At 38.7% G+C, this 72,089-nt stretch overlaps 1 long non-coding RNA gene across 5 annotated transcripts; it reads right to left on the reverse strand.

Annotated features, from left to right (window-relative positions):
• Window positions 1–16,401: 16,401 nt before the first annotated feature.
• Window positions 16,402–52,000, reverse strand: LOC116226560 (uncharacterized). Of its 5 annotated transcripts, none has more exons than XR_016465037.1 (9): window positions 51,869–52,000; window positions 51,320–51,433; window positions 43,036–43,122; window positions 42,321–42,371; window positions 37,927–38,256; window positions 34,817–34,912; window positions 33,018–33,084; window positions 18,755–18,975; window positions 16,402–17,869 (listed from the first exon to the last, which is right to left on the reverse strand). It is a non-coding gene; the product is annotated as an uncharacterized LOC116226560 (long non-coding RNA). The 5 variants fall into 5 exon arrangements; XR_016465035.1 differs by lacking the exon at window positions 37,927–38,256 and adding an exon at window positions 34,218–34,290 and having other exon boundaries at window positions 51,869–51,994; XR_016465034.1 differs by lacking the exon at window positions 37,927–38,256 and having other exon boundaries at window positions 51,869–51,992.
• Between the last annotated feature and the right edge of the window lie 20,089 nt (window positions 52,001–72,089).

Here is a 72,089-nt window from a genome sequence, read left to right on the forward strand (position 1 = left end):
TGTGAAAAATTACAGGGTACTAAGAATCCGGAAGGTGACATAAAATTACTTTAGAGCATCCAAAGGAGAGACACAAAGATGGAGAAGGGTCTGGAGGGCAGGGTTTGTGAGGAATGGCTGAGGCCCCTGAGTTTGCTCAGCGCAGAGCAGAGGAGCTGAAGGGAGGCCTGATGGCAGCTGCAGCTCCTCACAGGGAGCGGAGGAGCTGCTCTGTGCTCTGCTCTGTGCGACAGCGACAGGGCCTGAGGGGCTGCATGGAGCTGTGTCAGGGCAGGGGCAGCTGGGGGTTAAGGAAAGGGTCTGCACCAGAGGTGGTCAGGCCCTGGAACGGGGTGCTCAGGGCAGTTAGCACAACAACAGTCTTGACAAAGTTCAATAAGCATTTGGACAGCACTCTCAGGCACAGGGTATGTTTTTTGGTAGTGCTGTGTGAAGCCAGGAGCTGGACTTGATGATCCTTATGGGTCTCTTCCAATGTGGAATATTCTGTGATTCTGTGATGTGGGAAATAACATTCAAGGAAAGGGAAAAATAAATCTTCCTGTAAATTTCAAGTGAGTGCTGCAGTACCTCTCAGATTTTGTCTATGCACAAAAGTTTGTACCACATCAATTCAGAGTGGAGAGTTTTAAGCATTGATTTAAACTGGAATAAATCCCTACAAAAGCATCGTTTAAAACTGTAATATAATGCTTCTGTTTAATTCAGTGAGCTACGGAGCTCAGCTTAGTCAATATTTTATTTATTTTGATTTAAATACCTAAAGACACCTCTCCAGCATGTTCAGAGCCTAATATACTAATAACGGTGCATTTTAAAATTCAGCAGCATAAAACAATCAATTCAGGGGAACTCACCCAGCTGCCTATTGAAAACTGCTTTTTCCTTTTTGTCAGTTCAGAAGGAGACCTCAGCATGCCTAAAGAGCCACTTTCTGAAAGGGATTTTGCAGCAGGTCAGAAGCTCACAGTGAAACGCAATCTAAGACAGATGTGTCAGCAGCAATTTAATTCCAGTTAATTAGAAACTGCAAAAATGAAACGGTCTCGGCTGCACTTGTTAAACTTGTGTATTTGGCTTTTGAGAGCAAATGTATCTAGAGTAGGATAATACTCCAACTTCTTACCAAAATGTGAGTGGCTTTTAGTGCACAGCCAGCTAATGAATAATCGAGCTTATCAGAGAATTTAAATTGGCTCTAGTGATATCATTCAAACTAAATAGATAATTTGCTTTACGTGTGAGCTTGATATTGTAAGACACCATAGTGACATATTCATGCAATAGTAACTTGGAAGTGCAGGGTTTGTAATTACCCATCTTAATTACGCCTCCATAATCAAAGTGAATGCGTAAGTTACACAAATGAATTAAAAACCTGCAGTTTTATCTCTTTGCCTATTAATAATGAAATGTGAGCACTTGTTTTAACATTTGTTATATATCTTGAAGATAATAGCATATAAAGAAAAAATGTTAGTGCTATCTTAAGTCTTCTCAGCATCTTGAAACAGGAGGAATAACTTCTTTCTCAGTAGTCATGGCAGTGAGAGGACAGTGTTTCTGCTATGAGGTCTGGCACCATGAGACTACACACTGGGAAGTTCCTTTGCACAGCCCTTCCCTAAAGATCAGCAATATGAAGATGGTAAAGGGGTGTTCCAAACCAGTGCACCAACTCAGCTATTGCTCCAAGAGATTATTTCTCTCCCTGCACAACTGCCCTAGATCATCATCTCAGTGCTTTCTGCAGATTCCAGAGGAGGAAAGCTTTCTGTCCTAACATCAAATGTTAAGTGCTGCAAGTCTGTTTTTTTTTTTTTCTCTTATTAGGAAAGCAGAGATGCAGGTGGGCCCAAGCTGAAGTTTTCAATCTCACCTTAAGGATTTGTGAACCCAAATACCATTTACTTTTGATAAAAATCACATCTCCAAGCCCCTCAGGCAGCTATGAACGAATTCCAGCCTACATAGCAGAAGCATCAACACCTATTCCTGTTCTGCAGAAAATAAACAGGTCATGAACACACCAGAAATCAATCTTTTTCCTATTGTCACACGAGTTAACTGTGATCTTGCTGTCTGAGTCACACAAAAAGCAGTTCATGTTTGTAGCACAGAGGAATCACAGCAATAACCAACATGTTACTCAGACAATTTAGTTGGTTTTTTTCACAGCTCAGTGGGGTAAGCAACCAGCAACACCCATTCTGCATTGCTGGAGGAAGGCCAGTGCTTTTCAATCATATTAAATCATATTATTTATATTGAAGAAGTATTTTGATAGAGTTAGTTTCTTCCAGATTGTTATTTATCACTCTTCTATCTCATCAACATGCAATATTTAACTTTTGCTAAATCCAGATTTCTCTCACAGCAGGTTGAAAGATATTCACTTTAAGAAACAGGCTCAATAATCAATAAACCATTCTGAGCACATAGTTCTCACAGAAAACATTAAACGTTGAGTTCCTTTTGCAACTCCCACCACCACGTGACCCTTCTTGTCACTCAATGCAACACTTCCCCCTAGGGCTTCCTGTCTCAAACCTCATAGTACAGCGCCATTACTAAGAAAGAAATAAAACAACATTCCCCAAATCCTGGACTCAGAGTTAGGCCTTAAAGGAAAAATCAGTTGTGGTCATTTCACACTCAAATTTTTTGCCAAACATTACCTACTCCTACATTACAGCTGGTGGGGTTTAACATTATGCTGTATTTTAACTGGCAGTGTTTACCTCTGGTATGTCAGCCTTTCAAGCCACCAGCTCATCTTTTATTCTGAAATCTGCTTTGGGATTTGGTACACAGAAGCCTTTTACTTCTTTTTTACATTCTGTATTTCCTCTAACCATCTCTTATGATTCCTAATTCTTTTTCGTTAGAACCAGTCATAGAACACAAGGCTCTGCCATTAAGATGCATTCTAAACTTCTACAGGTTAGACTAGTTACATCAATATATTGCCCATTTTCAATGCACTTTATTTCAGAGAGTTCTGTGGTTTTGAACCAGACAAACACAAACTGAAGATGTTCATTATTGATTTAATGTTGATGTGGTAAAGGAAAAGGGAATACTAATGAAAAATGTACTCCTAGCAAGAGCTTTACAGAGCTGAATTCTTTGAAGACGCAAGTACCATGGCAGCAGGATGCACTGGACTCTTAGGAAATTAATGTGATATCTATGCACACCTCCTACATGTTCTTTGAAAACAGCAGCCTGAGTTCATTTGTGGGATAAATTAAAATTTTCTATGCTATACCAATAAATATGTTTTAGGAGTAATGACTCACTCCTAGTACACGTCCCAGATTCTTCAATTTAAAGCTGACTTCACTTTTCTAGTGTTTTAATAAAGATAAATTATGAAAAGCATTATTTTGCTGTTGAATAACAAACCTTCACTAGCCATTTTGGACTTGTGTCTTTTCTAACGAAAGTATACCACAGGTCAGAAAACTGTTAAGATGGGCAGTAAAAGTGATTTGTTACAAAGCCATCAGCATATCATTACAGAAGGCCTTCATTAGGCATGAACACTGAGTGAAAACTGGAAGAAGGACTTCACTGAGACCACTTAAAAAGGAGCGGCAGAGTTAGGCCCCTTCCTTTTACAGTGCTGGCAAATAAGTAAGTTGTTAACCTTGAATTACTTTTACAGAAGTCAAAAAACAGTTTTGTTTTTTTTTTTTTTAACATAGGCTCATGTATGGTTGGAAAATTCTTTTAAGTAGTAGTACTCCGCGAGGATGTTAAGAGACACTTGATAATTAGGTGATCTCATTAATGCCGTACAAAAGTTTGCAAACAAAATTATTTCCTACCACGGTTGAAAGCATCAGTAGATTGCCTCCTGAGACAACAAAGAACATTGCTTCTTGTCTTCAGAAAGCATAAGCAGGTTCAGTATTTTTTTTTTTTTTTAAAGCATTCACCAAATGTAATGAGAAGGTCATAACATGTGACTTGGCAAAACAACTCAAGAGAATATATGAGCCACCTTCAGGTATTCTTCTTTTAGAGGAGACCAACACATCATCAGAACGGTCAATCACTAAAACAACAACAACAAAAATCCTTTCCTCTCCTCATTTAGCAGAGCTTCTTACCTGAGTAGAACCATTGAAAACAATGTTTGCTACAGTAATTTTCCGAAGTGATGATGCTCAGTATGTATGTAGGAAGATGAGATATAAACAAGTATTAACACCTGTTTTGCTCAGATCTTGTCACACAGGCAAACTCATCACAGAAACACAGAATGGCCAGAGTTGGAAGGGACCTCAAGGATCATGAATCTCCAACCACCCCACCACAGGAAGGGCCACCAACCTCCCCATTTAATGCTAGACCAGGCTGCTCATGGCCCCATCCAATCTGGCCTTGAACACTTCCAGGGACGGGGCATCCATAACCTCTCTGGGCAGCCTGTTCCAGCACCTCACCATTCCCTCTGTAAAGAACTTCCCCCTGACATCCAACCTAAATCTTCCCTCCCTCAACTTAAAACCATTTCCCCTTGTCCTGCAGTTATCGATCCTTTCAAAGAGTTGATTCCCCTCCTGTTTGTATGCTCCCTTTAGGTATTGAAAAGCTGCAGTGAGGTCACCCCACAGTCTTTTTCTCTTCAGGCTTCCATCAGTGGAAGTTCTTCTACAGGAAGAACTTAAAAACAGTAGCTAGTGCAGAAGGCTCACTACCATCATGCTATCAGTTTTGAGAAGTCTTCCAGAGCTTCTCCTTAAGCTGCCACCTTCTTTCTCCCCTCCAATTTCTTAGTTCTTTCCCTTGGATCCTCACATGACATACTCAAACCAGTAAGAAATAAAGGCAATTTCACTAATTTTGATAGGTAATTAAAGCCCAACTTAAAGGACAATTCAACAGCTGTAGATGAAGAAGATTAGGTCAATTTGATGTGATAAAGAGTATAACCTGATAGCAATTTACTGGTCTCCACGAAAACACGAAGTTCTGAAACTGGCTTCAAATACAGAAGAGGAAAAAATCACAAGGAGTCTGAATATTTTGTAAGTTGGGTATATTATATGGTTTATGCCAGAATTCTGGAGCACACCAACACAATCAGAATAAGCCAATAAACCACAGAGATGTATGTATCCCACAGAAATTGCAGCCATAAGAGAGCATAAACCTATAAGGAGCAAATTAATTAGTCATGCTGGAGTGTTAAATAGTAGATAATGCTAGACTAGTGGATAAAGAGAAAAAAGGACTAAGATGTTCAGCTGGAAGAAGACCAAATGGAAGAGAAGACAATTTAAATACTAACTTGAAGAATGAGCAGTACTGTACAAGCATAATATATGAGTAAAGAAGTGAAAAAAAGACAAGAAGAGTATTTCATCTGCAATCAAGGAAAGAAATTAAACAATCTTGGCATAAAGAGACCTTTTAAAGGCAATGAATATCAACTAGAGCTGTTCAAAGGAAGGGCATGCACCGTCAAAGAGTACTAAGCAAGTGAATGATAACAGAGTATACTATGCTTTGATTTTGTTATAGAACAAGAAGGAAGATGAGAGACTAATAAAAAAACAAATATAAAAATGGAATAAAAAAAGATTGTGAAGTGGAAAAAAAACCCCACACCAATATATCCAAATGCAAATTAAGAAGAAATAAAGAATTTCTAAAGACCTAAGATATTTCAAAGTGAAATCAGGTTATTAGTATAAGCAAATTAGAGGACATATTGTATTTCAACAGGTATATTTGTATAGATATGCTTTCCTGAAATAAGCAGAGAAAATGTACACAGAAATATTTCAGTAATTCTCCACTAATTACAAAGTCTCTTCATAATAAAGGAAAAGGAATAATTCCTTGGCTATGAGTACATCTAGGGTAGTTTGTTCAGCTGCTGATCTAATTGAACAACTATATGGGTGAAGTTTCTCCTCTACTGTGGAAAAGGGAAGGGAAAATGCATTCTAGCCTTGTTTGGTATCTCTGACACACAGCCAAGTAAATAAGCACTCCCCAAAAATCAACTAGAAAAAGTGAAGCTGCTTTCTTGAAACCAAACATCATCATCTCAGGATAAGAGATCATTTTCTGTTTTCTTTTATAATTTACACTAGCATGAGGTAATAGTTAGTCATGGAATATGCTTCCATAGGAAACCTTGCAGAAAAATCCATTTAAGTGATGCAAGTTTTTGTTCATTAACGTAGCTTTTCCAAGTCAAATCTACTCAGATCAGATTCCTGTGTTGTTTTTCTCCACCTTATACCTTCCTTCCACAAGCTGCTTCAATTACTTTCATCAATTAGATGAATAAATCATCATCAGCAACTTAACATGGTTCAAATGTTTGTTTCCTAAGAAGCCTCAAGCAGCTGCTAATTTAAAATATAAATTCCTGCTTCAAAAGAGTAGCACAACTTCTGTGCAACTTCTCCATGCGCAGTACACTTTTCTTCTCCTGTCCACAGCAACAAAACTCCCTCTCAATTTGTCTATCAGACTTCCTGGGCCACACATCAGGTAGATTCAGTTCAAGTTTCCTCCTGTACGAGATGATTCTACTATCAAACACTCATCCTTCTGCAAGTTTTGTGCTACACTTGAGGAAAATGCCAGTGCTGGCATTTCATGTTGCAAACCTGATCAAATGACACTTGATGCCTGTTCTCCAAAACATCCCAAATTTATGATAGATACAGCTCTTTTTTATGAGGAACAATCCTACTTCTAATTCCCACTTCTTATTTGTGAATTTTCTTAACATAGTGCAAAGTTTGTGCCTGTTCTTCAACAGTTTTATTATTAACAGACATACATATGGTCACTGAAGAATTAATGTTATAAGATGGCAATCCTGCTTTTTCTTCCTTGATTTAAACAAAGATGAAATTAGTCCAAGTTTGGCTTCTGTCCTCCACAAAACATTCAAACATTCAATACTTTCTGCTTTACACTGACCTGATAATTGGCCTAGATCCCTTTTACAGGAGCTGCAAGTTTTAAAGATATTTTTATTTTCCAATGTAGTAACCCCAAATTTCTAAGAAGTTTGAAAATGTTTTAAAGCACGCATTACATTTGCCATTTTAATGATTGATTTGTTAACTCTTTGAGACTTGAAGAGCAAAAAACAATGGATCCAGGAAGGAAATGACTCTGATGGTTGCTGTGATACATAGCATGGACATTTTCTCCCCATTTTTTATGTCTTCAAAGGCATGAAATGCCAATCAAAATATAGGAGGTATATGCTGGTAATGAATGCAACATAATTTTAACAGGCTGATGCAAAGAGAGGAAAAAAAAAAAACCCAAGGGAAAAGGTTATGACATTTTTTGTGATATTGCATTCTGTAGCCAGTGAAACCAAGCCATGAACTGATTTAAAATGGTGTAAGGTAACTTCATAGGTAACTTGGACTTCTTTCAGACTCATTAGAGGAAAAAAAAAGAAGATAAAATATTCTTAAAGCAGAGAAGTCGTATAATCTCAGGACAAACAAATGCCAGATTTAAAATATATATATATCAATAGCCAATGCAACTAAGATAACAGAATGTTATCTAGAACTAGTTTTAGAATGGATGGGGCCAACTGGACGTTTTTGTCACTTTCAGATTCTCTGAAACTTTTTTTCAAGTTGTTGATTATAAGATGCCATTTCTAGAGGTGGAAAGAACGGGTTGACAAAAATTTATATTGCAGAATATGGTAGCAGATGGGTTTTATCCCTGGAGGGGGATTGATGGAGCATTTGACATAGTTCCCTTCACAGATTACCTGTGTTAAATATATCAGGGAAATTGTTCCTGTGGTTAGTGGTCATCCAAAGAAGGTGTTTATTTTTTCCAATCTCTCTGCTAAAACACTTCAGCAATTCTCTCTGCAAAACAACCTGCTTTTATTTTTTGTTTTGTAGCAGCTGAATAAGAAGTAACACACTACTTTGATGAAATAAAAAAATATTTTTAGTAAGGTTGACTGCAATTCATTTTAAAAAGAGATAAACATAACAATTTCATTATTTGCAGTAATTTATAATTTATTATGGTACTGTGTGGTCACTTGAGGTGACAATGCAATATAGAAAGCATAATAATATTAGTTATTCTTAAACATCAAGTTCCTTTACTTCAGTATACCTTCTATTGTATTTTGCACAGTAGATTATTTTATCACAGCAAAATATTTTCTGTATATATATATGCATACAGAACAGTTAGAGGCAACAGAAGATTTGCTGTCTGCATGGTGTAACATTTTTTTAAAACTTTGAAATACCATTACGTTAAGCAAAATGTAGCATAATGTGGAGATTAAAATGCATTTTCAATTGATTCACATTTCCCATTAAATTTATGGGCAGCAAAGACATAATGACATTATCCACAAAATTGTACCAGATATGATAATAGCACCCAACTGCATCTGTGCAGTAAAAAGTGAAACTATAGTGCACTATCACTGGTTCTAATTACCTCCTATTCTTGAGAGAGTGGCAGGTGGCCAATGAAATGTAGATATAAAACCGGAATATAATCAGATGAAGGAAGATGAAGCTGTTATTGAGTTTTAGTTATGTAAATTAAGGATTTTACTCAACAAGTTATTTAGTCATTCTGATGAGTGGAAAACATTCATTCAGAAGACTAATTATACAGTAGTTACTATGATTAGAACACCCAGTTGTACTTTATACTCTTTGCAATGAAATCATCTTGAATTATATTAAGTTAATGGTGAGATTTAATGCTATTTAATTCCTCCCTCCCCCACCCCAGGAAATCTCCAAAGAAAACAGAGTACAGACAAAAAATAGTTGTTGCAGTGGTGAACCTGTAGGAAATGCCCTCCTTTTAAAATTCAATCTCTTTTGTTCTGCCTTTCAGACCTACTCTGAGTCAACATCTTACATACAGATGTGCTCAACTACTATTAAGTCTTTCAGATGAAGCACACAGGTGATCAAGACCTCTGATGTCTTGAAATGGCAGAGTACATCTGCAAGGATAGCAGCATTAGCTTGTATCATACTAAAATTTCTTCTTGGATATTTGCTCAGCCTCTATTTCCTCCATAAATACTTGAGTGATGCATAAAATAAACTTGCACTGTGCCAATGACCTTTACATTACTTTACACGAACATGATTGTTTCCTACCAGAAATACTCACTGAAAGGACAGTTTTCACTCAGATTGCACCAAAGGGGAAAAAGTCTATATTATTCTCATGTCTAAATGATGGGTTACTTTATAATCTAACTTACTCCGACAAACAAGAAGAATAGCATTTCATAATTTAACAGACTGGTGTGTCAAGAAACGACTTACACAGGTGTGCAATCAAACAAACCACACAAGAATCATTGATAAAAATATTTGTGTAGATTTTATATGACAAAAAAGTATTGTAATACTTCATTCATAAAGAGAATGAATGAAGATTCTGACATAACTGATCTAATGCTGAACACTGCAGAAATTTGGTAGGTGAGAACGATGGTTGGTGAAGATAAGGCAAACAAAGGAATAAGCAGAAGTAGTTATCATCAAAAGGTAGCAATTTCTATCACAATCACTTTGAAAATTTACACTGATTTTGTAAAGAAGATGCTAAAATACTGTAGATCGTAGCATTAAAACAAAAACTCTAAGAACAAAAGAAAAACCCTAAGAACAAAAACCCAATTCCAGAGAAATGGAATTTGTTACTATTCATTACCTTGGATACGGTAAGTACAATTATCATACTTCATATTAAGACTGACAGATACAAATATCAGAAAGGAAACATTTTTCATCTTTAGAATTCTAAAGTATCATGGCAGATTTGTATTAAGTAGTCATGTTTATTGTTGCATGTTTTACAATCGTGGTAGCCTGTGCCTTCTTATCAAAATATCTTATCTGAACCAACTCTTAACTTCCAGATTATTCTTTTTCTAGTTTTTTCCTGGTAGCTATCTGCTGATAGCTGTTGAACACCCAGCTTTTAAGCTTTCAGTAAAGGCAAAGTAGAAATTCTCTTGATTTACAGGTATTCTATTCTCCTCCATCTTTTATAAGCCAAAACATGACAGGATTTCAACTCTTCACATCTTACTTGTTCAGAATAAAGAAAGCCTGCTTTAGAGACACAACACTACTGATAGCTCACTTTGTTTGGGAAACATTGTCACCTACTACTCCAGGTTGGGACTGTTATGCATGCAAGGTATTGTAGAGGCAACAGGGTGTCCTTAAAATTCATGACTTCATTAACTATAGCAAGACACCCTAACTGAATTAACACTTCGCAGTCAGTGTCTCATTTTTCTCTGAGGAACAAGACAAAAAAGCACGACACTTAGGGATCCCTTATTATTACCTAGATAGTATTTGTTACAAAGAGATTTCAGGCCCAGTGAATGAGCCTGAAGTGGGGAAAGATAATTAGCAGTGGGTACAAAATTTTGGGACAGGCCACTGACCTTGCCATCTTCTTACTGGATTTCAAGCATCCCTATTCACATTCAAGAATAGGTGTAGCCCTTTTGCAGCCGCACACCTCCAAACACCAGGCTACACTTCTAGCCATTGCCTGCCTTGCATCGCATTACTTTATCACTCCTACTGCTTGAGAGACAGAGATGAGGTCAGCAGTTCTGTAGTATGTGCTCTCATGTCAATGCTATCAGCCAATAAACAGCTACAGTCAGAAGGGAGAAAGAAAGGAAGCTTAAGAGGGTTCTCCTACTGCATGTGCAGTTAATGCAGTAGTGTGAATGAAGAGTGAATACAGGGTAGGATTATGATGAGTAGTTCCTGACTTACAGGAGAACTCTCAGAGTCCCAGGGGAACAGCTTTAGAAAATACAATAGTTCTTGCAGTCAACAGACTGATTATATATACATATTCACATGCATCCTTTGTTTCTCCTATAAAGCATTTAAAGAATAGCATTTTTTGCTACCAGGATTGCAATACAGAATATCTCCACAGGAAGCATACAGTGTTGATTAGAAAAGGAGCTAAACCAAAAGAACGTCCCACGTACCTGCACAGTGGTCTTCTACCAGGTTCCACAGCATGCTGGCTCTTCTGAACTGACCAACAGAGGAGCCCTAGGATCCAGAGAGGCCAAGCATCTGGTAGGTTAGGTAGAATGTGTCCATCTAAAAGGTAGTTGTAGGTCTCTGTAATGGAGCACACCTGCTGCATCTCACGTGTAGCATAGCTAACACAGGTATCTAAATGATATTCATCTCCTCACATCCCTAGCATTGCTTGCAATTCCTCTTCCACCTAGTAGCTACTGTAAAATTAAGAGCATTTTGACTCTTCCACAGAGTTCTCTACCACTGGAGAGACTTCTCATTCAAAATCTTTTTTGAACGTCTCAAGAGTAGCAGGAGACAAACAGGTTCGTTTACAGGGTAGCCTAGGCCAGGAATAATTAATTACCTGCAGCTGAGTTGAAATGGGGCTGCTGGTCTCAGGTGTAGGTCCCAGGTGAAACTAGTCATGGCATTAAGGTCCATCAGTGTCCTCAAGGCCCTGACAAACAAGGGATTAACCCCAAAACCAAACTACTGCTTTGAAACAAAACACTAATGTAAACACAAATGTTATGGATAGTTGCAGAGCTATATATAAAAGAAGGGCAAAACAATGCAGTTGTAATCTGCCTTGCAGCTCTAATATATAAAATTATATATATATATAGCCTTTTTTTAAAAAATGGAAATAGAAAAAAAAAAACACTCAACCCTCTATTGAATCATGTCATTTAACAGTAATTTCATCAGACACAACAAGCGTGATACTTGTCTATTGAACTCACATTCTGCCTTAAACAATAACTTTAGGGTGAATAGGCTAAAACTAAATCTCAAAGATTTTCCAGTTCAGTGGCACAAGACTTGCACTGAGATTACATCCCTTAACTTTCGTGTTGCTCTGTACAATAAATACCAGGCCATCTGCTTGCTAGAACTTCTTTTTGCTTCCTAAACAAGAACAGAAAACAGTTTTAAAGATGCATAAAAATCATGCCCTTTTTGAATCAAAAATACAACAGACACAAATAAGTTGACTTATCTTTTTTTGCCATGCATTTCTTTCTTGTCAGTTTATTCATTTTTGCATAGCAAAGAGAGAAATCTGAAGCCAACCTAAGAAATTATTTCATTTTCCAAGCTGAAAGTTACTTAAATGATGAGTGAGAATAAGATTTTGCTTCTGAAGTCTTAAAATCCATGATAAAGTCTAGAGTCAGATCCCATACTTGCAGGAGGTCTCCAGGCATGACAGAGAAAATCTAATATTATCTAGCTGAACATTGGGATTTTTTTATTCAAATCAAGACCAAAATGTTGTAACGTAGGTTACAGTCTAACAATCACTTAGGAAGACTTTATCTACTAAATCTGAGAAATATCTTTTGTAGCCAACAGGACAACACATTCCTTTTCTGAAGTTCCCTCTATTTAAAATACTATTCCACTCTCCCTGTCAGGTTGGCAAAATGGGTGTTCTACTGACACCAGCAGGTAAAAATAAGAAAGGAACCACATGTCTTTGCAGAGAAGAGGAAAACAATCTCAACCTGCTTCTTAATAATATATTTGTTTGAATCTCTGTGCATAGTTTGTGCTTTGTTGGTAGTAAGAAGAGGAGAAAACTAAGAATAAGCATTCAGGAGGTCAACTATTGATATAAGAGTCTGAGCAAGCAGCTGCAAAATTCACTACGGTAATTTATCTGCATGGGTCAATGGCCATTGACTGACTGAAAATAAAGGTTGATCGCAGTGATAGATTTCAATGCCATTGCTATGAGCATATATTAATAAGCACAGCACAGAAGTGATTTTTGGCTCTGTGGTGGAAAGGACAGTTAATCAATATTTTTATGTCCTTGATGAGGCTGAACTTTGTATTTGGATTATGCTAATTAAAGATGAAATAAAGTTCTGATGTTTTCATATAATTAAGAGATGGTGGAAAATAATAAAGTGGTAAGTGGCTTCTGTTGGCTATTTTACTCTGAAACGAGCAAACAAAACACTGAAGCCATCAGAGTGGCTTCAACATTTGTTGTTTGCAAGTATTCTCTTTTGTCTCAGACATTATTTCCACTACATGTTTGTCATAAGAGCAGGTACAGCATTTTATGCTGCAATCAGACATGGACTAGAGCTGTGGATGTTATTTTGTGCAAGAACCCAGCAGATCTGGGCCACTTTTTGTTCAGATAAGTGGCCAAGCCATATAGGTCCACTCAGCCCTGCATGTTTCAGCCAGACCAAGCACTGTTTCTTAGACATGTGAAGTTCTTCTTCAGGTGGAAGCAATTAAGATTCCCAGCAGTACACCAGTGCTGTGGTCCCCTTCGCTTTGCTCATATCCCCTCAGTTCCAGCACAGCTGAGCAGAACCTCACCATGTGACATGTCAGGACTGGATGCTGCTGGAGCAACTGTCCTCCTCCCACGAGTGCTCACCAAATTCATGAGGCTGACAGTGGGACTGGAAAACTGGGGCAGAGCTCAGCAGGTTAGGCATAAGCAAGCATGAACTATGGTGGATCCACCTTTGCAAATTGCAAAGGTGTGAAGATAAATATGCATCTTGTCATGTGTAACCTGTTGTTCTGTGAAATTATTGAGTTTCAGTCACTCAGTACAATGACTGACACGACAGGTATTCTGCTGCATTGTTTGACTGCTCTATCTGGGCCTTATGTGAAATGCCTACATTATTCAGGTATTTCATGAAATACCTGGCATTGTTATTACAGTCATGCTGTGAAACCAGTCACTGAGTGAAATGACTAAAATTTCCATTCATTTATAGTACAGATCCACTGTAGAAATCAGTCCTAATTTTCTGAAACGCATTCTATGAGGAGAGGGGTGAGTGTAAAAGACTACAGACCATTACAGACATGTATAGTAGAAATACAAGCTTAACTTCTCTTTTTCTACTTTGAAATTCAAAATAATCAGAAACTTGATGTTTTACACAATATCTACTAATTCTTTTCAATATTTCCCTGATACATAATTACAAAGTTTTGGCAATTCTCAAAATGCTTAGGCTTACAGATGAACAGTAAAATAGTTCTTTTTTTTTCTTCTTTTTCTTCTTCTTTTTTTTTTTTTTTTTTAAATAGGTATCCTATATATATGTCCTAAAATTACCTTTCATGCAAAATAAGCAGTTTGATTACATATAAATACCTACAGCAAAAAACTGGAGGATCCTAGGTGATTCTGAATGAACCTGTCTTTCAAAGCACATAAAAGCACACAAAGTGGCAGCTCCTATTAAACTTTGGCATCCCTTCAAACGAGATGTTTGAAATGTGGATGCACTTGGGTAAGCCTGCACCTAGGCAGCAGCAATAACCAAGCAGTCGATGTGGCAATAACCATGTGCTCAAAGTGCCATCCCTTACACAGAACAAGGTCATTTTGTATTTGCACTGTGCTTCATCTTGTATTTTTTTTTTCGCTTATTCTTTCACTGTGCACAAAACAATGCCTATACTATACTGCCATGTCAAAAACACTGACAGAGATGTGCCAATAATACTGGCCACAAAATAAATCAGAAGTGAATCCATTAACTATTTCCTTTAATCCTTTTCTTCTCTGACACCTCTCTACACTGAAGTTTTAAACTTTTTTTTCCCCTTTTTTTTCCCCTCTGAACAGAACCACAGTATCAGGCTGATTGTCTTCCTAGTGGCCATTAGTGAGTTTTAATTCAGTTGCTGAAAGAAAAAGGAATTTTTAGCAATGTACTGAGCATACTCCTCTCCTTCAAAAAAAGATTGAATTTTTCCTGAATGTTAGTCTTCATATTATCGCATAAGTTGAATGCAACATTTCAATATCTCTTCTGCTTTTAATTTCTGTGTTAAATTTAGTTGTGTGTGAACTTCAAGCTCTTAATTTAACATTTAAAAATCTGCATTTTCCAAATGTTTTTCAACTCTCTTTTTCACTGAAACTAAAGGTCAAATTTTAACTGATTTAATGAACAGGTTTTGTTGGTGTTTTAGGGAAATTAGTAGCCAAAAAAAAAAAAACCAAAAACAAACAAAACAAAAAACAAAAAAAACACCCTAACCAAAAACCAAAAACAAAAACAAAAAACCCTTTTCCTTGCATGAGCAGAAATATGTACTTCGAAATGAACATTTTAATCCTTGCTACTTGGTAACTGATCATTTCCCCCAAAGCACTCCCAATAGGTGAATGAGGTTTTGTGAACAGCTGCATTGCACAATTTATAAAATATATCTCCTCTGCATTAGCCAGTGAGGTAGGATTTAAACTTGTGCTTAGAGACCCGATTTTTGTCTTTACACTTACCCTGAATTAAAAGTCCAAAATTCATGGTAGGTGCTCTTTAATATTTGCTGTTTCTTCTCCTGTCAAGTGACTGCCTATGTTTCAACATACACTATAAATCCTGAGTACAATGTAACATTACCTATCTGTGCACTAAGTACCCTGTATTTGACCATTTCCACACTTCCATCAAGTAAACTCATTCACATCGAATAAACTGATTCACAACAGTTAAAGCTGTGTAAAGCAAGTGAGATTTCTTAGTTCTCAATACAGTTTTCTCACTTAGTGACTGTGGAAAATAAGTCCTCTTACCAGCTGAACCACTTACATCTCTCACTTTCCCTCCCTCCTGCTCCTTCTGTGGACACTCAGGAAGGAGAGTTTAAATCACAGAATCATTAAGGCTGGAAAGACCAATAAGACAGTCGATTCCAACCATCAACCCATAAACCCCTGCCTATAAATGCTTTAGACCATGTCCTTCAGTGTCACATCCACACGTTTCTTGAACACCTCCAGGGATGATGACTCCACCATCTCCTGGGACAGCCTGCTCCATGCCTCACCACCACTCTTTCTGAGAAGAATATTTTCCTACTATCTGACCTGAACCTCCCCTGGCACAACTTAAATCCATTTCCTCTCATTCTATTGCTGTAACCTGGGAGAAGAGGTCAACTCCCACCTTGCCACAACCTCCTTTCAGGTCATTGTAGAGAGAAATAAGGTCTCCTCCAGACTGAACAATCCCAGTTCCCTCAATTGTTCCCCATAAGACTTGCACTTCAGACTCTTCACAGTTTCGTTGCCCTTCTCTGGATATGGTCCTGGGCAGTTAAACTATTTAATTTAACTGCAAATAAAGGTTTTCAGTTGTCTTAATAGCCATTTCCTTTCACTCCTCTGCCCTTCTGCATAGCTTTCCCAAATTTCCTTCTGAAGGCAACAAAGTAAGAGTTGAACCCTTTCAAGGATTTTTACCTTTAAACACCCAGACTATCTTTCAGCTGTTACATCAATCTGTGGGTTGCTCTCACTCCCTGGTAATTGCAGCAAGCATGTACATATCTTTTATTTAAATAAATGTATATTGAACATGGCATAGTTACTACAGAGTATAAAATCAGATTAAAACAATATTCTCTTGACTTCTCTCATTGGTGGAAGTGCCACCAGAAAATATTTAGTTGTCATAGCAGTATCAAGAAGAGCAGTTGTGTAAAATCTAGCACCAACCTGCTAGCTTTTTAGGTTGGCACCAGACCACAGAGCACCCTGCAGCTCTTCTGGTCCACTAACCTGAACCTCCTCTTCATGGGTAAGGCACTCTGGAGAGCACTCTGTTCTCTTGGACTGCTTCAGTTTAGAAAAAAAGTTATCACTGATTATTTTACATTTCTTAACATTTCCCAGATCCCTAAGTGAATTACGTGTGTCATAAAATGTGAACAGTGAGGTGGTTCAACTTGCCTCTCTGTCATGACGACTCCAAACCAAACAATGTTGTCCAAACTCTAATTGCTACATTCACCACAATGGTAATCCCAGACATTTTAGTTGCGTATACAGAAACTCAGGAGACTACCATTACAGACTTAGTGTTCTCTTATGAAAACCTTCCAACTGTTTAATACTGAGTTCTTTGTTTCAGAAGGCACAGTGGTGGATCTCATTGGTATTGTTATGTAGTCTGAGCATGAACTCAAGCTGGAAGCATGACTCAAGCCAACACCCCTAAACACTGCTGTTTTCACAATCTCTTAATTAATTTCCACAGTAGCAAATGGATTTAAAATTACTGAGAGTGGTTACACGGTATCTCTTGAAATCTCCTCAAGATGAAGTAGAAAGCATCGAGAGCTGTAATTTCATTTCACAGATGCTGTCTCCAACTCTATCAGTCTCAGCAGGAAAACAGTAACTCTGGCAGCACTTTTCCACAAGGGCACTTCAGGAACCAGAGAAGGCTGAACAGGTTATCTTGATGGTAAAGACCGCTCCAGGCTTAGTGGGCAAACCTCTTCACACTGCTCACAGTTTATGGATTATTTTCCCTGAGTCCTTCTTCAGATTTTCTGAGTGCATCCCAGGGGAATACCCAACATGCGGGATGAGAGCTCAGCCACATTTAGGAATTTGCCAGCCTGTGATGGAAGCAGACCCACTCCTTGGGGCTGTGCAGCCAGAGGCAGATCATTTCCAAGAGTTCCTTCACTCTGATTTCTGGAGGCAAACTTATGTCCATGAAAGTTCAAGAGGTGTAATTTTTATTGTGCATCATGGTGGGCAAAGTGAAGAAATCCAGGGACTTCCTTCCCATTCATCAAGCACTACTGTGTCTCTATAAAGAGGATACATGCCATAATTCATCAGTTCACCAGTCAAAAAATGAAGCTTGGCATACATGTAATGTAAGTCGTAATTCCTTCTGGGTACCAAGGTGTTGAGCAGAATAGCATGCTCTGGAGGTGCAACACATCCCACACATAGAGAGGTGCCAGAAACATCTGTTCTTGTTAAGGTTCTGTGAGGATCAGAAGTAACTCAGTGTCAGTTAAGAAGAGCTAGTCAGATACCTCCTACCAAAATATTTTAAATAGAATTGTCAGAATTAGTAATGGGAAAAAGATGATATTTAATGAGTTTCTAGATTAAACAGTTGTGTTTATTTTTTTAAAAGAAAAAATGTGTCACTATATCTCAGGAAATTTAATTTCAAAAGGAGATTTTTTATTTTCCTGTCACCTTATCTATAGACGTTTCAGTGCATTCATATTGGGAAAAAAAAAGTAACAAAAATTTCAAAATCATAGCAGTTTGATTGATTTAACTATTTGTGTGTTAGCAGTTAAAAAACTCTTAAGTTCTTAACCCTTAAAGGCCTCTTCCAGAAGGAAAAATGACCCCTTAGCCATCAATATTTCACATTATTAGGCTCATTAACAATTCATGGCTGATTAAACAAGAATGAGGATATTCTCTAGCTGCTCTATGTTTTCTTCAGTGTCTGGTGTCATATAGCATTTTATATACATATCTATACACATATATATCTATATCATAACAATTATCCTTCTCCTTTTCTCTACCTTAATAAAATAGTTTCATCTCCAGCCATGAGTTCTACTCTGCTTTTTCCCCTTCCTCACCCCCCCCCCAAATTATCTCCTCCATCCACAGGGAGTTGGAGAGCGAGCAAACAACTGTGTTGTGCTCAGCCACCTGGAAACCAATCTTAAGAATACTTTTTGAAACCCAGTTTTCCTTGAGAAAGTTAGCATCTGTATGCTGAATCTGCAAGTAGAAGTTGGAATATCCAGAAATCACAGGCAGGGATTCAACAGGCGTGTCCCCTGCGCACCTTCCAGTCCCATGGCTACTTCGTAGGAGTTGCCAGAACGAAACTTACCAGGTTTTCTTCCTCCTGCAGCCCGTCGGAGAGGTTTGCAAGAGTGAACCGTCTGTGCCCCCATGTGGAAGCTTGCAAGAAGTGCAGCACCCAGTCCTCGGAGCATTTCTGCGCCGAGCCTTCCCTTAAGTAATGGCAGCGGTATGTGTTCCGCCAGCTCCTTTCTGTTTCCAGGAAATCATCCCAAATGATACACGGTCAGACGCTTAAAATTCTTCAGTCTGATTTACCAGTGAATTAGCATTTAAAAAAAAAAAACAAACAAACACAGGAATAGATGTAAGCAGAGTTGCAGAAATAAAATACAGATACTAAAATAAATAGATTGTTTTGCATTGACTATAATACCAATGTAAAACAGAAATGAGCATCTTGGCCCTGAGTACACTGTGAATCTTTTGAGCTGCCTATGTCCTATGACTGTCATGGCCATGAGAGCTTTCCTAGACAATGTACTGGGCATTGGCTAAAACACGATACAAGAGAGAGAACTTATATGTTTAAGCTACCAGGAAGTTTTCTGCATCTATTGCATTCAACAAACAAACAAACGAGCTAGGTGGAAAACAAATGAGATTAGATCAGATATATGTACATATTAACATAACCGTCATTGCTTTCCCATTTTATCCTCCAGCCCACCCAAAATGTAGGTCATTTTAATGCATTACAAAGCAAAGAAAATCCAAAGCTCTTCATGAACATTAATGTAATCATGTAAAACTTTGGGGAAAAAAAAAAATCACCAGCTTTGTTAATAAGTGCTCCTTGTTTCTTATATTCACACAGATTTTATGTGTACATATATAAATGAATATACATTTATATCCACTGTTCTTTACACACAGGAAAAAGGGAAACAATACAAGATCTTAGCTGTCTGGGGGAAGAACAGTCATTCTAATATCTGCTAATAGGGGTACTGAAGTGCATTCCCATGGAGCCAGATGGTAAATAGTGTTGACAGTATTGTCTAACAGAGGTGAAGTCTTTGGCACCCAACCTGGTCATGCAGAAGGCAAGGTAAGATGGAGACACAATGACATTGTCCTGATGTTTTCCATCAGTTTTATCCAGACTCAGGTTAAATGAGGTTCTGTGAAATTCAATTTGATTATAACTGAAATCACTGTCTCCATATGAGTCATATGTGTATTGCAAAATTCTAGATGTGCATGAATACCACTACAATGAAGCCATCATTATGTCTCACTTAATTTAGGTGACTTTTAAATAATTCTGTTAACCTTCTTTTAAGTCTGACTTCTTATGCAATAGCCCATCTTTATCTGGCTAACCTTTATGTGCTGACTGAGCTCATTCTGTGAAGCATTTGAGAATATCTCATTAGCTACAGACAGACATAAAGATCAGAATTACAAAACAGCTGTAGAAGTCAACAGCTTTAAGCACCTTGCACAGAAAATGGAATATTTTGCAGGACTGTGATCCTGTAGGTTCTCCAATATGAACATAAGTTGTCCTCATCAGTGATCACCATGGGATGCTACTGCAGTGTAGCAATGGCAGCATTATGGGACCCTGCAGGTGTTTGGAGCTTTGGTGCCTGTTGCACTGAGCTGAGGTCAGGAAGATCCAGACTTCATTTATTGATCCACCGAAGGCTGTTACTGGTCTTGCATCCCACACTTCTTACCACCCAAAAAAGTCCCTGAAATCTCTGGGCTGGCACAGAAACAAGCAAATGAAGTTAAGTTTAGTGTCATGCCTAGCTATGCTTATGCAATGCAATGACAAGTGAGTCACCTATGTAGCATGAGAGCCATCAGTCACTGCTATCATCCTTTCTGACTGCAATGGAGGCCAAAGAGGTCCTTAGTCTCCCTGCACGCAGAAGTTGGCTACTGCAGCTCCACATAATGTGCACCAATGGGACAGGGAAGGACCTAATTAATGGCTCAGTCATGCCATCAATGAGCTGGGAGTCTGACAGAAGCAACAGTTGCTAAATGAGGAAAGTAAAATAATATCTGCATGTGCAGCAATAGAGTGGGGAGTTCATAGAGCTGTCCTTTTTCTTTTCGAGATAATTCTAGCAAGGATTAAATAAAGTAGAAGACATTTACAGCTATGGAAGCTAATTACACTGCTTTTTATTATTATTTAAACAACACATCTACTAAAACAGACTCATTGAAAGTTAAACAAACTCACTAACAGCTTCATTTCATTTGGTAATACAAGACCTTTCTGGAGACATGAGAAACACCAGAGAAAAGTTCTCTATCTCCATTAATGCTTTATGTCACAGTTATAATTTTATTCCAGAACTGCCTTGTTTCAGCCTCTGAGAGTAGTACTGTAATGTCTTAGAGACTGCTATGTAGAGTAATTTAATTACTATCAGATGGTTAGATCAACACTGTGAAAGCATAGAGTCATTACTGATGAACAAGCCAGCAAAATTAAACCACTCACTGGAAATTGTTCCTTAACTACTTTACAATAGCAGAGAAAATTGTATTCTTATATTAAAACTTCAAGTCATGCTTACTATCTTTCTTTAAAAAAAAAATAAAGTAATCATTAGAAACAATAGGTGGGATTTTCAGAATTGCTTGAGCAACTACAGTTCCTACACTCCGTTTCCAGAAAGATCCCTGAATGCCAGGAAGCCTGTAATTAATAAAGTCAGGTACGTGTTTACTCCAGAAACATTAGAAGGTACTCACAAGAATCTCAGCAGAAAAAAAGATGTATAAAACTTCTAATTAGTTTTCCAGAAATTCTGAAACGAGAAAGTTCTTCCCAAAATGTAATTCTGAAAGCCAAGATATACAAACATAGTTTCTAATAAAGTCCCTGGGATTTCCTGTTTGTCAGCTATAGGAGCATAAGCTTGAGGCAGGTGAAACCTAGAGAGCTCAATGGTTACATGGGAACAATTGCCATAAGACAATTGAATGAAAGGACATGGAGCCGATTGATCTTTCTAATCTCATTTTCTATGTTTCTGAGGAACAAAACACAAAGTTTCCATAATTGAAAGCTCTCTCCCTGCAACTCAGCAGAAACCGCTGTGAAAAACAAGAGATGAGAGCCTGCATGTGAGAAGATTGAGGAATGACTGCCTGTTGGCTAGTCCAGTGAAAGAAAGAGCTTATTGCTTAGTTCAAAATTGCCTCTAGTCAGCTTTACATCATGACAATGTCATTTTGGGAACCAGGATGACTTACATTTGACAGCCAAGATCCCCTACTTCCCCACACCTGCTTGTGGCCTGCTATCTTCACATCCCTTGGCACTGCCCACAAGAACAAGCAAGAATTCTCTTGGCAGTTAATTGCTAGAAAACGTATCCCTTGATAATGTAAGCATACATTTCCTAGAATCACTAATAATGCAAGACATTTCCACATATACAGTATCAAAGTTGATCCGTTTTATAACTCTTCTCTTTTCCAAATGTGCTAAGAATCAAGCTTCAAAAGATATCCCAAATCAAAAGTACCTAAAACTGTCATTTACTTTTGAAGTCTGAGCTTCAATCTAGTTTTCTGACTGCTTTCATTGACTGAAAACAAATGTTTCTATTCATCTGAAGTCATAGCATGGACTCTGTATTCTGCTCAAATTACTTCTTTTTTTTTTTTCCACTTGAAATGAGTATTAAATTACATGTTCCCATTTTTATTGTTAGACTAATTTAACTAAGCAGAAAATCATTGCATAAACTTTAGATATTACTGACAATACCAGGTTTTGAAAAAAAATAAATTAGATCCAATGCACTGAATTACAGAAGAGCTGAGTTAGTGCTCCTACAAGAAACATTGCAACATTTCACATAAATGGACCAAAAGAAGAACAATTATGTTAAGTCTCTCAGTGAGTAGACAAAATCTTTCACTGGTTTTTAAACAGCATGTATCAGTCTTTTGAACAGGACATTTCTTAGTCCTACTCTGCTGAAATTAATGAGCCTACTTAGAGTCAGAGATTAAATGGGATCTACTGTTTTCCAATTGGTATTTGGGAATGAATGAAATCTACGTGGATGTTAATTCAAGGAATAAAGTAGCAGTTTGCCAGCTTTTCACATCTTAGTAATGTACAGTAATAAAATCTGCTATGGTGATGACAGCACACATTGGGTAGTTCTGTGAAGAGCAAATTTTGTCTTGCTTATTCTGGAGTGCCAAACAATGATAACTAATGCTGCTCAGAATAACCTCAGAGTATGGGGAGGGCTTAAAAACATTAAACAGCTTTTCAAGAACAGAATACAAACGTGCACGGTAAAATAAACACTCTTTAATATGGCAACTCCCTCTAGATCATGATGGTGCCTAAAAGGAGATGGACTTTTCAAAGCAGTGAGATAAGAGGATCTTCCTCAACTCAGAAGCGTTACTGGGGAGTTGGGGTCTGCCTTCACTGAGAACACAGAAAGTGGCACTGGGGTTCAACTGACATACAAACACTTGTGTTGGACAGGAGTATCAGGTGGAGAAGGCAGGAAGGAAAAAAACAAACAGGAGGCAGAGAGGGAAGGAAATAGTGATGCAGAGGGGCAGATGCTACTACTGAAGAGGAAATACTGAAAGAGAAGGAAAGCTGATAGCATCCTGACAGAGATGAAGTTGGGTCAAGATGTGAGTAACATTAAAAGACCATACAATTCTCTCTATACACAGTATTAAAAATTGCCATGAGGCTATAAAGCTTCTCTTCTTTTCGTTTTACTATTCACTACTGCAGTTTGAATAACCTAAGAATGACAGATGAAAGGGCACTAAAAGACTTTGCTTAATACTATTACCCTTTGCTACAATTTTCACAAATCATTACACATTTTTAAGAGAGTCAGCAGTTTTAAAATAACTTCAGTGATCTTTCAGTACTGTTGCTAACCCACATCACACAGACGATACTTTTCTTTGCTTTCTGAATATACAAATTAATGAGCAAACTGTCCTGCAGAAATTGAAGTGACCCCTAAAAAACCCTTTGCCTTTCTTTGTGAAGAGATGTCATAATATTTTTCCAGTTCTTGAGTGATCTGTCTCCTTGAGCTTTCAGGCATCTTTATTAAGAAATCTAACTTAAATTAGCTTTGTTTTGCATGTTTATTTCAGTAAATTGAATTTGTTCTCTTGCTGTTAAAGCGCAAATAAATAGATAAGTAAAAAGAAGGTAGGGGTAGTACCAGAAGTCGCCAATCTCAAGAAGCTAAAAGAAATATAGCACCTACTGGGTGAGAACTACATCATGCTGGTATCATGTCCCAAAGGATGCAGTAAAAACTGTATTAATGAAATAAATTAAAGTGAGCCTAGAAAACCAATTTGAAGAACAGTTACAACAGTGCTCAGGGAATGGGGCAGGTTATTCCAGGTTGTAACCGCTACCATCATTAACATTCAGTTTTACAAAATGTTCTGTAAACAATCAGTAATTTAAACAGTGTCTGCATTCTACAGGATCATACACATGCCACTGCTTAAGGGAATGGAAACAAGTTTGAAAGAGAAATAATAGCATTTTTATTAATATTAGGAGATTCAAATCAGCAATCCAATAGTCACATCTCTGTACAGTAGAAGGCACTGTACTCCAATACTTATCTACCAGATTTCACGAGAAATAACAATTTGCATCTCTTTGGAGAGGCAATACTAGAAATACATGGAATGCTCTATAGAGCAGCCATTGTATTCTTTTCTGATGAGCATAAAGCAGTGAAATATACAAGCTTGAGGAGAAATATTCAGATATAAATGCAAGATACATTTATTTTTTCCTCTTGCCTTCACTGAGTTGCCCCCAGGTGGCCCACATCTGTCTTGAAAAGAAATACAGAAAAGGCGACTTGCAGCCACCTTTGGCCTTTCTAATGCTACATAAAGATAATAGTAATATCTGTAATCCCAGTGGAATAAAGTCCCATTTCCCTTAGGAGCTTTAAAATGGCATACTTTTGCTCATCTCCAAAATAGACAAAGAAGAGACCTACTGGAAAATGAAAAACAAATTGAATAACCATGGAGGGATGTCTGAAGATTTTTCATGCAGGAATGAAGATATACAACAAGCAACAGAACTCAGTACTGCAGACATAAAATGCAAATGAGAGCATATGAATACAGCACAAAACAGCAGAAGTACTCAAACTACTAAGGAGATGCAATAACATTTCCCACAGAGATGTGATGCAGTGTAGCAGGAAGCAACCAAAAGCGCTAAAACAATCAGACTGCCAAGTACAGCTTCAAAGCTTCCTCTTGACCATAAAATAGAAAGCTGCAAGTCAAGACCTCTCAGGCTATGACTCTGTTCTACCTACTTTGCTGACAGGAGAGGGAATGCCATTTCTAGAGTACTCTGTTCCAGATACTGGACCCCAAGAAAACAAAAATCTAAATCTCAGTCCCAAGGAGAATCATAGAATGACTTAATTTGTAAGGGACATTAAAAGCCCACTCAATTCCAACCTCCTACCCTGGGCAGGGCTGCCACTCACCAGCTCAGGCAGCCCAGTGCCCCAGGATATTGTCAGCCTTCTGGGCTGCAGGAACATGCTGCTGGGTAACTTTAATTTCTTTGAATTGATAAAAGTTCTCTCCTAAAATGGAAAACTCAGTTGAGGAGGCAACATGCAACAAGGTTTGGGGTTTGTGAAGTAGTATAGAATTTTACACATAAACCAATGCTGTGAAAATCTCAGTGCTTCTTCTAGCATATACCAATGGCAACTTCTAATCTTAAAATGAGTGATGCAGCTAACATCAGCTAAGATAGGAATCTTCTATGTTTAGATGCTTCAACATCAAGAGATTAATTATTGGACACCTTGCCAAATATCTCAGTTTCTTCAAGGAAGAAGTCATAATCTGTTTTCCTCATTGCTGGTTTAGAGAAAACCACTCTGAAAAAATCAGTTCTGTGATCCTGAGGCCAGTAGCTAGCTGTTGCCATTTGTTCTTCTATTATTTGTGGTTTGATTTTGGGAGCAATCTTAATACAGAATCAGAGTGAGTGTGTTTAATGTCTTTTCCCCCCAAAACAACAACAACAACAAAAAAACCAAAACAACAAAAAAGTTTCCTTCTCCCTCTGTTCTGTATCTAGTTTCATAATATAATCTAGCATAGATTTCAACCCAGATCAGAATATTTCATAGAAAAGTGTCCAATTGAAGAAAGGATTTGTTAGGAGAAAATCAGTGCATTACTTTGACTGTAGTTACCAATGTCATGTGGTCTTTACTGAAGCCAGAAAGACTTTTGTTTGAAGAAAGTGGGAGAAAAGCGTGGAATAATCATGACACAGAAAGACAGCAAGCCCTTGCATTTGAAGTCATTTGATAAAGGATTAATGCAAGTGCTTCATTCTGAGGATTATCTGATGAATATCTGATGTGACTAACATTTTCAGTAGTAATATTTCAATATTAAAGTCCTATGACGAGTCAGATTACTGTTTATTTCTTTATTAGTTCCAAGCCCCAGTAAGAAGTTAACATATTCGTTAAATGAATGAGGCACCACAGAAATAAGGATACTATCCCACCCGCTGCAGTAAGAGATCACTCTCTCCAGTACTACCTCTACTATCATGCCTGGTCTTACAGACTCCTCCTGATCCCATCAATGTAGAAGCTATGAAAAATCCCTCCATTCCTTCCTGACCCACCAAAGCACTATAGATCACCTTAATCCTGCATTTGCAGACCACTGCAGGGGAATATACCTCATTCAGGCATTATTGTGACTGCTCTGGGAGTGATGGAGTGCCACAGTCTCAGCATGGTAATGGCTAGGTGTCTCAGGCAGCAACGCAGGACAACTTTTAGAAGACTAGTTGTATCATCACATCCCAGTTTTGTTAATGTTGATATAACACATACTCAGATTTGTGCTACATCTCTGGTATTAAAGCAAACCTCTCCACTATCATAAAAACTTTAAAAGCTGTTTCATCATTTTATTTAGAATATAAGCGTATGAGTTTTTTATTTAGATCATCTTTGCATTTGCCTATCCTGCTTCTGACACTGTGGCTCCTCACATTTAACTGAAATGCTTACATTTGAAGGCTGGTTACATTCAAGCAAAAAGAGGTCATTCTGTTTAGAATTACCACTAACTTCCTTAGTATCCTCCAGATTGACAGAATAACGTTAGAAACATCACCTGATGAAGTAATTTATTCCATCCCGGTCCATTTGGCCTTCCTTTCAGGTCTGCTGTGCTGTACCAGAGGCACACATTAGTGAGCTCAGGCTTCAAAAAGAAAAGCAGTTTCTCTCCATGCTTACAAAAGCCCAAATCATATAAAAAAGCTTCTGCTCTTCAGCCTGAACTCAGAGGCTTGACCATATGTTGAGCAGTACCTACATGATTCTGATTAACATGCATTTTCCATGAATTCTATTCTGTATCTAGAGAACTTATGTACTGACCAAACCTAGTAATTACAACAGATCAGTACTGTTACCCTCATTGTGCTTGTTTTCTATAGATTTTTTCTTCTATTAGAACTGCATCCTGGAAAATACTGAGTACAATAATCCTTACATAGAAGAATATTAAAGCAGATGTTCAGCTGTTCTGTTGTTACCTGCCATGAGGTTGTAGGCCCAAGAGCACAATGCCACACAGAAAGCAGTCTGAATCTCTATTTATTTGCTGCCAACATTCTAAAAACAAATCATTCAGAACACCAATGAAAACAAGACCATATTTTTAAGTTTGCTTGTCAATTCAGTCCTTTCCAAATAAGTAAACACTAACAAATTATTTGGTTTTATACTGCTTTGACAGATAACTACAAGAGGTTCTATATCTAGCCTTATCAAATTAATTCCTAAGCTGCACTCAACGAACTCTCTTCTCCCAGCTAGGCACCAAAAGCAATTAATATTCTAGTCTGGTTTGCTACCTATAGTTGCAATTCTAAGGATGTTTGCTGAAAAAAAGGAAGGGTTAACAATATTTTGTTTCCTCAAGAAATACATGCTACCAGCAGGAGTCTTCTCAATGGTACAATATATCTGATGTTAACTGGGAAATTCCTGCTTCAATTAAACAAGAAATAAGAAAGTAATACAGTAAGTTATACAAGTTGCACTCCCAACAAGGATTACTGAGTATGTCGGAAGTAAGAAGATGATATGTAGAGTGCAGAGATTAGAATGATATTCAATTAATCCATATTTACCTTTTACTAAATACAAGCTCCAAGTTCTCTTGAATATGGATCCCAATAAAGGTACAAAGCAAGTTCAGTGAATCTGTTGATAAGACTCTCAAAGCCCACTGTTCCCTCCTGAATATCAACACATTTAGAAGAGTGGCTAGAGCAATGAAATACATTCACCATATGTTACACAGAGATAGATATGTTGATAGTAAATTATAGGTTACACTGGTCTGAGTTGTGCAGAATATGCCAGGCTAGAATATGCCAGCCATAGCTTTATGAAAGTATAAAGCTGTTCTGAAATAATATCATTTCCTTAATAATCATTGCTTTTGTAATTGAAACAGCACAAAAATAAGGAATCTAGCTACCCTAGATTGCCAGTGATGTATATCCGCTTCGTTTTTGCTTTTAAACAAATAATTTCCCATTTAGTGATTAATGCAATTCATTTGCTAAAACAGTACTGTTAGATTTTAGGGTTTTAGAACTTGGCCTTATTCCTTGCTTGAAGGATTTCTTGTTTCTTCTACGTATCCAACTTGTTTTCATGAAATATAAATCAAAAAATGGGAAATTTCAAAGTAGCTTGATCTTACTATAGATCACAATACAACATGATTGCTTGTCTCTTCAGTGTAGAAAAAGGAAGATTAGATCAGAACTACATTTTTTTTTAAATGTACTTTGTCACAACAGTTGTCATTGTGATTAAGTACAAAAAAGCAAGCGTGCACATTTTACATCTTACATTTACTCTGTCAGCCTCTTTGTAAGTGTACACTACTTAATATCTGACATGTTTTTATTTAATTTGAAAAGAGTGGCTACTGCATTCTAAATAAAATACAAATTCCATACAGAGACAGAATGATTTGGAAAAGGAAAACCAGCAACACCTTCTCAAGGAAAGGGACAAATTTTAAACTGGAATTGTTTGGAAAATAAGGCTATACAACTAGAAATGTGTACTATTGCTGACATAAAGCTAAGAAAAATAGAAGCTGAGAGAACTCAGAATCACTCACATGAACTTATACAGGTGGTACAAAGCAATGGCAATACAGGTTCTAAAGAGCATTAACCAACAAAGTTCACATGCCTGTCACAGACAGCATATTAGTCAGCACTAAGTCGATTAAAGTGAAGTACACCATTCTAATGCAAAAGTCACAGCAAGATAACACAGTAGTTGATGGGCGTCACCTTGATTCACAGATCTGGGACAGCAGTATTTTTCAACTTCATTGCTATCTGCAGTTCCTCCTTTTCCCCCTCACCATAGAATGATAGAGTCATTAAGGTTGGAAAAGATCTCTTGATTATTTAATCCAGCCATCCACCTTCACCAATATTTCTTATTCAACCTTGTTACTCAGTGCCAAACCTATACATTTCTTGAACACCTCCAAGGGACAATGAGTCCATGTCCCTCTGCAACCTGTTCCAATGCCCCATCACTTTATTGGAGAAGAAAATTTTCCTGCTATCCAACCTGAACCTCCCTTGGTGCAACTTCAGGCCATCCCTTCTCATCCTACAGCTGGATGAGGAGAGGAAGTGGTCTCACCCAGGAGAAGAGACCAACCCCCATATCACCACAACCTCCTTTCAGACAGTTGTAGAGAACTTTAAAGTCTCCCCTGAGCTTCTTCTTCTCCACACTGATCAATCCCAATGCCCTCAGCTGCTCCTCATAAGAGCAGTGCTCCAAATCCTCCGCCAGTTTTGTCACCCTTCTCTGAAAAGGTTTTAGGGCCTCAATGCCATCTGTTTAATGCAGGGCCCCAAACTGAACAAAGTACTTGAGCTGCAGCCTCACTAGAGCTCAGTACAGGGGGACGATCATCTCCCTAGTCCTGCTGTCAGCACTATTTTGAATATAAAAATATGTATCAAGGGGCATTTGGATGACATTTTAGTATTTATAGCCAACAAAGACATATGTATGTTCTGTCTGGATCAAAAGGCTTGTGCACATCTGCTTACAAGACCATAGAAGACCCTCGTAAAACAATTTTGTATTTTTTAAATTGATCTCAAGGAGGTTCCCAGGAGCATATCTTCTCTCTTCTTCTACTCTTGTCAAGTGAGTAAAGCTCCTCAACTCTATGATGGTTCTGGTACAGGAAACAACACTGGAGGTACTTAAGCTTTCCAGCAGAAGATGAAGCCAACTACACAAACTAGTAGAAATCTCTAAAGAACACTGAAGATCTGATTTTGCTCTGACTTGATGCTAGGCTGAGCACTAAACTTTGCTTCCCACACATTAGCAATGCCAGAAAGGGCCAGAAGGCTCCATCAACTGCAGTGCCAACAGTAGAACTGACCACATTTGATGTAACCGTGAAATTGGTACAAGATTTACACATGAAATCAAAAGGTCTTCAAAACATTCTGCTTTCCATGCACCTATAGCAGAACTTACCTCCATAATTACTTAGTAATTTTTTCTGTATTATTCCAACTCTTCCATCTCTGCTATTCCAATTTCACTTCAGAGTGGACTGGAAAAAAAAGTGCTGTCTTCCAAAACAGAATCAAAAGAAAAATACATGGCAGTTTATCTGCAGGACTGCCAAAGTAGCATCCATAGGACACAACTCAAGTATTATCCACCAGAAAACTTCCATTATTATTATTATTTTATTATTATTTTTACCAGAAGCTATTAAAAAAACCTCATAAGTCATTAAGTATTTTTGCAAATGTAGATCCTATTCCTGCTGTGGTGGTAACATAACCGAAAAACCTATTCTGAGCTTTCTTGGCTCTTCCTCAAACACATATGGAGGTGCTTCAGCAATGGAAAAAACTATTGAATAACAACAGAAGTCCTCATTTCAGATCTACTTGAAATGAAATATTTAAGCATCAAGTAACATAATTTTTAAACCATTTTTTGAAATAGTTCAGCTGTAAGCCAGATTTAAAATAGTTTTTTTTTAAAAAAGCACTAAACTATGAAAGTGAAGCATTTCATATTTTCTTCTATTTGGAGAAAAATGGCTAAAACATAGGCCAGAATTTGACAAGAATTAGCAGACAGTACACGCTGCCTTCAAAAATAGATATTCAGCTATTTTATTATTTCCTGGGGGAATGTATATATACGTACATATATCCTGCCTTGTCTTTTAGAATCATTATCAATGACAATTTGATGCGAGTTAACACTGCCAGATCTCAGATAGTACTGCCAGAGTCAACTCAACATTAACATTAAAAGTAAGTGAAAGCAACAACCTGTCTTTTGATTTTCAATATTCCTGTCTCAAAATCAGATGGAATAATTTTTGCTTTCTATCAAATGTTGATATGAAAGATAAAGAATAGGGAATGGAATTGTGATTTATTCTTCTGATTGCTCTTTAAGTATACCAAAGATCAAGTATCAGATTCTACCTCTAGGTACCTACCTCTACTTCTAAGCCTTCCAAACAGTACAGCAGATGTCTAAAATAACAGTCATTCAAAAAAACTGAAAATGATAGTGTATGTTTGGACAGAAGTTCAGAGGATAGATTCCAGCCACAGCCATCCAAGAGGCCATTTCCCACCATCTGCTTCAGGGTACCCAGATCCCTTTCCCGAGCTGAGGTGGCTGGGGAAGCAGAGACAAGTCTTGCACTCCCATCTGCACAGCATGGAGGAGGCCTGTGATATGATCAATGAATGGCCTCTCATCCCACCCCAAATTCTTGGGCATCTTCCATCTCTCAAAACCAATGTATTGCAGGTCAGAGAAGCTGGAAAATTATCAGAGCCCTGGAAAGGTTAGAGCAAGAAAAGAGAAATCTCTTCTCTCACGTTTTCTTCTTCACATTCCCTGAAATGGATGAGCAGCCTATTACTCTTTGCATGGAAGAAGATGGGAAGAACACCAAAACCTTTTAATCCAAAATATTTTCTTCCACCTTGACTCACATGAAAGATCACAGTCTCCTACAGCAAACAGTGTGACTGGGGAATCTATTTTAGAAGTGTTCAATGCCTTTTTCCCCCATTTTCCACAGGTGAAACAGTCACTTTATTATTTTTTTAATCTTAACTGGATAGGGTAAGACCCACATAAAACCTATTTTTTTTTTTTTTTTTTGGATAGTGAACTTGATTCAAGACAGCCAAAGTTCATTTTATAAAGGGAGATTCCCACTATGAAACAGAACCAAAGATATACTACATCAGAGATTAAGTGCAAGAAAGCACTCCTGATAGGTATAATGACCTTCAGAAGCTATCCAACTTTCCTAGTACATTCAGTTGGGTCACACTGTACTATGCCATGTAGGAAGCTAACAGGTTTTCCTCAGATGGTTTCATATTGAGTTTTGATAAAAAAGCCTTGTGCACGTATGTGCATATATATGCATACACACTTAATGATGATTTGCTGAAAGTATGGTACTCAATTTACTAACCAATCTCTCTCAGTAATTCAGAAGGCAGAAGCAATTTCATAATGTTACTTGTAATTTATTATAACTGAGCAAGACTATCATATAGCCACTGAATATCATTAAACGTTAAATTTGTAGCAGCAATACAACATCTGCATCATGGTTTCCTACCGTATATTTGACTGAGCTTTGGTTAGTCCCAAAGCCTTAGATGAGAGCACTGAGGTGTATAACTGGTTATTATTTCTCACATCAAACATTTGGAGGTCTGTGTAAGACAAATTTATCTGAACTATTCTCCATTGCTTTTGTTTGGAGATTAATTTCTTTGACCATAAAGAGGAAAAGCTTCTCATGTTTGAGGACACATCATCACCTTTTATGCACACAGAAGGCATTGCTATAATGCTCAAATCCATCCAGGCCCTAACCATCAATGAAGGCCAAACCCTGACAGCTCAAGTGGGAGCATCTTGCTTTTGTGCTAACCTGCTTTTATCCCTGACACAGGTGAAATGTGCTTTCCAAACTTCTCCATCATAAGGGGCAGAGTGCTTTTCTTATCAAACATGCTGAGAAGAAGTTTAATAACAAAGGACAAAAAAAGCGTAAGTGATATCACAGGGTAGTATCAGAACAGTCCTAGCTGTTTCTTGTTATTCACATGGAAAAAAAAATGAAGACAACATTCTTACTCAATTCTGCCATGAATTCTTTTGGTTGAAAACAATTTTAGTTTTGAAGGACCTTTAGATCTGTGAGCTGGAACAGAAAATAAAATACATTATTAGCTGTTCTGTTTTATTGAAATGAAATATTTAATTCAAACAAAAGGCTACACGATAACATTCTCATTTGTAAAGGAGACATACTTGGCTTTGTCTGAAGGATAACTGTTCTGCTTAACTGCTCCTTCAAAATGTCAAAGTTACTGACATGGGAAAAAAAAAAAATCAGCAACAAATAAGAAGTCTGTGTGCTCCCTGAGCCCAGCTTGCTCATTGAAAGGGACAGTGGAATAGTATTGTTCCTTCAATTCCTTCCAGTAGTAAGCAGAAAGATGCTCAATTCAGGGGTCTGCCCTCAGAAACACTCGTTTCTAGATTAAGTGTCTAGACAGACCATTCTCTCCCACACACAATATGATACAATCTAAGCATTGTGTAAAGGATAAGGTATTTAATGTCCACGTCTACATCCTGCAAACATCACAATCCAAGTGACTAAGAAGCACACAGCACTGCTGACTAAATGTAGGACAGAAGTTCCTTCATCATTAAGATGATTTTTCCCTTGCAATAGTATTTGGCGTTTTTCAGAAGTCACAGGCTGTACTCTAGCACAGGCATCATGGCACTCCTCACTGACACTGCATTGCAGACAGGCAGATTCTGAAGTCTTACTGTGATGAAATACGTGCTCAGAAGCACAACTTGTGGCAGCCCAGCCATTCCTGTATTTTTCAACCTCAGGGAAACACTTGTGCTGAGCCAGTAAGACACTGGAGAAATTTGATATGATCCTTATCCTGGCTGCAGCTGGGACAGAATTGATTTTCTTCAGTGTCTGGTATAATGCTATGTTTTGTCTTTGGGAGAGAAACAATACTGATAACAAACTGATGTTTCACTTGCTGCTGAGCAGTGCCACACAGAGGCATTTCAGCTTCCCATACTGCATGGTACCAAGTTGCTGCCAGGTTAAACACAACAATCCCACCAAACGGCATGGAAGTGGTACAAAGTTTTGAGTTCCCACAATTCATTCATTTGCAGAATCTGAGTATCATGTCCTCAATCTTGGGACAAATTGAGGACATTATACTCAGATATCTAGCCATACATGAATTCTTTGAGAGGTCTCACACTGCCTTGCTAGCTGCTTGTATGACCTACCAGCTGACCTCAGTGCAGAGTGTTTCCTCTTTGCTGTTCAGCCCATTCTCTACCTTCTACAGTTTTGATAATACTAAAAAATAAAGAGAAAAAGATTGGAAGAATTGTGGAAGATGACTACTCTGCACCCTCCTCCTCCACAAACTGCATCATGCCTTCAGTTTGTCTTTTTCACAGTTTACTAGTTTGGTTTTTTTTTGTTCATTTTACTGAGGTTGCTTCCCTGATAATTATTGTGGAGAAACATTTTATTCTAGTACTCCCAAACCTGGAAATGTTTCTGATATACATATTATATGTAGGGTGATATAATAATTTTACTATATTTTCTGGTATGCTTCATAATTTAGGTGTTAAAATAAATCACATTTTTGAAAATGTATAACCTGAATTATCTGACATCACAGTTCCATTGCTGTTTGCACTGGGATTAAGATTAAATTTCAAGTTACTGTTTATTTATCTTGACACAAGCTCTTTTGCTCTCTCCAAACACCCACCCTCCTCAAGAACCTGATTCAAGTTAAAAGAGTCAGTTCAGTAGGGCTGGAAGACTTCATAGGCTGACACAAACAGGATAATTACTTCGCTCTACTTACCAAGAAAAAGCATGCATCTGCTTCAAATCCCCTCCCATCCAACATTTTCATTCATTTTCTCCAGAATAATCCATTCCATGTTAGGGAGCGGAGGAGCTATTTCACATGTAAATATAAACATACAAACATTTTGAGAAAGGAACAACTTACGTTAAAAATATTCCCTGATGCGGGAGGAAATTAAATGGAGATTTTAAAGACCACGGAGCACTAGCATTTGCCTTTCAGAAGCAAGGCAAACATGCTGCATTTCTAATAGCTAAAAATATGAAGTGTTTACTGTCCAGTCAGTGATGTATGCATTGCTTCTAAAAACTGTAGTTCATGTTCTGATTTTTGTTACTAGACTTACTCTATCTGTGCACGAGTAAACACTATACTGCAGCACCATGAACATCCCACAGTTTCATCATACCTGAAGTTATATGTGCTGTAAGTTAACACTGGACTGTGTAGCACAGTCTTTGTTCTACACCACTGCATTCAAGATGTTCTGAATGGATTACTGTGATACTTCATAGATATTATATCCCTAAAGCATCAGTTGGTGATTTAAGGAAAGAATTGCAACGCTGACAAATTACGTGAAGCTAGGGCATTTAACAGCTACCTGATGCCTCTTGCAGAGAGAGTTATGAGTTCTGTAACCAGAACTGATCTGTGAGACAGGCAGGACCAATAGAGCCCATTTCAGACACGGGCAATGCTGTACAGCAGAAGCCCTCTTCACCATAGAATTCTAAACAAGCTGGCTCAACTGTATCAAGTCACATAGGTATACAACTGAGAAAGGCTTACAGGCAGTTTTCTGTCTCTTTTAAAGGGATGAACAATACACCACACTGAATTTATAGGACTGTTGTATTATGGTCTTTGGTTTAACCAGAAAAACAAAGAGTGTTTCAGTGTCATACCTTCTAAATTTGTATTAAATAAATTTGTTACGCTGGGTTGACTGTAACCATATATTTTAAAATAATTGGAAGTTAGAAACCTTACAGGAAAGTTCAGTTGAAAGAAAAGCAGAAAAGATTCCTTTGGGCTCTAGTATTAAGCAAAAGTGCATAGCTATACCTTATAAGCACCTTTGTCATTGATCTGTTTTCAGGTAAGAATCTGTATATGTTTTCTCACCTGATAGAGCAGTGTGGGCCATGTAAAGAGGATGAACATTGCATGCAAGCTATCAAATGGTGCAAAGTTTTTACGTGTTGGGTAACTCACTTGCCCAAAGTCAATTATCATAATCTCACTAGGCTTGGTTAATATATTGGACACCACCTGAACTGAAAACCAGATCAGAATAATCCCAACCTGTAGGTGACAACAAGCAATATGATTTTTTTCTTGGAGAACAGAAATCAGAAGCTGATTTTTAATTAAAGAACAAACTCTGAAACTGCAGACAGGATTCTGAATGACTGTACTCCCCCCACCTGACCCCAGCTCCATGGCCAAATTTGACTACAGTGCAAAAATATAGGCTAATAAGCAATAAAATATGTTTGCATGTCAGACTGTCCAAATCATCCTCAAATTAATTATAAAGAATAGCTCCACTACCTCTGATGAAGCCAAAAACATGCTTAATTTAATCACAAACATCAGGAATGAAAAATGGGGGCTCACACACCATATGATACTACTCACATTTTTCCCCTGCAAATTACAGCACAGCTTATCTTATCTGACAGACATTTTCATTCCCCCTCCCCCCCAAAAAAAACCCAAACCAACAAGCAAAACAACAACGAAGTCCTTCTCCAAACATAAACTACATGTCTGACACTAGGAAATTACTGCAGGCAAAGAAACATGGCTAGAGAAAAATGATTAAGTCACTGTCTTAAAGAAAGAGTTATCAGTGATATACTGCTCACTTTTTTTCCCCACCTATCCAAATAGAGCAGCTTCTCTGCTCTCATTTATTCCACTTTTCATACACATACTAAAGAGACAGAAGGATTTTCTGATGAGGACACAGCAGTGGGAACATGATTTATTGAAGCCAAAAATCCACCTTTATTCCAGTATCTCAAAGAGTTTCTCCTCACAAGTAAAAATACACTGCCTTCCACTCCAGTACCTTACAAACCACCATTAAGGTACATGCCTGAGAACAGACAATATAATTACAGAACCTCCATCCTAAGCTAAGCCTGCAGCCATCAGAAGTTTCCATTAGCAACTGCAGAAGCACTTCTCATTAACCTCACAATTCCTTTTCTAAAAGACTTCAATTTATTGCTTCCTTTTATTCATGCTGTTAAAATACAGCACTATTTCCTTTTCCTCAAGTACAACATCTCTGCTAATTCTCTCAAGATCGCTCTTGCTCCATTCTTAGCTTTTCCCCGCTTCTCAAAAACTGTATTTCAGCCCTTAATCCTACCAAGATCTCTTTAGCAAAAATCTACCTTTATTTATGATTGCTCCATTGAGTTAAAGAAAAAAAGGAATTTAGGGCAAATATTTCTCAAACCTCATATTGGAAATTTTTTTCTATTAATTCACTGCACTTATTTTCTACATCACATAAGCATTTGCTAAACATTCATTTTGGCTGATGTTGAGAAACATCTTTAGAGCTAGAGCGTCAGATGGCCTTGAATTTCTCAAAAAAAAACAATTATTGTTTTCAGATGCATTCTTCTACTCCCAGGACAGTTCCAGTTGCACTTTATTCCTCTGTAAATATAGCAAAAATCAGCTAAAAATACAGGAAAAAATAATAAAAATTGGAAGCTAGATAAGCATCTCAAATGATGTCTAAATGAAGAAGGAGTTGGGAGGGAGCAGGAAAAATAATCCAGTCCTGCAAAAATTATTACTGTTTCAAAAACTGCTGTTATCATGCAGGAGTACGAGAGGCATTTTCTTCCTTCATTTATACATATAAAACTTATTTAAATAAGAAAATAATACTTAGATTGCTACTCTAAGATAGACTCCTAAAATCAAGAACCCATTTCTCTTCACTGATCACACCAAGACCACAAAATAGAACTGCACTACTACATCTCCTCCGTTGAAATGCAACCATAGCTACAGAGCCTTTCCCAAATATTATGATATTACTGAAAATACACAAATTGCTGCAAAATACATACCATGCAACATCAGATTCTTTATACAAATAGAACTCAGTCCACAAACACAGTAGTGTTTCATCTATCTGTGAAATCACACAACTGAGACGTGCACATTTTTTGCTTCATTACTTGTTCTCACTCCACATTTTAAGGCTTAGTACAATCAAAAACTATTTGTTCCAGAGTCTCTTTCCAGTCAGACAGACCAAGTTGAATCCTTCTAAGCCTTCTGGAAGCTAGTGGATGTAGTGGAAGTGCATGACTTTTTTTTCCCGTTGCTCTTATTACATAGATCAAAATCTCTGTCAGCTCAAGCAAGAAGTTCGTCATTCTTCTCAAGTAACAAATCTAAACAGAAGTGAGAAGTAGATGTGAAACAGTGAGACAAAAGTATGTAGGAAGAGTTCAGCTTTATCAGACTGAACGTCTTGCAGAGTTTTTTCCCATTTCACAGACAATCAAACAGGAATGGGGATATAACAAAACAGTAAGAAAAAACAAAAGCTGAGCCTTCAAACACAACTGTTTCTGCAACATATATAGGTAGGCTAATCTCCTTGCTTCCGGCATAGTGCAACAGAGTACAACCTGACCCATGCCTGGTCAAATCACTCAGCATTCATCTTCCAGCAGGTGAAGCTAACAGGGGTGAAAAAGAAAGCAGTAGCTCTCTGCTGGTCCTCCTCCACAGCCAAAGAGAAATTCAGACAAATTGCAAAGAGCAACAATGCACAGAGGCTGGGGAAAGAGGTTTTGATGTTTGGTGTCCTTCACTCTTCATCTATGGCCAAATGTGATGCCAGTCACTAAGGAATCTGCCTGAATTGCTTTACAGTCCGTTATTCATGGCTGGGAGATCTTCCTCAGAGTAAAGACAAATAATGGAAATTCGCAGCAACATTCAACAAATGATGTAATGAAAACAAATTAAGATGCAATTTAATTTAACTTTACCAGGCACACATATTTGAAATATTCAAAAAAGCTCTCCTTGCAAGTCTTTTTCCTTCTCCTCATATTCTTGATAGAGACTGTAAACATTTTCTTAGTGCCTCTAGGTTTAGAAATAATTTTATATACAGAAATACCACCAGGAGAGGAGGGAGGATAAGAAAAAAAAACACCAAACAACATTGTTACCTGGAACATAAGAACTTCAGTACCTTAAGATTAGCTCTTTATCTGATCCAACTGAAGACAAAATCTGTTATTTGACTATGTTTTTTGGTCTCATGCAATACTGATGCTGAAAAGTGCATCAGCTATATTTGATGACTCATTCTGAAAAGCAAACGTCTCCTTAAAATGAGACATACATACAATTGTTTTATCAGCTCATATAGCACAATGAAAGCTGTCCTATGCTTTTAGTCTCTGATTTCCAATTAACTGTTCTATTTGCTAACCATGAAAAGTTGCACCACTAATTGGGAAACTCAGCCTTTAAAGAGGGAAGCCCACAGAAGAGCTTTCAGCACAAAGCTAGAAGTATCTCATCTAGCAGAGCAGCAGAGCCCACACTGCTAGGTTTGAAATACAACTGCTAGCGCTAAGGTTCAAGCATCCAAAGTGTTCCAGATGATTCATACACAGAGCTATTCAGAGTTACCAGGAAAAACGATCCACTAAGATCTCCCTGCAGCCCAGTTCCATGGATATTAGTAACACACCCCCCCCCAGGAAAAAAACACTCAACCACAAACTCCTTTCTAGACTAAGGTACCTCTATTTTTTTTCTAAAAAGAAAAAAAGTTTCCAACCAGCTCAGAGCAGAAAATTGGTAGCATCTTTCCTTCATTTAGTATTTCAGTGAGTAGATGGCAGAAGACCCACTTTCAAAGCTTCTCTCTGCCTTACAGCCAAGCAAGAGATGAATCGTGTAGGAAGGGAAGTAAGAAAAGAAAGATCACTCTCTCCAAAATATCAAATCAAGGACTGGTCTTCAAAGGGTAGTGAACCAGTGTACTGCTCTTCAGCTATAACTGTTTGGGCATTTGTTATTAAAATTTAGCTTAGCACTCTGCCACTTTCACTTCATGCCATATCTGACAGGCATTCTTAAGTGAGAAAACAGACACTCATATCCTTATGGACAGCTTAGATATCCATAAGAATAACATAATAGCTGTTGTTTTACATGCATATTTAGCAGCATTTATTCAAAAATAACAGCCTTTATAGTAGAGGCCTTAAACTTGGCAGTTTAATTTAGGACAGGAATACGCCATTTGTTTTTATCATGTTAATGAAAGATTTATTAGGCTGGGTAAAAAGAACTATGGGCTTCCCATTGCTGTCAGACTTGTTTCAATGTATGTGTGCCAGAAAAGCACCTGTACCACTGTAAAGCACTATCCTTAGTCTTCATAGTGTCGTGCATCCATCACTCCCATATCTGTCACCAACTTTTTCTTCATCCAGATATGCACTGTCCCATGGAGAGATATGGTCAGGCCACACCTGACAGCCTCAAGAAAGAGTTGATCTTGGAACAATTCTGTCTGGTCCTAGACCATGTCCTCATGCTGCACACCTACTTCCTCATAGTATGGTAAAGACAGCTTTTAGGAGCTGTCTGAAACATGCCTTGTCTGCACATATTCACGTGTGCTGATCCCCCACTATCAGTTGAGAACCAACACTATGTCCTGCAGGTAGGCAAAAGGTGCAGAGAGGTTTCCATAGCAGAAAGACTGGACTACCCTGTTAGTCAATGTTGATAGTTAGCTAAGTAAGCAAACTGCCAATTCTTGCAGCCTGTCGTGACAAACACTCTGGCAGGATTGAAGCAGATATGAACCCAGAGTCAGGTTACCACCAAAGAGGTATCTCTGCCCAGTCCATGCTTCTCCTCAGACACTGGCTGAACACTTGTGTCAACATTAGCTATGCTAAGGCCTTGCAGCAAGTCATGTCAGATCACTAAAACAACAGTAAGCCTCATTCTTTGATGGAGAAAAGAAAACACCAAAAATATGGGGGATGGCAGCTGACTGCCCCCTGCACAACAACGCTGCTGAAACACAGGCTGAGGGGAAAATGAAGAAGGTATGCCAACCTTTCAACAGGAGAGATTTCAATCAGCTTTAGCCAAATGTTAACTCGCACTCTCATTGCAGCACAGAGGAATACACAAACAGTTTAATCTTAAACATATCAGTGAACTTCAACTCAATTCCTTATTTCCATCATTTTTTGTTTCTGTGAACTCTCTACTTAATAACTTAGTTAAAATAATGTCTTTCAGTACTCAGAACTAATCAGGAATAAGAGGTTATCACTTTAATTTCAAAAGGATTAAACTTTCTTCCTACTGTGAATCTGAAAAAAAAAAGTCAAATGGTATTCCTTTTGCTATAAATTACTTAACAGAAATCACAGAAAAGCACCCCACAGACTGACTATTGCATGTGCCAGCTTTCATAAAATATTGTCTCCATGGCATACTCTGGTGGCAAAGCACGGAGCCTAGTTTCTTCCTTTTGTACAGCAGAGGGCTTGGTTTACAAGCAGGGTTCCTAGGCTGCACAACGATGGAGGTCACACCATAACTTACTCATAGTAAATCTCGGCCTTTGAAAAAACACTAATGTTTTGACTTTGAAATATTGAACTCTCACCTGCTAAAAAAATCTGGAAGGGCAATATTTCACGTAATTTAACCTTAATTCAACTTATTTTCATAATTGAATAAGGCATGTTCTTAAAATCAGTGGACCTCTCACAACTCAAAGCACCTGAGACACAAAGTTAGGCAGAATCAGTGTACTCTAAAGAAAGGTAGTTATGCTCCATATATTATTAATCAGTACATCAATTTTACAAATACCTTCTGTTCCAATTTCCTCCACTTCCAATTTTCCTTCCACTGTGTAACTACAGTGATCCTGTGGGAGTTACTATTGAATTTGCTGGGGAACCACCAGCAGGACCACTGGGGATCTTCTCCTATAAGTGACCTAGAGATTATTAGGGCATTTCTTATACTGAGTCAGAATTGCATTGTGTTGTTTGATGAAACTGAGGCTTTTTTCAGAGAAATTCAGTTGTGTTTTTTTTTTTTTTAAGAGGTTTATTGGCCTTAAACTGAAAACCAAATCTTAAAAGCCAAGAAGATGCAGTTTTAGAAAAAGATTGAGTACATAATTGAACTTATGATCTAAACAAAAGAAAAACATGGTGAACATGAGGACAGCATTTGGTTTTTCAGAGTTTAGTTTCAAACAATAATCTAGTAAACACAACTTTCAGAAGCACATTCTACTGAAGACATTTTAATGACTTTCTGCAATAAGGAGAAGTACACGTGTTACCAGTTGGCTGGTTTCTTATTTATTTGTAATAGTTTTTGTTTTTGACCACAGTAAGAAATATATTAAAAACGTCACTGATACATCAAAAACATCACTCACCTGAACTTTATTACCAGCTTGCTCTTGCTACTTCATCGCTATGTCCTTTCCCTGTATCAGAATGCAGATGAAAAACTAAGTCCAGAAGAGTTGTTAGGATTCTTTCTATTAACTTAAATGGAGGGAATCAATTCAAGTAAAATAGATGATGCAAAAATAACCCACTTATCTGCAGATAGTTTAAGTCATTTTAAAAAGTAATAATAAGCCTCATTACTTTCCCACTTGACCTCAAACGCTGTAAATGGCAGTGATTATTTTTTAAAGGGTGTTAAATACTAAGTAGATTCCAGAAATATTATGGCACTTTTAAACTCTCTCATCTTATTTATAGTTGCCTTTTGATTCAAACCTGTGCTTCTCTGTGTAACAGTGCAGAGCGGGAAAATAAAAGAGTTGTGTTCACAGTTTTAAACAAAAGACAAAGAGGGAATATTAGCTGCAGGCTTGTCCGCACCTGTAGATACCTTATGTGCAGAATTACATTCTTCCAGACTAATGGGAACTCTGAGTCACTGCTGGTAGCTAAATGGACTGGGTCTGCTTTTGTATTTTTGGTGGTTTTTCTTTTTTTTAAACTGTGGTTGAACCCAGCCAGTTTTCACAGGTCTCTCACCTGCACACTACTTCCCCCCAGCCATTTTCTTTAGGCAAAAAAGAAATGGTGCTCTCAAGCCTGACATTAAACCTATATTTGAAAACTCAGCGCTCATACATGGCTGTAACTGAAGAAATGTTGAGTGCCTTCTATTCCCCATGCTCTCAAGAGGAATTGATGTTCAGGAACTTTTAGGATCCAGCCCTGCAAAGAAAAATATTCTAAGTCAATGAAACTCACAGTAAAACTTCTGTTCCTCCAGCACATCTCCTTCAGTCTTCAGCAGGACCAGTTGGACTAACCACCTCAGTTAGCACAGCATCATTTTTCGTCTCTATCCAAAAGTATCCTCAGAGCTGACTTAGGTGCCAAATACTTAATGAGCAAGAAAAAAGTCTTTATGCATCAGCTGGCACAACCCCCCCCCCCCCAAAAAAACCTAATGATATGCGGAAAACCAAATAAAGTAACTAGAAATAGAAGAGATCTGAAATACCTCACTTCTCAAACAGGCCTGTCTAGGTAAAAGATAGCATTTTTATCCTTACAATCATCACAAAAAGTCTATAAACTGAATGAAGAGATGAGAATGAGATTTATATAAGCAAAGATAAAACTTCCAGGAGCCCTTGAAATTCCTTCTGTCCTTATGGCTTTGATGAATCATCTTACATTTGTAAAATACCTGTTGTTTAGTTTTGTGTACAGGACCAATGCCTTTCTCTACATGATGGATTTTTAATATACTCACAGCATTAGTAAGATCCATTATCAAGTAGGTAATAGAGCTAGATTTACTGCTAAACCATAGAAACAGAATATCAAATACCAGGCACTGCAATTTAGTAAAATCACGTTTCGCAAGTCCTTTTTTCAAAATAAGTAGTAACTGCTGCATCTTTGACATTAGCAAGGTATAGAATCGCATACTGTGCTATTAAAATAAGTGTACTGCTGAGAGGTATGATCAGTATTTCACAAATTCAAAATAAGGATTATATTGGCTAAGCTCTGTTTCACTCATTATTCACAAAAATATAAACTGAGACTTGAGGAAAAAAAGGTGTTTGTTTTTCTTCCCTTTTATTCAGTCTTTTGGTGAGAAATATGAAAAGGCATTTGTTATTTACATCTTACTGGTTTCTGGATATTTTGTAGATTTATTGTTTACTTTCTCATCAATTTGAAAAATGCTGTCAAGTCCACCTGGAATGAGTGTTCTTCCACAGTGCAGAGAGGAAGGAAGAGAAAAATATTTGCAGACTTCTACTCTGGCTGTGCAAGTTGCAACATATGCAAAGAAAAGATCACAGATGTTCATTTTGCAACCATTTCCTACCCAATGGAGATATGTGTATGCTGGGGTCATAATGCTTCTGAGGTCTGCTTGGATTTTTCAATGGAAGATATTCTCAGATTGAGCTTTTCTTGTTTTCTTCTCCATTATAATTGGAGAGTAGAGAAGTGTTGCCCACAGCCCAATCACTAGAAGTACCAAATTAAGTCACTAGACTTGTTTCACCAGAGACATCGTTGCTACCTCCCAAGCAACAGACATATCTGCTTGAAGTTGCCTTTATTTTAACAAAATCACAGGTTGAAAAAGGCAATAGTAGAATCTAGGTGTATCTTGAATAACGAAGGAGCCAGAAGAGGCTGCTTCAGAATAGCATTTGATGGGGTAGGTCTTGCTGATATACCCCATTATAGATTAGATTACATTTCCAAACATACTGGAAACAGAACTGAAATCTCCTATTTTGAATAAATTCATCACAGCGTGAGTAGTCAGCTTGGTGACAGCCTTACAGCAATAAGAGATGCTCCAAAATAAAGGATATCTACAGCCACGCATTCAGTTATTTCATCCCAATATTACTTACTAGCAGTAGTCGCTACACACAAACCTTCTTTTTCTTCTTTGAAATGCTGCAGTTTTCCTCCCAAAGTTGAGTAGACAGCAGCCATCTCAAGAAGGTTCAAAACCAAATATATTCAAAACCAAATATAGCTGCAGAGAACAATTCTGCTTTTTTCTTCTTTTCTGAAGCAGGAAAAAAAAACACCTACATGCTTCTTATCACATAGGCCATGAAAATTGCATACTGTTTGGCTCAAATTGTTCATTTCTAAGCCCATGGATCATATAAAGACAGGTTATAGAGAGTTTTCTTTTTTAAATTTCACCCCTCAGCTAGCTCTACCTGATTTCCTTTATTTTTAGCAGGAAACACATAAAAATTTAAAGATGAAGCATTTCCCTATAACAGCGGTCTAAAATTAAGGTCATTAAAATTTACTAAACTTTAATGTAGAAAAAAGCCAGTGGTTAACTTCACTGTCATAAATTTCTTCTAATACAAGTTTTATATCATCATAAAGCCATGCCTTCCTAAATCTCACATTTATATTTTAATTACTGTTTCAGTGAAAAAAAGCCATGAAAAGCCAACTATTCTTTAGCAAGAAATACTATATTAACATTCTGAATGTCAATTTTTGTTTTTTTATAAAGGTTAACCTGAATCAAAAGCATCCGTGGAAAAAGGATCTACACATAACAAACTGTTTTTAGACGCTATACTAGAAATTGTTTAGACTTCCAGTTGAGTTATTGTCAATTCACAGGCTAAATGACTGCAGAGATTATCAACAATTGAAACTGCATTTAATGCTACCGGAAGTGAGAATATATATATTTTTTTTTCCTGAATCTCCAAGGATTTTGGATCTTCCTATTGCTTTTGGAATTTGACAGAACCTCGAGAGGGCAGACCAGAACCTCATAAATCAGCTTTATTTATTCTTCTTTCAGAGAAGAATTTATTCTTCTCTGAAAAGTTAGCTTCACTGCATTTGCATCCCTTCTGTCAGCCAATATCTTTTCCAGACTAGAGAAGCAACAACATAATCAGTAGTCCTAAATTGACATGTTGGGTGCTGCACACCCCTTTCTTCACACAACTGGGTGAAACACCAAACAGATGCATTAATTACCCTAAGCACAAGGATTCTGCCAAGTAAGCACTGCTGGTCAAACACAGGAAAAGAGCAAGGCATAAAAATAGGCATAAAAAGAAACATACTGCACTAACAATTATTTTGTTTGTTTTAAAGTGGGCTGAAGCCTCTTTCATCCACCTTCAACATAATTCCCTTTCTTCATGGTTTATGAAATCTTGCTCATTTTTACAACCAGAGTCACGCATCAGTAGTGCACCTGCATGCATGAAAGAAATGTAAAACAACAAGAAGCTTGATTTCCCCCTGAATTCATTTGTACTGAAAGAGCTTGGAGATTTAACATAGAAAAACATTTATAACACTCAGATTAGACATCAACCTTGAGGCACAAGCTAGCTTCCCTATTTAGCATAAGGACAAGGGAAGAGAAGGATGGAAGAGGTTCTGAAGTGGCTGCTCACTTTCTATTTCCTTAGAACAAGAGAAGACAAGGACCACACAAAAGCCTTCACAACAACTTTGGAAGCTGGAAAAACTATATTTACCTTTTAAATGACTCCTTTGAGCACATCATGTTCTCAACCAGGGTAATCAAAAGAAAGCTTTTACAGCATCTGAAATGCTTGTTCCTGTTCCCTCTTCACACAGATCAAGGACAGTAAGAGGGTAACTACTAACTCCCTAGAAATATACAGCCCAAAAATGCTTGAAAATGAGTAAGATAGCAGAGTAAAAAAAATAAAAAAAAATTTTAAAAAGGTGCCGTTTTCTTATCCTTGCTCTGTTCTTTAATTTGCTGAAATTGCCTGAAGAGGGTTCTTCACCTTTGTTGAACATGTATTTTCTGAGAGTTAACTTTTCCCCTTGATCCTCCTTAGCAACTTGCACTGCCAAGGTGGGACCTAAAATTGATGAACTTTATCACCAGGGGATCACTTTCACTTGGGTGCTTCCTCTGTTTTTCCAGAAAGTATTGTAATTGCACCCATGTCAGATTTTCCTTGGGCATCAAGAAGGTAACTCTTTCAGCCCCTACATTTACATTGTTTCAAGCTTCTTAACAGATCTTTGTCTTTCAAAGACAAAAGGTGCCCATGCTGCAAATGGGCCAGTGTGAACCCTAAGGCAATATCCACCCTGCAATGTCAACAGCATCTTTCTGCTTCTCTCCTTATGCAACCACCCCAGGAACTGTACAGAAGGCCATGAGAAATGCTGGACCTAAATCATTGCCCAAATCCTGCTCACTTCTTACTGCCAAGAGGGAGACTACAGCAACATGAATGGGTTCCTTTTACACACACAAGATAGGACAGGGACAAGACTGCTTCCTCAGGTCCAGCAGCAATATCTGTTGCTTTAATGTGACCATGAAACTACAGCCTAAAGCTCTTAATATTTGTGTGTAAGATCCATCTAATCGGGAGGAGGAAGAGTAAGTTGATGAGGCCTACAGACAGCAAGAAGTAGTCTGTCACAGGCACTCATTCTCATGGGGGACTTTAACCACTCTGGTATTTGCTGAAGAAGCTACTCCACCAGGCACAAGCAGGCCAACAGGGTCTTGAAGTTCATGAAAGAAAACCCTCTGAGGCAGGTGGTGGAAGAGTCAAAAAGGAGAAATGTGCAGCTGGACCTTGTTCTTATAAAGGAAGGACTAGTTGTGAGTGTGAAAGTTGAGGCAGCCTTGGATGCAGTGAACATGATACAGTGAAATTCAGGATCCTGCATGGAAGAAAACAATGCAATAAGTAGGATCTTATTTAAAATTCACCTGGACACTTTCCTATGCAGCCTACTGTAGAAAAACTGCTTTAACAGGGTGTTGGACTAGACGACTTTCAAAGATTCTTTTCAATCTCTACAATTTGGCAATGAGTGTCCATAACTCACAAATGCCTAGATGGTTATAAACAACATGATCCACAGCAGGATTTCCTGTGCAGTGATGTCCACACTGTTTAAGATAGACTGACACATAAATTAAGAGAGACAATGGGAAATTCAGTCCTATCTTGAAAAAATGCTTCAAATCTACCTTGAAAATTTCCAGTATTCAGCGTGTGCTAAAGTAGGTGTGCACACAGCTTCATTTCCAAGGCAAAGGAAGTCATTTCCACATCTAATCTGGGGCTAGAACTGCTGCTAGGTAAGAGTAATTCAATCCTCAAGACCTAGTTTTGCAAACAATCTGCAATGCAGAAAATCAGAAATCATAATTATCAGAAGGGAAAACTTTAGAAAGACTGTTGAGTAGCACACACATAACTTCCATTTGTAAACATGAATCACAACTGCACATGAGATGTTTTGCTATACTGCCTTTTACAACTAGTATCAAAAAAACAGTGCCATTAGCAGTAAAGTGCAAAAAATACCCAACAAACCAGCAAATAAACAAGCCAACTAATAAAGAGCCACCAGAATTGATAGAAAGGTTCCTTTCATTACTTAAATATGGCCCTCTAGCTTTTATGAGATCAAACCTCTTCACACAATTATGCCCTTGATTAAAAGCATGCATGAGTCACTTTTTAACACTTTACCCTGATATTGGAAATGCAATTTCAATACATCACAAAAGGGGAGCTTTCATTTCTGTATTACAACAAGCTACTTCAAACCCAATATACACCAAAAAACAAGCATTCAGTGAAAGGATGAAATATGGAAAACAAAAAGGAAGATACAGTTATTGATGTTCTTAGTATGAGATTTGCAAGCAATTCCCTAAAGCCACCCCAAAAGCCTCTAGAGAGTGCTGAACAGTTTTTAATGTCTTCCTGCTGAGGGCAAGCATTTGTCCCATCTGTGTGATGGATTAGTCCTGTGTCAGCTAATAACTATTTCCTTCATCTAGAAATTAAATAGCTTCTGTTGCAATCACTGGGAAATGTTCCAGAAAACAAAATATGAGTTTTCAAAGGAGTAAGGGAGGTGAAAGGAGGAAGTGGAAAAACCAGAGTAATTCAGATACAGCTTCCCATCCAAATAATAAGAATTGAGATTAAGCTGGCAAAATGAAAATGAAGAGACAAGGCAAAGCAGTGGGAACAGGCTGGAATAATGGAAGAACACTTTGTATGTAAGTAATGAGGAAAACCACAACTTTATAAATGCAAGAGGATCGCATTTAGGGCTTAAAGCATGCTGACCATTTCAGAGCATCTGCAGGTTAGTAATAACAGGCCTCAACCCTGAAAGAATTCTTAAGAAGAGTAATTACAGTTTGTAGACTAGAAACCAAATGCACTCCTTGTGTCAGCTGTCAAGACTTACACCCCAAGGACTAGTCTTCCCCCCTTTTCATTCTGTCTCTGCTTCTCCTCAGGGAAAGCCATTGCTCCAACCCTGTGTTGGTGGGTGGGGGCAGAGAACAGTGCACAGGGGACTGTTTTCACCCAGACATATGCCTTCCCTGCCTTATTCCTGGGGTTTTGAGGATCTTGGGACATAGCCCAGACCTCTTAAAGACAGATCCCTAGCTGGTGCTAAGGGGTCATGCAAAGAAGTGAAATCAATAGAGAACTGCTCTTTGACTGAACACCACAAAGCCAAAACATGCATCATATCAGACATGAAGAAAATCACTTCTGTCCTAGCTGAACCCAATACAAATTAGAGATGGGTATAATGGAGAAACCACAATTTCTGCAAGTCCATTGGAAAGCGATGCAACTAACTTGGAGAATTTGTACTGCTTGGAAACAGTATGCATCCTGGACAGCAGTGTAGAGCATTTTACTCTTAGGTGCATGAATTAAGTCCATTTCAGTCAGCATATACATACAAGCAGGCAGAAACAAAACAAAAAAAATAAATGCCATTAATCATACATTAACAAAAGCTAAATTAAAAGAAAAGCAAACTGCATGCTTTATGGTAACACAAACTTGCAGTGACCACACCTAATAAGAAATTAAACACTTTTTTCCTGTAAGGGTCAGTTCTCAAATGTTTAGGAACTTCTGCAGCATCTTAAAGAAATCACTCATGCCTCCGAATTCTTACAATTTGCTGTATGTATATACACACACACGCAAGAAGAATGCTCCAAAAGTAACACCTCCTATTTTATTATATTGGCTTACAACATCAGAGGCAGATGACAGTGACATGGCAGTGAAGGATGAACCTTCCCACCATACATTTTACTGCCATTAGACAGGTGGCAGCAGAGGCACAGTCCAGAGCCTGATATGGAGCGCACATGAAGCAAAGGGCTGTAATGCAATTCCTCCACATGGAAAAAGTGGCACATAGTGACATTCATCAGTACTTGCTGAATGTTTATGGAGACCAAACAGTGAACGTGAGCACAGTGAGAGGTGCATCTCAGCAGTGGGGACAGTATGCAAGTTAATACAGCTGCAACATGCAGGCTTTCACCATTGTCACTGGTGAAAATGCAAAGCTCACAGTGGTAACTGTGCTGAAAAATAGCTGTTTGTAGCAGAAAATTTTCTCTATCAAAAGGTGTTATTGTGCCCTTTGTATCTGTTACAGCTTCCATGGAAATAAAAGGGGGGCATTACTCTCAGAACTATTTATATAGAGATGATATATAAATCAGTGGGACGAAGCCAACATATTAGCAATTGTAGGTTTGGGGTGAAGAGGAGACCCCAAGTAATACTGTGAAACATTCTTTCATACTCAGAATATAAATGCAAGAATGCCTGTTGGACTCAACTGCCTGACTTTGAAAGGGTGTATATGAAATATTTAACTTTCTATAATGCAATAACCATAACAATTTTGCTTGAAATAGGCTCTGAACAGAAGCTAGAACTATCTGAGAATCAGGTAGTCTGTGCACATCACCAAATAATGGGTTTCTGAAATAGTGCAAGAAAGCAATTAGTTTGAATAAAGAAAAAAATTAAAGCAAAACAAAAAATACTATATTTAAATAACTACATTTTTAGTTTTACAGCTTATCAAACATACAACTACTTATAAAAACAGTTTTATTGTTTTCTTCTTATTTTCATAGGAAATAAGGAATCATTAGTTTTCATCAGGGTTGTTGCTTTCCTTAATATATAAAACAAAAATAATTTTTTCTTTAAAAAGACTGATCAACTTAGAATGAAAATATTGTTCCCTACACCAGGAATGATGTCAGGAAAAAAAAGAACAGCAGAAAACATATAGCAGAAATCAAGACTTTTTTCCACGAACTTTTACTTGATTATCAAAAAAAATTCATATATGTCAGTAATTAAAATACACTGCTACAACATGGCTGTTTTCAAAAATTCAGCTATTTTAAAAGAAATTTATCTCCTAACAACTTTTTAATAGCTTATGTTTTCTTTCTGCCACATTAAAAAGTGATTATAATAATGTCTACGATTGGTCTTTGATCAACAGCTGTAGTCCTCTCATTAGTAAACTCCTTTTTACTACTATTTAAGAGCATACATACACATACCTCTGCAGGGCTACTGAAACAAAACATTCAATTGCTGCTACAAGCGTGTTTCACTCAGTGTTTAAAAAGTAGTTTCTGTCATGTTCTCAGATGATATTATTCCTTCTGTAAATGCTGACAAAAAAAAAAAAAAAAAAAAAAAAAGCATTTCACATTTCATTTTCCAAGCATGACCTTTTGCTTGCTCAGATAGTATTTTTATTAAAAATATATATTGCCTCTGATCTTTCATTAAGATCAGAACCTTTCTTCAGGGCCTTTTGTTTTTGTTAAATAAAAAAATAAATCAGTAGTTAATTATTACAGCCCAAAGCAGGTGACATCTTTACTTTCCTTAGTTACACTGTTTTATGATTAAGACAAACTGAGGTTTTTGGCCAGTAGTGCAAACGACTGGCCCAGCATCGCAGTACCACCAGGAGAAATGCTGAGCTGAATAGCCCTGTTCATGCTCCTACCTCATTCCCCTCTGTACAGGAAAAGATGGAATACAGAAACTACAGAGCAAAAACACATAACAAAAATGAATAGAAAACCAGCTCAGCTCACCCCTTCCAATAACCAGCAACAGCTCAAGATGAGAAGAATTTCTATCCAACAAAGCATTGATCCCTTAGCTGCTAACCCTTAAATGAGGGATGAGGAGAGGTGTATCCTGGCTCCACCTCTTCCAATCACTGAGGTGCACTGCTTGCACCTGAACTCCCTGGATTAGCCACACCTTCTCACCTGGTGATCAACCATTGGTTCAGGCTGTGACCTAGCAATTCCACTGCACTCTCTATCTTAATTGCTAAGTTCTAGGCAGGCTGGGAGGGAAGGCATCTCACAGATAATGTCCCACTGGGAATTATTTTAAAAAGTAATATAATATGTGAAGAAAAGTGAAACAGAGAAAGAAAATTGCAAATCAAAACCAGGAAGTCACCATTTTATAGATCCTCTTTGATCACAATTAGAGCCTTTGTGATGCATCTGAAATCGTGATTAGAAACAATTTAGGACTTAAAGAAAAATCTTTTCAAGCCTAGATGTTTTTTCCTCCACTGTTGAAAGATGAGGGCTCCTGGAACCAGAACCTGCTGGGAAGGTTTCTAGGAGCTCAACTTGCATTTCTCATAAGAACAAGGGACAGAAACATGGCAGGTCCACAAGGGCATTCTTTAGCAATAGCTGTGGATAATGGTGATTCACAGTTTTAGACATAAATGATTTTACCTAAGGCATTCTGCAGGTACGCATATACCCAGAGCTGCCTGGTAGGAAAGAATATTTTTTCCCTTAGTGTTCCTTGGGAAATACACTCTTCATACAGAGAAAACATTCCAAAAGAATATTTAATGATTTTAACTAAAGCATTTTCTTTATGCTGTTGAAAAGCAGAACTATCAATGCCAAAATTCAGCCCACACCTCTCCAGGAGCAAACTACACAGCATCTCCAGGCTGGAAAGGCTTTTGTCAGTCGTGGCTGCTTTTGTAAGTACAAACCACACAATACCTATGTGGGCCCCCTCTTATTTACACATTTAGAAAGGAATAAATCTAGAAACATTTCTGGGCTGAGTGTCTTCCTTTTCTGAAGAGTTTACAAGGAACATTTTTCCTCTCATACTATTTGGCTACTATAACCTCATAGCACCAAAATGCAAGATATGACATGAGATGCAGTACATTAATAGTTATATTAAAACAACAGTAGTTATATAAGCATTTTAATGTCTTCTATGAGCATGTATGGCCTCCTTCCTTTTTTAGAGAGCAAGAGGTATGCCTCACTCATAACACTTGAATTTTCTTCTTTCAAAGTAGCTGTTAGCACATAATAAATCAGCTGAATTAGAAGGTGGGGGGGCAGCACCGAGAACAGTGTAAAAAGAGTAGGATTATACTAAAATTAACTGAAAAGAAGCCCATGGAGTGAAATAATTTGAAATTACCCCAGGAGAGGAGAGTGAAAGAATTTTCTCCAGATATGAGTGTGTTGCAAGGGATTAAATACTTTGCCTGCAACAAGCATGTTCAGAGCATCCAATGACAAAGCAGATTCTTTGTAGAAAACTTTGGGATATGCCGAATACATTTTGAAGTAAAGAAACAAGTTTACCTTGTCCACATCCTTCCCCTCACCAAAATTTCAACTCTAAAGCCATTCAAACGTGCACAGCATTTTTTTCTATTGATTGCAATGCAACTTTCTGTCATGCAGTTATTTGACACTGCATTTCCCTTAAGTAACTAAAATAAGAGAGTACTAAGCAAATATTTAGGTATGCCTAAATAGGAGAAACCTTCATAGGTTTCTGAGTGTATCCCAAGAAAAATCAGATTTAATTTCTTGTACATCATCACTTCAGAGATTAGCAGGAAGAGTTAATCTCTTTCCTCAGAGCTGTACCAACAGTCAATTCTCAGAGCCTCAAAGAAAAGCAAGAAAAAGAAAAGGAAAAAATTAAAAAAAAACCAAAAACCACCAAAACACCAAACCAAAAGCAAACCAGATGGGTTGAAATCAGTCTGGAAGGGTGAATCTGTTCCATTCTGGTTTTGGTCAATATGAAACAGTTTTCCTAGCTCTGACGTGGAAGATGATACAGCACCACCTTGTGAGCTTCCTTGAAAAATACTCTTGAAGAGAAGAAAGACCCAGTCAAAAGCACAGGGATCAGACTTGGAGCTTGGTTTGCAAAATGAGTGAAGACTCCGGAGCATCTTTCCTGTGATTCTTTTTCTTTCTTATTGTTCCAATCCAACTTCACACGTATTTTATAAAAAGGATAAGTGATCATAAGTACTCTGTATGCTAGACAATATTTTAAGAGTGTCATATATATATACAGTGTAATACACACGTGTCCAACCCTTTGGCTTGCCTGGGCCTCATTGAGTGAAGAAGAATTGTCTTGTGCTGCATATACATAGGCCACTCAGTGGGGCAGAGCTGCTGCCATGATGGCTCTGGGCAGTGGGAGGCAGCAGTACAAGATGGGCTGGGCCAAATGTGGTTCATAGGTTAAACAAGCCAGGTGTAATTCCTAAATTATATTCCATACAATGTCACTCTCCATATAGGCCATGTGGTTGCTCCAACCCCTGCAAGAGGCCCTGTGGTTCAACTCCTCTACACAAGAATAAAAAAAAAATGGCTGTGAAAGTCAGCTCATTTAGTAAGGAAATAAAGTCCTACTAGAATGAGATGGAAGAAGAAGATGAAGGAGGGCCATCATGAGGATAAGTGGAAGAAGAGTCAGTACTCATGAGGAAGGCAATAAACATGTGAACCCTTACTATGGACAAGCTTTGAGATATGCTAAAAGACTTCATCTGTCATCCAAATGAGCACGTTGTCACCTGACTACTATGATGTTGGGACAACAGGGCCAATAGCCTGGACATACAGTATGTGTTGCTCCTCACCTGACTGGACCAGTATCTCAGCTATTAGCAGTAAGGATTTCTCAACTCAAGAGAGCAGATACAGTGGGTACACATCCTGCATCACCATGTAGTTTTACATGTGTAGAGAAACCCCACTGGCAGCTTGCTGAGTTAAACCACAACTCTGTTTCAGTTCTTTATTGGACCATAAAATGTGAATTATTGGACTGTAAAATGTGAACCTTCATATTTCTATTATCTTAGAGTGTGCAACCTGATGAATTATTCTATTATATAGAGGCTATATGGAAGGCTGTGTTATTCTGAGGTTCATGGGTTATATGGAGGGGCAAGCACTATACTGAGGTGAGTGTTGAAAGTATTACATGGTGGATTATTTATGAAGTATTATACAAAGGGGACTGTTATTTGGAGGAAGCATTTTATTGAGGTGCACACATAATATGGAGGGATAGACAATATATTTAGATGGGTGTTACAGTGACAATAAATTAGAGACATAAATAACAGTTATGGTCTTTTTTTTTTTTTTAATGATAGGGATTGAATTGGAACGTGGAGATACCTTGTTTTTGTTGGGAGTGAAGCTTTCTTTCAGTTCTTTATTTATATCACTGTAAAATGTGAAACTTTTTAAATGTATATTATCTTAACATCCACTGCCAGAGAATTTATTCTGTGCTACTGAGATTGGATGAAGGCAATTCTAAGGGAGTTATTATATAAATAGGGTGTTATATGGATCTGTGCAGATACCATATGGAGGACAGTTATATTGAAGAGGGTGTCACATAGAGGGGGTAAGGGTTACAAGGAGGTTGGCATTATATGAAAGTGCAGGGTTTATAGGGAGGAGTGAGTGTTATGTTGAGGTGAGCAATACAAGACGGATGATTTGCAGAATAATGCTTTATATGTATTTGAAACTTTTGAGACATTATCTGCGTGCAGAATAATTATGATCAATTATCTAGGCTAATATAGCGTCATATATACAGACAGTGTAATATTTCTGCAAATCATCCTCCATGTAGTCCCCACCATGTAATGCCTGCACCACTGTATAATGCCGTCGTTCCCTAAAATGTTCACAGACTCTACATAATGCACTCTTCAGTGAATCATAGCCTCTGTTCTTTTGCCTGGATTATTGGTTTCCTAGCACTGAGAGAGTTGGCAAGAAGCTCGATTCCACCACATTTTATTTTGTTCACCAAGGCTTTAATTACTCTTCTGCTTAATAATTGCTTTTAACCTTCGTGTGCCGTTGAGATCAAACGATAAGTTGCCCAGAAAATGCATCGTCAGTGATATCGCCACCTGACACAGATCACATCTGTGAGGGATGCACTGAGATGCGCTTAAACTCGTAGGACATAGAGGGTGCTGTTGGACTGAGCATCTCACGGTGGTCTGAGCACACCTCTGGGAAGATCGCGCCTTGTCCATATGTTTTTCCTGGCCTCATGCAGCTGACACTCAGGATATTACTATCATTTGCTAAAAGGAAGTACGATTAGAAATTATAATTCACTTTCAGCCTTGTAAATATGAGGATGAGCTGATGACAGTGTCAGTTTTAATAGCAGTTCCATTTCTATTTCAGAAGCCCACAAGCAGAACACTGATTTCACTGCCTGACACACACTGTAAGTTTTAAACACCATGAGAACTGTAAGATCAATTTCTGTTACAGAGAACCTGATCTGGAAATTGTTTGTCCAGTCTCTTTCTTAATCATGAATCATAATGAACAAAGTTTGGCCTTTTTTGTTTCCCCTGCAACAGCCAATCCTACCTTTAAAGCAAAAGAACGTGGCAGGAAAAAGCAATCAGGCTCATAGATGGATGAGCTGAAAAGGAACTAACACCCTACTACATATTTCACCCCAGTTTTCAAGGGAGTCTACTTTTAGATTGAGCTTTGAAATAAATGATTTACCCCATTTACCTGGTCTTGCTCATTGTCTCTAGTCTGCCAAAACAGCATAACACTGCAGAGGTACAAAGAAAGCCTAGCTGCTTTCTAAAAGTGGATTTCCTTTGTTGAAGAACAAGATTTCATCTTTTTCTAAGACAAGCATAATGCTTTTCTCATTGAAAGGAAGGTTCTAAGGAGGTATCTAAGATTTTAGTTCAGGTACTCGGAAGAGCAGACATTTTCTCTACTCACTTAAATAGCACAGGCAAGCTTGGAAGCCACAGAACTGGCAGACATTGAGCAGGCAGACATTGCCTTAAGACAGATAGGAGGATTTCTGAGTAGGTACAATGGAGTCTAGGAGTGTTTAATCATTTATTGCTCACAAATCTCAAACTTCCTGTTAGGACCAACTTTCTTGTCCATATGCTCTTACCACTGAGATCATCAAACCAGAGACTTATCAGAGACAAGCTTTCCTCAGTTGCTGGAAATAAATAAATCAACATATGTAATATTGCATATGGGGTTGCCATAAGCCAGAGAATCCAGGACCCTGTGACCAACTCCCTCCAGCAGCTGTCATTAAATTAAATTTCCCTCAGAGACAGTTCTGAAGAGAATAAGGGATACCACTGGTGACAAGCTTCTACTGCTGTCCTCGTAGCTGTTTTCAACTAAAGGCTATGAAACAAAAAGCAGGGAGGTTGTTTCCCAGACATGTTAAAAATCTACTACACAGTTAGTTAAAACTAAGGCAGAGGGAGGGGTCGAGGAAGGAGACTGTGCTGGGAGAGTATTAATGAACTAGGTAATTTCACACTGTCATAAGATAAAGACAAATACGTCCCATCTCTCCATATTCTCTTTTTCTTCTACCAGACACTCCTGGCTTGTCTGCCAGGTGACTCCGCTGTGGCTTTCAGTAGCATGCAGTTTGAACAACAGGATTATTTATGTGTTAGCATACACCCAACATACCCAGCTGAAATAACAGTAGAGGTTTGATGTTATTCTTCAGGCATTTGAACAAGGGGGAATGGTTTTAAACTGAGACAGGAGAGGTTTAGGTTAGATATTAGGAAGAAGTTTTTCACCCAGAAGGTGGTGACACACTGGAACAGGTTGCCCAAGGAGGTTGTGGATGCCCCATCCCTGGAGGCATTCAAGGCCAGGCTGGATGTGGCTCTGGGCAGCCTGGTCTGGTGGTTGGTGACCCTGCACATAGCAAAGGGGTTGAAACTAGGTGATCATTATGGTCCTTTTCAACCCAGGCTACTCTATGATTCTATGATTCTGTCACTCTCCACAACTCCCCAAAAGGAGGTTATGGCAAGATGAGTGGTTGGCCTCTTCTCCCAGTTACCAACAATAGGACAAGAATAAATGGCCTCAAGTTGCTCCAGGGAAGGTTCAAATCGGATAGTAGGAAAAAGTTCCCTGAAAGAGTGGTCAAGTGCTGGAACAGGCAGCCCAGGGATGTGGTAGAGTCCTCATCCTTGAAAGAAACATGTAGATCATAGAGTGGCTTAGGCCGGAGGGAACCTTAAAGCCCACCCAGTTCCAATCCTTCTACCATTGTCAGGGCTGCCAATTGCCAGATCAGACTGCCCATCCAACCTGGCTTTGAATGCTTCCAGGAACAGGAGTATTCACAACATCTCTGGGCAGTTTGAGTCAGCACCTCACCACCCTCTGAGTAAAAAACTTCTTCCTAATATCTAACCTAAATCTCTCTTCTTTTGGTTTAAAGACATTTTCCCTTGTCCTGTCCTGTGTAAGAAGTTGATCCTTCTCATGCTTGAAAGCTCATTTCAAGAACTGGAAGGCCTTGAAGTCTCCTTGAAGACTTCTCCAAGCTATATAAGCCCAACTCCTTCAACCTTTCTCTATAGGAGAAGCGCTTCAGCCCTTTGATTATCTTCATGCCCTCCCTTGGACTTGCTCCAACAGCTCTGCTTTTTTCCTTTACTGAGGGCCCCAGACTTGGACACAGTACTCCAGGTGGGGCCTCACAAGGGCAGAATAGAGGGGATGATTGTGGGAATACAAGAAAAACTATTCAGAGCAGCAGCTGTGGAGCAAGATAAACAACATAAGAACCAAGGACACCTTTAGAAGAAGAAAGAATATCTCATGGTGTTGATTGAATAAGCGCCAGTGTGAACGGTTGAAGAGCATTTTGTAGAATGCTCTGTTAATATGTATAAATATAATAGTGCTTAACAATAAAGCAGACTAACAGCTTTTAATCACATTGGTGTGCTGTTGTGTCTCCAGTGCGTCCTGAGAGACCAGAGACTTCCCCACAGATGATCACCTCCTTCACACTGCTGGCCATCCCTCTTTTGATGCAGTTTAAGTTACCATTAGCCTTCTGGGCTGTGAGAGCACACTGATGGTTCATGTCCAGTTTTTCTGTTCATCTGGACCCCTAAGTCCTTCTCCACAGAGCTGCTCTCAAAGAGTTCTTCTCTGAGTTTGTACTCATATCTGGGATTGCCTCAACCCAGGTAAAACACCTGGCACTTAGTTATGATAAATCTCATTAGGCTGTCATGTGCCCAAGTTTTGAGTGTGTCCAGGTCCCTCTGAATGGCATCCCTCCCTTCTAATGTCTCAAGTGCACCTCTCAGTTTGGTGTTGTCAGCAAACTTGCCGGGATACACTAAATCTCACTATGTTGTTGATAAAGACGTTGAATAGCACTGATTCCAAGGCAGGCCTCTGGGAGGCATCGCTAACCACCAGCCTCCACCTGGACACAGAGCCATTGACAACTACCCTCTGACTATGACTATCCAACCAGTTCTTTATCTAATAGTTCAAATCCTTATCTCAAAACTGGGGAGATACGAATGTGGTGGGGGCCCATGTCAAAGGCCTTGCACAATTCCCGGTAGAAAATATCAGTTGTCCTCCCTTTTGTCCACTGGTGCTATCATAGAAGGCCTCCAGATTGATCAGGTATGATCTGTCCTTGGGGAAGCCATGCTGGCTGCCTTGGATCACCTCCTCATTGCGCGTGTGCCCTAACATCTCTTCCAGGAGGATCAACTCTATCATCTTTCAAGGTACAGATGCGAGGCTCACTGGCCTGTAGTTCCCCTTGTGTTCCTTTCTCCCTTTCTTAAAAATGGGATTGACGTTTCCTTTTCTCCAGTCACTATGGACTTCACCTGACAGCCGTAAGAATGGCTCAACAAACACAAGCCAGTTACTTCAGAATCTTGGGATCCATGTCTTCTGGTCCCATAGACTTGTATGCATTCAGCCTCATGAGATGGTCTCCACTGTTTCTCTAGGAGGAATTTTGCTCCCCAGACCCATGCTTGGAAGGTGAGGAATACACGAGGCATGAGAAGCCTGACTGGCTGTGAAGATCAAGGCAAAGAACTCATTAAATACCTCAGCCTTTTCCATGTCTGAAGAAGCCAGCTCTTATGAGAGGGGGTACACTCTCCTTTACCTATCTCTTGTGCCTATGTATCTAAAGAAATCCTTGATTTTCATGTCCTTTGACAAGTTCAACTCCATCTACACCTTGGCTTTCCTGATCTCATCCTTGCAGATCTAGATGGCATCCCTATATTCTTCCAAGGGCACCCATCCCTGCTTCCACTGTGTGTAGTTTTCCTTTCTTTTTCCCCTTAGCCTGGCCAGCAGGTCCTTGCTCAGCCATGCTGGTTTCCAGCCTCATCTGCCTAATTTCTTAAAGTGAAGGATGAAGAACTGTTGTGGCCTCAGAAAGGTATTCTTAAAGTGCTGCCAGCTCTGTTCTATTGCTTTATGCTTAAGGACAGTTTTCCAGAGGAAAATGGTATATGATACTTAGTACACGGGTTAGTGGGCAATAATGGTGGATGGTTGATAGGATGAATTTAAAGGTTGCTTCCAACCTTAATGATTGTATAAAACTGCAACTGCAGTTGCTGGAAGACATGAACAACCATTGTCTTTGTATTCTTCTGAACAAAGATTGGAAGAGTTTGCTTGCCAGCCACCTAGCATGATCTGACAAGAACACAGCAGATTATGCACTTTTGCACAGTTCTCAGCAGGGTCACACTTCAAGGGCAGAGCATTTTACGCTTATTAGTTAACCCCTGTGGAACCTGATTGTTTAGATCATAAGCTCTATGAGACACAAACCTCACTACTCTGAGTACCCAGTCCCTCACAGCCCTCAACAAGGAGAGAAATCCTTTGACAAACCGTACCGCAAATGTAAGTGAATACAAAAGATACAGTTCAATGGACTCAGAATCAGAGCAGTCAGAGTTCAAAGGCAGTTTCTACTGTGCAAAGGAAATCTTTTAAGGGATTAAGAATTAAATTATTTGACCGGCTCCAACAACATGCTCAACTTGTTACAAATAAAAGCAAAAGACACGCTGGCAACTCAAACCAAAGGCAAACAGCAACTTCTGTGACAGCTTCTTGAAGTATCTATTTTGATGCCCATTTTCAGGGAATGAAGTAAGGTAAAAGATGACTCAGCTCCAGAGAACAAGGAGATTATTAGTTTTTGTGGGGACAGCTGAAGCGATGAGCCATAAGAACAGAAAACTGAGATTTGTCTGTCAGGGCAAGGGACCAATTTTCTGCGTAATGGAAGAACACCAGCAGCTGTGCAGATGACAACTCCACATCTGTTTGTATGGAGGAAGAGCAGTTCACTACACATTTATGGGCTTACAGATACCTTGATTACAGTAAGCTGACTCTCTGCCACCTACCAATTACCATCTAAAACAAATCAGCAAGCAAAGGTCAGGCTAATAGAAGGTGCTCTGAAGTTCAACCAAAGACTTTGATTCTTGGCAGAGCTGCATATTCCTGCAGTTCTTACTGTGAAAGGGCTGCATTTTCCAAAGTGAACCTCATCTCTCTCAGCTCTTCTCACCAATGCATAATTAAATTACAGACAGATTTGAGTACAGATCAGCCCAGCCAGTATGCTCCTCTAGAGTCCAAATGCAAAAAAACAGAAATCTTTTTCTTCTATGGTGAGCTCAGCTTTACTTTATTTCTCTGTGCTGTGACAACAGCCAGACTTGCTTGCTGTTCTCTCGTGTTTTGAAGTAGCCCTGCCACAGTATCATTCTCTCTCTAAGCTTTTAACTAATTGTCTTTTCCACTTCACTTTGGCAAAAAGCCATGTTTCTGCCTGCACACCTCATGTCCTACCGTGTTTGAAGAACACCTTGCCAACACTTGGGCTTCCTGTTGAAAAACCATCTGACTGATCCAAGTTTGTTGCATGTAGCCTATAGTCAAATCTGAATTAAGGAAAGTAAGTTAGGTTAAAAGTTACGAGGTGTTGAATCGGCAGCTGCAGATTGACCTCGCTAAGCCAGATTCTTGCTGCCGATAACAGATGCTTTTCTACAGACTTAGACAATTAGTGCAGACAGCAGGTCTCGTGTTGATTCCAGAGAACACTGTTAGCTCCCCTATCTCTGGAATGGGAGACAGTAGACTAAAACAGCAAACCACAAATTAACAAAGCAGCAGCAGATTGGTGAACAGAATTGTGGCCGATGAGACAACCAACCAGAGCCACCCAAGTGTCCTCCATCCTAACCCAAGTCCAAGAAAATAACACAGCGACCTTCATCAGAAAGACCACTGAGAGATACACACGTGTAAAAGAGCTGAGACCTGGGGCAAAGGGGGGAATGTCAATCATTCTGGGGACTCATTGTAAAAATCTAGCCTTTTCTTGGACATCTAATGCATATGTAAGCAACTTGCTCTTTCAGTATGTTCCTTTCTTGCCCTCCAGTATGCAGGCTAGGTGAGAATGTCCCCCTGCATCTGGCATGTGCTGATTAAACATACCTGCTTTATAACTACTCTGTGGTGATAGAGTTTGATTTCCGCATGTCACATCCCAGCTCTCCCTACTTCATTTCAGTCGGTTTGTATATATTTATGCTAGGATTATATATGTGTTTTGATTTCTTTAAACCAGTATGACCAGTAAACAGCCATGATCTGGGAAATAGTGTTTAAAGCTAAACACAGAAAGACCTACATTTGAGAAACAATAAGGCATCATGCAACTGGAACTTTCCCTTCTCCCTAATCCCTATGCTCTGTGATATGACAAGGGAAAGATACTGTGGATTATTCTTTCACTGGGGTTTGTGGAACACTATATACATAGGAAGTCTGGAAGATCATCTTTGGGGAGTTTTGCAATTTTAGATCACTTGGGTCTATCCCTGTTTCAAACTGCTATAACAGCAGTCACAGCTTTTTATCCAAGACAGCTCACTACCCTTACACTCACCATTCCTTCTCCCAGAAATTTGATGCACTGTGCTTCTGACCAGAATTCCAAAAATTCAGACTAACATTTAAAAGGCAGTACATGAAACTGAAACAGGGAGTTCACATTTATTCTACGTGAATGAGGTATTAAGTGAATTCATGACTTACAGAAGACAGACACACAGCACGTCAGGGGGCTTCCATATGGCACAGAAAGCAATTGCCACACTGCTGAAGCAAGCAGATTTGGTGCTGTCAGACAAATACCTCCAACAATGAGAATAAATATGAGAATATATTAGGATGAGAGATTTACCTTTACTAGAAAGGTTTTTACTGAAACGGGATTGTAAGACGTACGCTGTGATACTGACAATATAACGAGACCAGTACCAAACACAATTTTTTACTGGCCCTGCTGAGGTTGGAGATCTAAGGTTTATTATTAGCAGTCTGATTATTATGAACCACTTCATGTTTGCCAACACTAACAGGAGGGTGTTTGCTCTGCATGTTCAGAGAGTTTCCTCATTCCTTCTCCACCTCAAAAACAGAAGGAAAAGACCGGTATCAGTGTCCTCCCTAAGTGGGAGGAAGCACGCTTTCTTCTTAAGGGAAGAAGGAGAAGACTCCTGCACTTCCACTACCTCCCTGCCTGCAGCAGGGAATATGCCAAAATGCACTCATTTTATCTGAGATAACACCCAGTGAGCTTGTGCTGGAAGAGCACATCTGGTCCCACCGGAATAGGTTGCTTTCCATAAGACGTCTACATCTGCTGCTGCTTCTGCCAATAGTTACAGCTCATTTGCCAGAGCATGCAGATTTCATACCCCAGTGACCTCAGGAGCACCCCTAGCCTAACGACAGCGTGAATTTTTAGAGCTGTCAAGATATTTTTGTTTCTCCTCGCTTAAAGATGCTCAGCAAAGGCACAAGAAAAACATCCTTTGTGTTAAGCACCTTCCAATGGTTCTGCATATTCTTTAGCTCTATGTGCCTTATCTGTACAGGCATACAAAATATACATAATTTCCCAGATTAAACCCAATCCTTTTCTTCAAGATCTCATCAGAAAACTGGTACAGCAGAAGTTTGGAAATACACAGGGCAATTATCAAAGGTAAATTGTCTATGTGTATCTGCATAAGATAATGAAAACAGTGACTTTGAAATTCAGTTATTTCTAAAACAGTAAGTAATATTTTAGAGCTGTAACAAGATATGGGAATGAAGTTTGAGGGTAACAGGACTGTTGTTCTTTACCAAGAACGTAGTGAAGTGCTGGAACTGGCTGCCCAGAGAGGTTGTGGATGCCCCATCCCTGGAGGTGTTCAAGGCCAGGTTGGATGGGGCCCTGGGCAGCCTTGTCTAGTATTAGATATGGAGGTTGGCGGCCCTGCTGGTGGCAAGGATGTTGGAGACTGATGATCCTTGAGGTCCCTTCCAACTGAAGACATTCTGTGATATGCCTTAACTGCACAGGCAAATAAAATACACGTACTTCTCCAGTTAAACCATCCACTGACTTTCCAGTGCAGAAACCCATTAAGATAAAAGGAAAGGGAGAGATGTCAAGGGCAAAAAGACAACAGGAAGGCAGGTATAAGAGAAGAGCCAGCAACTTATGCAGAGAAAACTGCCCTGACTTCAAAACCTTTATTAACAGCCTTTTATCACCAGCTACAGACACCAGGATGACTCTGACACTCAAGTCTCCTTGTTTTTCTTCCTTGCAACTCCTTGCCAGGAAGAGGCAGCTCACCTTGGGGTAGAGATCTGACGCTGCTTTCTTGAACAGCATGCTGCTCAGGAGCTAGTACTGTCATACAACCAAAAGCAGTCACCCAGAAGAGGGATAAGAAATACTCCAGATCCCTTTCTGAGGAGACCCCTGCAGCCACACAGTCACCTTCAGACTATCTATTTGTCCCAGCCTCCTTCTACATTGGGAGGAAGGGGTTCAGGGGCTGGTGGAAAACATTTACTCTTTAAAGTTTTTCACAAAATCTCTCTCATCAGGAGATTTGAGGTATACAATGCTGTTAGCAATGGCAGCTCACAGAGAGCCTATTCAAGCGTAGGCAGCAGAAGTAGATTATTTGATATGCATAAGGGAATAGATGGAAAGGAAAGCAGATGCCATTTCTCACTCCCGCTAGGTACATCACTACTCGACTGCAGAGCCTATCCTTTCTTCTACAAAGGATCAAAGCTATAATAACTCATTATAAGAGGGAACCTCCCTCTTCCATTCCTTGTCAGCTGGAGTTAGCGTGTGTAGGCAGCACTCTAACATCCATCTTTGATGACCCAGCAGATACAGTCTTCTTCACTTTAGCAAGAGCAGACCTAGTGAGAAGGAAGATGAAGGTATAAGAAGCACACTGAGCCTCATGGTGCAGCCAAACAGGCTTTTCTACATTTGGATTAAGGCACTCTCTACTGAGAGTCTTTCCATCCAGCACTGAAACAGATGATCTTCCCTACTAATCCAACAGAGATAAGTACCCCTTCATGCCATTGCCAGACCATTTATAAGCAGGCTAAATCTGTAACCAGGCTGTCATTGTCACACACCTGCAGAGCATGCTGCAATCAACTGAACTGCTGGGAGCCCTGCCGGCACTCACCTCCATCCCAATCTCAGGCTGTCATTAAGATTCAAAGTAAACAGCAAACTAAATCCTGCAAACATCGTTGAGGAGGGAACAGGCAACACCTTACAAAATTCCACCTGTTTTGGGTCTATCAGGGTCTTTATCACAATGAGGTAATTTTGAGATAATTCAGCTCCCCAGGAGTAACACCTGGGGAAACTTGGAGATGGCAGTCTGCAGTTCTGCTGCTGTATGCAGTTTACATTCCCATTTACATTACTGCAGTTTGTGCTTGTAAGAGCACACAGCTAAAAATTTTCTCATAAACACGTTTCACACCATCCACTCAGCAACTCCAGGCAATGCTACAGGCATGGGGCAGAATGGCTGGAAGACTGTGTAGAAGAAATGAAACTGTGGGTATTGGTTGATGCTCAGCTAAACACTAACCAGCAATGTGCCCAGGTGGCCAAGAAGGACAATAGCATCATGGCTTGTATTAGAAATAGTGTTGCCAGCAGGAGCAGGGAGTTGACCATCTCCCTGTACTGAGCTCTGGTGAAGGCACACCTCAAGAACTGTGCTTAGTCTCAGGCCCTTCACTAAATGAAAGACATCAAGGCCCTGGAACACAATCAAAGAAGGGCAACAAAACTGGTAGAGGGTCTGGAGCACAAGTCTTATGAGGTGCAGATGAGGGAACCAGGATTGCTTAATCTGGAGAAGAGGATGCTCAGGGGAGACTTTATAGCTCTCTACAACTGCCTAAAAGGAGGCTGTGTAGATATTGGCCTCTTCTCCCATGTTTGTAGCAATTGGACTGGAGGGAATGGCCTCAAGTTGTACCAGGGGAAGTTTGGATATTAGAAAGTGTCTCCTCTGAAAGAGTGGTCAGGAGCTGGAAGAGGCTGCCCAAGAAGGTAGTTGAGTCATTGTCCCTGGAAGTATTCAAGAAACATTTAGATCTGGTACTAAGGGATGTGGTTCAGTGGGGAAATACTGGTGGTAGGTAAACAGCTAGACTGGATGATGTTGGAGGACTTTTCCAAACTTGGTGATCCTGATGCTAGTGGTGCCCATTTTTCATAAACAGTGCTGATACATCCCATCTAAATCAACCCAGTCAGGATTTTGTGTGTTTCTACACCCAAAACCACTTCAATTATTATTTTCCTGTGATGTATCAGCTGGTACAATAGAGAAATTACCTTCTTCCCCAGAAATTTTTCTTCCTGGCTGTGAGAAAATCCTTGCTATACTTAGGTACACAAACAAGCAGAAATTGAGCTTTGCCCTACATGCAGCTGTATAGCTCACCAGCACAGCTTACAGAAAACAGTGAAGGCACCTCTGCTATTCACCCTCATTTGCAGCCATCAGACAAGGAAGCACTGTGTGTGATCAGTGCGAAATATTGCAGCACAAAGATAGAATTGAAATACTCTGCCAACAGTTTCAACCTGCTGTCAGCTCTGGCATGATCAAGTATAAATATCATTAATTTCCAGCAGCACAGGCTAGTTAGCTCTCACACTACATATACCTTCCCAAGCAGAAAGGGCATCTGACTGTGTCCATATAAAGACCCAGGAAGGTTTGAAGTGCAAAACTATGTCTGGAGGATCAAGCACAGTGAGAGAACAGATGTGCCTTTCATAAGTGAGGTCAAATGCTCCCAACATCTTCCCACAGAGACAGAAAATTATTTACAACAGAATTAACTCTCATGGTCTGTTATGTGAAATTCATCACTAAGCATGGATAAATACTTGCTCCCCTACAACTTCAAAGGCTATGGTAAAGTCAGAGATGTAGGGTGCACATACTTTCCTTAATCACAGATTGTTTCATCCATCTCTTATAGCTCAGCTAGGCTGATTGATACACCCTTCCACATCTGCTGTTGGGGTGCTGGAGGTTATGCACAGGTGCATATCAGCCCTAGGTGTGACTGGATGATCTCCAGCTAGTAGCCAGAGACACAGTAGTGCAGAGCCAGCTGTACCTCCAGCTCCTGTCTGAAATGTACATCAGATCATCAGCACATGCCCCAGCCCAGACTTCCCATCTAGCAGCATTGACTTTTTCAGCTTTCACAGAAAGAGAGCACGTAATGCCACTAGTCTGTCTTTTTGGCTGTTAGTCTCCAGCTCCATAAAGCTGTCCTGTATTGCATTACAGTATATCATTTGTCAAATGAATATTTTATTTTTGTACCTGACATGAAGCAGACACTACTGCTGTTTTCATTGGAGTTCAATAGGATGCTTATTTCTGTTCCTTGGAAATGTCACAAAAGCTTCTATTACTTTTATATCATGGATAGATTGAGCTTTAATTTCAGTGGATTCTGCATTGAAACCAAGACATTAGAAAATTTTAACCAAAGTATTTGACCAGTTTGTTTTGAATCAGATAAGGAAAGGGAACACTTACATCTGAGCACGCCTAAATAAGAAAGACTAATTGTATTTCCTGAAAAAGTAGAATTGCAAGGAAGAAGAAAACGCTTCATGAAGCCTGATAATTCCTTACTTCTTATTGATATCTGAGTTACAATACAATGTAAAGCAAGCATACTTTTAGCATCTTGACAGTGTTTCCCCTTAATTTGTGTCAATGCACTATCGTAGTTAAAAATGGAAGTAATAAAATGTAACAATCTAGGCAACTAAGAAAAAAGCAAGAATTACTCAGTCCACAGAGGAATCTTGCACTACTTCAGCTTAATGTGGAAAATAAAAAAGTTGTTTTAATTGCTCAGTACCTAATAAAACAGTAATAAAATACTAAAGAATTTAGAACAGTAAAGATATTCAAGAGCCTTCAATCTAGCATCAAACACATACAAGCAGTACCTGGATTTCAACAGCACTCATTGAAGTGAAGCTTCAGTGGAGCTGACTGAATAATTTCCTTAAACAACTAATCATGCAGTATAATACAGATAACAGCAAATCTGGCATCCCTTAGTATTTTAACATCAGATGAAATGGCTTCTTCAGAAGTCATTTAATTAATCAAGTTACACTGAGTCCAAGAGTAACCAAATTACATTTTTAGTTGCTCAGAAGCTTGGTGCCTAGTTTTTCTTTCAGTATAAAACAAATGAAAAAAACAAGATAAGCAAAGAATCTGGAAAGTATTGTAATGCTAACATACCACTCATTCACTAGAAGCAAACAGTTCAGATGTAATGTTTTCTTTTTTCCATGTGGGTTTCTTTTGTTTGTTTGTCTGTTAAGAATGAGTGGTATCCCTCAGGAATCAGTCATAGGACCAGCACTTTTCAACATCTTTATCAGTGACTTAAATGAGATTGAGTGCACTCTCGGCACTAAGTTGAGTGGTGCAGCTGATACAACAGAAGAGACAGAAGCCATCCTGAGAGACCTGTATATGCCTCAAAAGTGAGCACAACATAAGAACCAAATTACGTTCAACCAGGTCAAGTACAAGTTATTGCTCTTAGTCTGGGGCAGTCCCAGATATCTGTACAGCCTGGGAGAAGAATTCATTGTGAACACCCCTGCAGAAGAGGAACTAAAGGTTCTGGTGAATGAAAAGCTAGACATGAGCCATTGGTGTGCTCTTGCATCCCTGAAGGCTGACAGAATTCTGAGCCACATTGGAAAAAGGGTGGCCAGTAGAGTAAGAGAGATGATTGTCTCCCTCTGGAGTACTGCATCCATGTCTGGGGCCCCTGACACAAGATGTGGAGCTGTTAGAACAGGTCCAGAAGAGGGCCGTAAAGAGGATCAAAGAGCTGGAGCACCTCTCCTAAGGAGGAGATTGGCTCATTTAGCTTGGAAAAGAGAAAGCTCCAGGGAGACATCACTGTGGCCTTTCAGTACTTGAGAGAAGCACGCAAGCAGGAATGAGATCAACTTTTTAACAAGGTCTGATAGTGATAGGACAAGGGAAATAGTTTTGAACTAAAAGTGGCGAGATTCAGATTACATGTTAGGCAGATATCTTTCACTCAGAGGGAGGTGAGGCACTGGTACAGGCTGCCCGGAGAAGCTGTGGGTGCCCCATCTGAAGATGTTCAAAGCCAGAATGGATGGGGCCCTGGGCAGTATGACCTGGTTGGTGGCAACCCTCCTCCCCTAGGGCAGAGTTGAAACTAGATGATCTTTAGGGTCCCTTCCAACCTGTGATTCTAGGATGATGAAAACTAAAACTGTCTTCATATAGTATACATATGACTTTTATGTTTGTTATTAACCACTGATTTACACCCATACCCGAATCCTTCTGAATAACACACCTTCTGAATTTTTCTCCTGAAGGAATTTGATGTATCACATAGACATTTGCAGGCACTGTTACAGTTTTCAGCAAGGAGAAGACAGTGAGAGGCCAGCCATGCATCCCACAATTAGATCCCAGGCTTAGCCAGAAAGGAAGCTCCCAGCACCCTGTCCCACTCTTGGTTCCACCACAGATCTGCTGTGTGAGACATTTCACTGCAAACCCAGCAAGATACTTTCAATGTCAGTTTCCCAGATTCTGAACCATACGTTTCCCACAAGTTCCCATTCAACCCATACTTCTGTTATTTTCAGTTCTTCCATCTAATTTGGAGAAAAACAGCAGTCTTTGGAAACAACAAAAATACTTTCATTGTAGAAATTCTAGATACTCATCTACCTTTTCACAACTTCAATTATTTCACTCAGTGCTACAGTCCCATTCCTGGTTTGAAGATATATTTATTCTGAGTGCCCCTTGCCCACAAAGGAAAGGAGAAAGCAGAAAACAAAGCTGGGAACATTCAGTCCATAAAAGAGACAGATATGTTATTAGTGAACAAATACATAAAAAGGAGGCTATCTACAGAGTATGGCTACTGCAACCAGATGCTGCAGGCAGAACAAGGTCACAAAGTCAAGTTATTGTAGGGGATACTGAAGTTAAACGTAAAGAGGGAATTTGACTCACTGTAAACAAATGGAGCTGCCAAATAAAATAGCAGGCTTGCAATAATTGATATCGTAGGCAGAGCCAGACATCCAAAGGTGAATGAGGAATAATGAAATTAAGGTCTTCCGCCCACAAACAGGAAGAAAGAATAAATCAGCTAATTGAGAATTCAGAACAGCAGAGCCAAGGTGAGTAACCCTTTCTCCCCTAGAAAAATAACAAAAACACAAATCTGCCCAAATCAACTTATATAAGTAAACAACTTTTCCAGAGCAACAAGGGTGAAAAAAAACCACAAACTCATTGTTTGCACTACTTGTTTACTGAATGCAGTAGTAGTGAAAGATATTTACATAGTTCTCTAGTGAAATACAAGTCTAACTTCTGGCTTGTGGAAGCAATTTTCTCAATTTCAGTTTGCTTTAAGCTAAAGCATAAAAAAATTGTGATTTATAATACTTTTAAAAGGAGATATCTGCTTTTCTAATAGGGCAAAATGTGATATGCAAGCACATTTAAGATTCTCACTTTAAGAAGAGCCCCTAAACCCATTCCTTCCAAAACAGTATTTCTAGCTATCAAAATATTCTGATAGCTTCTTTAAGGAGTGAATAAATCAGTAATTCCTGTGAAGTACTACAATTTCATCAAATTAGCACTTCATGACTGAAACAATCCCCTGAAAATTTCAGCTTCACTACAATGGTATCAGACTCCATGGAGATGAAATAGCGAGATGAAAAGACAACTTGAAGTGGGGATAAGGAAAGGGATAGAAGAAAAAAAAAGTAATTTGAAATTGTAAAGTAATCCAAGCTCAGCATGTGAGAAAGAAAACCCTGACAAGGAAGAGGTTTCAAGAACAACTCAGAACTGCCAGCATTAATTGCCTGTGAGGTGTAACGCGGACAGAGGCAGAAAAGAGCAGATTTTAAAATGACGATAAAAGGATAGTTCTGATGCAATATTTGAGACATTGCTTGCAGTTAGAGGTGTTGCAGTATGAAATATATCCTTAAGTAAGAAATGTGTAAGAAATGACAGCATTTGAGAACTTCACATCTTACAAAAAAAGTGATCTACAGACCTTAATAAAGAAAGAAAAATGTAATCTACAGTACATCAGTTTGTTGCTAGGCTCTATCAGTGTTAAAGCTATTAAAAGAAGCAGAGTTCATTTGCAGGCAAGGATCTTTGCTCCTTTGTTATTTGAGACATTGTTTCAGAGACTGCTGCAGAGCTTTATTACTTAGCTCAACACAATTTCAGATCTTTTTCCTCAAAAAGCCAACATAATTACATGTAAGCATAGCAGATATGCATAAACAAAATAGGAGAGATACACACAGAATGATATGTAGCTTTGAATACAATCTCAATGCGCACAGAGCTCATTCTAAATTCAACCTCATATTCTCAAGACACATTGCTCTGAGACTCCCCTTTAGCTGCTTAACAAAATGGTTAGAAGTATTCATTAGGAAAACCCAGTAGCAATTTCATTTGTCTCAACTAACAGTGGTTCAGAATACTTGACAGTACCAGACAGATTTTGCATTGTGGGCACCTTCCTCTGGTGATGGAATTCTGAGATCCTCACATTTCTTTTTCACAGCCTTCAATAAGGCTTTTCATTCTCTACAACT

The sequence above is a fragment of the Phasianus colchicus genome, chromosome 3, assembly GCF_987193195.1.
Source record: "Phasianus colchicus chromosome 3, bPhaCol1.hap1.1, whole genome shotgun sequence".
Taxonomy (NCBI): Eukaryota; Metazoa; Chordata; class Aves; order Galliformes; family Phasianidae; genus Phasianus; species Phasianus colchicus.